Raw genomic sequence first — 72,089 nt, forward strand, 5'->3', positions numbered from 1 at the left:
CTCAAGGAATTTCCTGAGTACATAGACAATGAGGACTCACCAAATGCTTTCTTTAATGCGCAAGCATTATATGGCTCATGAGGCAGAAAATCCGGCATTGGCATGACTGCGTGATAGTCTAAAAAGGCTACGAACCCTTGACCTTTGGTGGGAGTTAAACCTACGATCTTCGGTGTTAATTAAGGTGAAGTTAATTAGGGCACTCGAAACCACGCCCTTCGAGGGGAGTAAGAACCACGAGCTTCTGTGTTAATTAAGGCCAGTGTAACTGAGATAGAATTAAATTAAGCCACTCAAAATCCCGACCTCTGGCGGGAGTCGAGCTCTCGATCTTTGGTCGGAGTCGGACCAACGACTTTTGGTGTTAATTAAGATGAACTTAATGCACAGTTTATTAGAGTACAGTTAATTTAGGCACTCTAACCCACTTTTGTTGGGAGTCCAACCCTCGACCTTTGTGTTAATTAAGGCAAAGTTAATTAACTAGAGTTAATCAAGGCACTCCAACCCGTGACCCTTGGTGGTAGAAAAGTAATAGAAAGTAACAACGCATTAGAGTGAAGATAAGAAGTAATCTAATGAGTGCCTCGTAAGAGGCAGGCTTTCGCCTTCACCCTCTTTAGCGTATGCTAAAGTTACTGTCAACTTTTATTGAGCACATTGCCTGGGTGGATCAACAAAGCGTTGTTTTCTTTGTTCTAGTACATAACTGTGCAATTAAATATTAGAAGATTGACGAAAAAAAACAGTTTCTACGTTCTAAGGAAAATTGCTCCCTCCAGGGTGTTTTCGAGTGTCTATAACTGACCCCCTTAATTGTGCGAAATGAAAAGCGTGTTAAGTGAATACACCCATTTCAAGGGGTAATCAGGAAATGCACCTTTTCCCCCTATGCCTGTTCTGCCGAAATACACACAGCGCTTTTTTAACGCGAAAGCATCATATGTCCCATGAGGCAGAAAATTCGCCATGATCATGCGATGGTTGGAAAAATATGGCCGACGGCGCAAAGAGCAAGAACACGTCAAAGAATACTCGGATCGACGTCTAATTTGTCCTGAAGATTCCTGTAAACAAAGTATAGGTGCACGTCAAAGAACTCAAGGTGGTCGAAATTTCAGGAGTCCTCCACTACGGCGTGCCTCATAATCAGAAAGTGGTTTTGGCACGTAAGGCCCCATATTTCAATTCAAACAAAGTAAATTAATGTATTCCAAAAGAAAAGTTGGGAAGCTTGCGTCATGGTGGGTTTAGAGCCCGGACCTCCGGGGTGTGAAACGAGCACGCTTCCCGCAAGCCGCGGCGATTCCAAGTTTGTCTTTGTATAAAGCCGTGCCTTGTGCGTGCGTCGGCACACACGTCACGTCTCGGCCATCTGATTGCGATGTTAGGGTGGATTAACGCGAATTAAGGCTGGTACAAATTAGAGCAAGGTGAACTGAGGTGCAATAAGGTAGACTTGTGAAGGAAACGCACCAATGTATGATGTCACGTATGGTGGACGTAACCAATTAATTAGACAAGTCATAATGCTTTAGCATTCAAATCACGTAGGATATTCAAGTGACTAACAATTTTATTTTATGTCAATATCTTTCATCATATCTCTACGCTAGTGTTCTGGACGTCCGCCTATGTAAGTCCGAAATGTTTTCCAAGACGTTTACAAACACACTCTTTGAAGAAGGATGACCAGTGGAGCCGTGTATGTGGGCCCTTTAATGGCGAACGGCCCCTCCGCCTCGGCTCGGCCAAGCATTGCACTATCTTCGGGATCGGCACGTGTGGGGAGTTTTGTGTCTGCAGAAGGACAGGGCCCTGCGGGAACTAGCCTTCTACAGCTTCGCTGTAAAATTGATTGCGTCTTTGTGTTTATTAATTAATTAATCCGTCAATTAATTAATCATTGATGGATTTGCTGATTAATTGCAATTACGACAAACGCGCGAGCACTGGCACGAGCGCGTTCGCGTGGCAGCGTCGAGGGGCACGAACGAGCCAGTTGTCGAAGAATACGACTACGCTGGAGCTAATTGTGATGATATTTTTGCCTTAACACATTGACACGATCGTGGGGAAAGTAGACCTTCACGGTTTCGCTGTAATAAACTCCACTGAGCCAGGATTTCAAATGTGGGCCTACAGAGGGCCAGAAGAAAGCGGCACCTCTCGAACGCTCCACGGACGAACTCACACGGTGTAATGCCGCCCTGGAGCCTTTAGCGGCTCCGATAGGCTGACGATACGCTTTTCAGTGCTTCAGTTTCTATAAACTAATACTTAGGTGGAACAACTTAAGAGAAACTAGAAGTAAGATATAAAAGGTAGGAATTAGCGAACAGTACAGAGTAGCTGTCTCTTTCCGTTTTGAGATCTGGGAACGCACAATAAATGCTGCATCCATAGTGGTAGTAGACTGCTCCGCCAGGCACGGGAAATGTCCATTCAACCGATACTAAATGAAACAGCACAAGGCCTCCTGTGCATATTATTGCTCTGGCCCCAATGCTACAGTAGAAAGAACTTGTGCCTGGACCATTATGATTGGCTGACGCGCTGTGATTCGCTGATGATTGACAACTGATATATAAAACACCACCGAGCTGAGGCAAGTTACGCCAGTGATAGAAAGCGAAAGGTAGGGCAGAAAATTAAAGAAAAAGCTGTGCCTATCCCCATCGCCACCAGGCAAACCAAATATGTACATGAACAATCACGTTGATATCCATAACCTACTGTTACAATATGACGTGCTCAAACAATCACATTTAGATGAATGACAGAAAACACGCTTGTGGAAATCATTGTCTCTCATGGGGCTGAAGTTACGGTGTTGGCGTGAATACGCGGTGGTACAAAAAAAAATCGCACTTCCACCCGAAAGGCAAAGCACCGATTGCAATGGCAAATAAATAGATAGCTGTATGAAGTAAGGATAGTAGCTTTATAACTTGTAAACATTCACTTACTAACTAAATTAACAATGATAGCATGTGTAAGCGTGACTGAACGAGGACGTGAAAAGAAACAGACTCATAAAGACAGCGCTGTCTTTGTGCATCTGCTTCGTTCTACGTTTTTATTCAGTCGCTCTTACACATTCTATCATGGATTAAAACCAACTAGCCCGCCAACGTGTTGTAACTAAATTAACCAGCATGGTGTAACGCGCGCACAGCTAAACAGGAACCTCATCTCGCTAGATGAGCCCGGAAACTCGCTGTCAAAAAAGAAAAATTGCGGGGTCTCTTAAGATCTCCCTTAAGAGGTGAACGGCGAAAGCCTACTCTTCCTCCTCTTATCATTCGCCTCTTTCTCTTTGCGTCTTCTCTTTCAATTCTTTCTTTTAGTCGTTACTGCTTACTACTAAGCATTTTTAATAATTGGTAATCATTTGTGGTCAACACGAGCGGTCGTTAAACATGTTGGTCATATTAATATTAGTAACATGTTGGTCATATTGGTCATTAGTAGTCATCACAAGTCACTTCAGTCATTATTAGTCACAATTGATCACTACTAAGCATTTTTTAGTCATTTGTAACCACTTGTGGTCATTACAAGCCGTCCTTAGACATGTTGGTCCTCTCGCAGTCATCAGTAGTCATTGCAAGCCATTTCAGTCACTATTAGTCATTACTGCACACTACTAAGCATATTTAGTCATTTCTGATCAATTGAGGTCATTACAAGCCGTCGTTAGACATGTTGGTCATATCGTAGTCATCAGTAGTCCTTACAAGTCATTATTCTTTACTGCACACTACTAAGTATTTTTAGTCATTTTTAATCAATCATGGTCATTACAAGCCGTCGTAAGACATGTTTGTCACACCGTAGTCATCATTAGTCATATTTATTCATTTTATTTATTTATTTATCCATACTGTGAGCCCTTTTCGGGCTGTTACAGGGTGGGAAATACAATCGTATAACAAAACAGTGGCATGCGCAAAAATAATTAAGCAATAATTATCTGCAAGGGATATATAAGTACAAGGCATATATACATTTACGATTATTAAAACATTTCCAAATTTATTTCAAAGGAAACCGTAGTCAAAATTTTCAAAAACCTCAGAATTAAGTTTCTTCAAGTCAACAATTGTTTTAACCGAAAAAGAATGCTTAAAGACATCAACTCTGAAGGAATAAGGCATGAAAGTGTAGCTGTGATTAATCCTTGATGATATTCTGCCAGGACGTCGCAAGTGCAGGCTGGGATCCGCATTTAGGCTTTGCGTTTGTAATTGGAACATATATTTTAATCTAGCAACCCTCCGGCGCTCAGCAAGTGTCAGAAGGTTAGCCCCATCAAGTAACTCTGCAACTGATTGCATTCGATTATAGCAGGAAAGGACAAACCTGGCAGCAAGACGCTGTACTTTCCCTAGTTTATTAATGATGTATTGCTGGTATGGGTCCCAGACTATAGTTGCGTACCCTAGGCTAGGGTAAACAATTGCTCGGTATGCAAACATTTCAGTCATTATTAGTCATTACTGGTCATTACTTAGCATTTTTAGTCATTTCTAATCAATTGTATGCTATGGAAAGAAGAATAATGGGTGTGACGTTAAGGGATAAGAAAAGAGCAGATTGGGTGAGGGAACAAACGCGAGTTAATGACATCTTAGTTGAAATCAAGAAAAAGAAATGGGGCATGGGCAGGACATGTAATGAGGAGGGAAGATAACCGATGGTCATTAAGAGTTACGGACTGGATTCCAAGGGAAGGGAAGCGTAGCAAGGGGCGGCAGAAAGTTAGGTGGGCGGATGAGATTAAGAAGTTTGCAGGGACGACATGGCCAAAATTAGTACATGACCGGGGTTGTTGGAGAAGTATGGGAGAGGCCTTTGCCCTGCAGTGGGCGTAACCAGGCTGATGATGATGCTGCTGCTGATGATGATGATCAATTGTAGTCATCACAAGCCGTCGTTAGACATATTGGTCATTTCGTAGCCATTAGTAGTCATTACAAGTCATTAGTAGTTATCTTAGTCATTACTGCCCACAACCAGACATTTCTAATCATTTTTAATCAATTGTGGTCATTACCGGCCGTCGTTAGGCATATTGGTCAGTCCGAAGTCATTAGTAGTCATTAAAAGGCATTATTAGTCATTGTTAGTCATTACTAGTCATTATTAACCACTAAAAATCTCTATTATACCATTATCATCCACTAACTGTCACTGTCAATTATTTTTCATTCTTCAATCTGTCTTTAATCTGTCTGCATGTGGCGTGATGACGCTTCGGCGGACATTCCGACGGTCAGGTCTGCTGACACAAACTTCACCACGAGCCTAGAAAGGCTTTCGCCTTAAAATTTGGAGCACGCTTAAGCTTCGCCATTAAGAGTGGAACACGATAGCGTTCAAAGGCCCCTCACTGCTTTCCATGCTTCCGGGCCACTGCAGCTTATGTAACTGTAACGTTTACCTGGAAACTCTGGTTGCGAATGCTATGCGTGAAGGCGAGCTTTCTGGTATAAACGCGGCCTCTTCGTGGGTCGATCTCCTGTTATTGTTTTACACTTTTAATATTTCAGTCTGAGAAGAGCTAACTTAAAGGACGTGTGCTGTCGGTGTTTTCTCCCAAAACATTTGTTTGTGGGCTGCAGTTCTCAAAATTCCGAGTAATACTTTGTAAAGAATGATAGACAATGTATGATCAACTTTTGTGCTAGAGAAGTGGTTGGGTATGCGTGGTTCGGAATTTGGTTCGAAATTCTTTTTGCCAAAGCCAAGTCCAGCGCTGACGCGGTACCGATCTCATAGCAACACATGAAAATTATGTAAAATGTCTCTGTTGCATCATCATTGTACATAAACATTTCGTACACTGTATATATCAACACCATATTGTATAACGTGACAATTAGTCTCTATGTAACTGAGTGTTGGATGGGTCCATGTGGTTATGTTTTAGTGAGGGAGGGCTCGGACACTTCTTTCAAAACGTGGCGTGTATAGAGTGCTTCGCACTTTGTATATGTGACTATCCTGGTGGAATTGCGCTGTGATTGTGACTCAATGTTCGTAGCATCTCTTGTTGCATAAACTGTTTTTAAACACATGCGGGACACCGACGCAGACGCCAGATTTTCTGCGACGCGGGCTCCTTAACGCTGTCACGTTGAGGAGCACCAGCCGGTGTCGCATTAAGGAGCTAAAGCTTCCTCTTAAGAGGAAGCTTCAGCTCGGGCCCAACTCCAACGTGGCCTATTCAAATATGTGCAAAACGCAAAAACGTTTTTCTGAGATAACCCCTGGACTGATCGTAAAGACATTTGTTGCATTTGAGAGAGAAAGTTGAATTCTAGCGACTGTTGCAAGTGGAATTTCGATTTATGGCCTAGATTTCGTTACAAGAATGTTCAAAAATACAATAGTTTGAAAGAAATAGAAGCACGAAGTTTACAAATTTATATCTCTACATCAAGAACAGATGTCGCGGTTTTGTGAACGGCATCCATTATATCATTGAAAGCGGACAAGTTGGATATGTCATTTTACACCTTACGTGAAGTTGTTACGTTGTTTACAAGGGTTCTGCAAAAGCTGTATTTCCATGTTACCATTTTTTAGATGCATATGTAACATATCAATTTTGTTCGCTTTAGATGTACTGTTAGATGCATTTCACAGAAGTGTATTATAATCTTTCGTTGCTGAGTTACGTATTTGCACACTTGATAGTTTGTTTTTTTCGAAAATTTTCGATCTTTGCTAATTTTTAATAAGAAATTGACTACATAAATCAAAAATTCAAAACCAAGAGTCACTAGATTATAAGTTTTTATTTAAATTCAACAAGCCTAGTCAAATTTGGTGCAGTGGTTGCCGAAAAAAAAACGATTTCTCCTTTTACATGTATTTAGATAGGAGCACCCGAGCAAAAGCTTCCTCTTAAAGCCCATGCTTGATTTGACATAAACGACGGCTGGTGCGAACGAGCCCAAGACACTCACTGCGTTTCCTTCGGTGCGTTCACGACATATGTCATTTAAATCAAGTCAAGCGTGGGCTTCAAGTTAAGATGCATTTCTGAATACCGGGGTTAGTGTCCTTTCAAGTTTATTTTTTCGCTAATATTTAGGATAATAACACTCTTTCAGTTAAGGGGAATCTTGCTGATAATGCATGTGCTGACTTTATTAATAAGGCTATTCAGTCCTTCCAGAAGCCTAGAAGGCTGGAAGTTTTTTCATTCAATATCTTTAAGTTCTGCAGTCGTCTTCTTTCTGTGATATTGCAATCAGTGACACACTTTAAGTGTTTAGATTAGCAGGCATCGTATACTGCGTACATGCGAGTTTTATTCCGACAGCAATTATGTGGACACTCCAGGCGCGTTTTCTGTCGCCCTGACGTTCCGTACAATGTGAAGGGCGATAACTTCGTCGTCGCGCGCCGTATGCTGTGTGTGCAAGTGAAAGCGTGCAAGGATGAGCCGAAGGTCGCGGCTCCATTTCGCGCGCGCAGAGGAGGAAAGCGGGGAAGAAGCGCACCGTCTTCCGTCTCGCGCATGGCACAGGAGCGATTGGAGAGGGGCGTTGTACTGCGGCAGCAACTGCTTATGGCGCGGCCGCGCGCTCTTGCGCGAGCTTTGTCTTCGCAGCGATCTGTTCTGTAGGCACAGTCTAGGCGGGCCGACGGCTCGTAGTTTTGTTTGTGCTTTGTTCTTGCCGCCCAGTTTGCGTTCAAGCGACAGACAGCACGAAGGTAAATTCGCTTATGCTGTTGCCGCGCTTCCTCGCGCCAGTGCTTTAACATCGAGTGTCCGCGTTCATCGAGTGTGATAAGTTCATGTTTACCTGTGCGCGATGACACCATGGTTGTTAATTTAATTATTAAGCGAATGTTTGAATGTTTATGCGGCCGATAAAGCTACTATCCTTATTTCGTATAGATGTTTCCTAATTTGCTATCGCGATCAATGCTCCGCCTTTCGGACGAAACTGCAAGGAGGAAAACTGTTTGGCTTTATCAAGAAGATTATAGGTTCACTTAATCTATTTCAGTTGCTTTGGCAGAACGTGAAATTTTCATCACGTTACGAAACAAAATCGTGGCCATCACCGCCATTTCGTACGCATGCCGCCTACGTCACGCCTGAAAATAGCGGAATATAGAGAATGGAGCCTCAGGCCAGCCTGCGAAGCGCCACCTCGCGCCGCATTCTGTGGAAAACATTATGTCGTAGACGAGGCAGAATAGCCGCATGGCTTCAATGAGCGCGGGTCATGTGTACGCTTTCCAGTGATCTCGAACCCAACTGACCCAAGTAGCCGATCCAGGCAGATAGCACAGTGATGCGATTCGGTCGCCGCGGGCGTGTCCTGGGCACTTTTCCTCCTTTAGTGCAACAAGTGATGGTTTAGCTTTCTTACTTTGCCAGTATTTCTGTGGCGACAGCCTTTTGCGGCCCCGATGGGACGACGTGTTTCTATGTTCGATCATTCATCTGACCTGATAACACTGTAGTGCACTCTTACAACACTATATCTCCTTTCAGGTCACGCAGAAGGCGGTTTTCGTTGTTTAGAAGGCTCGGAGTTCCCGGACCCCTCCCGAGCCTGATAAGTGGCAACATACCAGAAATCAAAGCAAAGGTAAACCCATACGGTCAACGGTTGGTAAATAGAAAATATAAATACCATATGTACTGCGGTCTAATGTGGCGTCGGTTGTAACGCAGGCCCCATTCTCGCAACGTGAAATGGAAAGTGCTCAGCCCTTGTTTGTAACACACACTCCTATTTTCATACTTCAAAATATATAAATGTCATGCCCCGATGCACCAGTCAGCATTTTTTCATAGTATGAGAGAAAGAGTGTAATGGTGGTTTGTTCTCACTCGGCCGAAAATCATAATAATTGATTGCATTCGAGCCAGTGTGAAGTGGGCATCACCCGCTTTCGCTATCGTACGGCTCCCTACTGCTCTGAACAGCCTCAGAGTATCTCAGCTTCGGCGACGTCTATGGAATTTAGATAAAGAATTTCTTAAACGCCTTGGAAACCCTGGCAGCCTTTCCTGAATTGTGTAGCGAACACAAAGCTACAGTTACTACAGCTGGAGTTTAATTTTTGACACTGCCAACTTTTGCAATGATTGCGCATTAAACCAATCACAATACGCAGCTGCTTTTTCAGCCAATCAGATATGAGAAAATTGCGAATTCGACAACGTGAAGGAGTTTGAGAGTGTTTAGAATAGCACACCGGCAGTCACGTGTGAATTGCGTTGGATTAAAGAAACGTTTATTGCCAAAGACGATTGCTTGTCACTATTGTGCTTGCTTGTCACTATCTAAGCGCAACACCTTTAGCCATGTTTTCCAGAAAATGCAGTGTGTATCAGACTGAGTAAACACCGTAGTCAGTGCTATCCCATGAAAAACCTAAAAAGTGTCGCACTGATACCTCGAGGATAAAGACGTATAGGCACAGAGTAGTATGGAAACTGCTTGAACAAGTCCTTTGGGCATAGCAAAAAGAATTCTGGTATTCCATGAATCAGCGGAGATAGAGAGACCTACCCTTACTTGTATTGGTTGGTGCGGAAAAAATCCTAAACATGCTACTGAACTTTCTTCTGAGGGGCCGGTCAGAAAACGTTGCACCACTTACATCCCCAATTTTGGCACTCACGAGTTTTGAATAGCACAATAGACTTTCGAGCAAAATAAGCAAGGCTAAATAAGCAGAGCACGTGCTGAGTTACGTGACAGTAGGCTTTTGCGCACGAGCTACAGAGCGAAGACAGGAGACTTAACGTGTCACCAATTGCATATCCCTCTTGCTGGTTTAAAAGATTCCTTGTTGTGCTGTTGTTCTTCGTGTCTTTAACAAGCGAATGCACGTCATCTGTCGCCTATGTATAAAATTCAACCCTTATCGCCAATAAAATTCAGCTGAAAGTTTGTGCTTGTGTTTGTCAAGTCCCCCGTCTTTGTTCTCTTGTTTGTGCGCAAACGTCTACCGTCATGCAATGTTACTAACACGCCCAAGCCAGTCCAGTACCCTAATGAGTCACGTGTTGGGCCGACTTTTGGGAGCAGGGGAGAGAGAGGGAGAAAGAGAGAAAGGGGACTTCGCGAAGGCTGAGAGAGTGGCCATAATGCTCCTTGCCCGTTTCTTTGCTTTCTTCGTTCTTTCTCTCTTCCTCTCTCTCCCTCTCGTCATTTTTATATTGAAAGTTTCTTTGCCACATATATGCCCTGCATACGCTGCAGGCCGCTATATGCAGCAACAAGTATTGCCGCCGCTAGCTTTTGCATGTGTATTACATTATAGCGCCCGTAGAGAGAACTTATTGAATTCAGTCTCCGTTTCGGTCTACTTATAAGTGACCTAAAGCTTCTAAATTAGTCCAGTTCCATAATTTTGCTGTGGTTTTGATGGCATAGCAAAGAGGGGTACCTGCGGTTTTTGTAAATATTCGTAATACCGTGTGATGCTACACTCATATCTTAAGGTCATTCTCTCAATTAGCTTTTTTTCTAAAACAATTAATTGCGTTCGACATCCTGGTGGCAAGCATCGCTAAGATTTTCATTACGCGTAATATCAGTCATTAAGTGCGCATGTACTCGATGGTACCGATGAAAATTTTGAAGATAGCTTTCACGTAGATCATTTCCTTTAACCAGATCGGCACAAACCTACTCTAGGTTGCCTTTCGTGGTTATGCTTAAATAAGTACTGATTATACGTGTAAGCACCTTAAAAAGAGTCACTGTTTATATCATGGGTAAGTTTCTTACGTGATAATCTTCACTTTGGTCACAGGGAGCAGTAGCTGCCTTTAGCAACTGGATAAAGCAGTACGGCGATATAGTCGGGTAAGTCGGCTTTTTTCATACTCTTGTCGCATAATCAATCTTATAGCATGTTCCGTAAGACGCGCTAGTCTTCTTACCTGCTGACTGGCCTTCCATCTGTGGTAGATGTTGCGAGAGGCTGATCGTCCTCCACGTTTTGCTTGAGTGTCAGGAAGCAAACGCTGTACTGAAAAAGCACTTTCGCTGCCCAACATTAGCTCATTACCCTCCATTCCGCAAAGTTTCTTCGCACAAAGCTGTTTCCTGAAACTAAATCAGTTCCAACTTTCTTAGTTGTTGTTGTGTCCCAGGTAATCAGCCAAAGCGATTCGCAGCACATTCTCGCACCGGAAGCTGCCGCTGCGATAGTTGCTGTTTGCAGGGCACGTGCTTCCAGGTCTGTGCCTTTAGGGCCCTGATCAGGCTGCAGTTCCACGGTCACTGACAGCTTTTATGGTCATAGCGCACTTTATAATTTAACACGCAAATATTTTATGCTTTCTATACCAATTGTTTTTTAGGCCTCTACACAGCCATTAATATACCTTCCATTCGAAATACATTGCTCCATTGTATAATATATCAATTGCTCGGTGCTCTTTGGCCAGAACTGGCCCTTACGCCATTGAAACCCACGCACCTATCACCGCCATTAAGGCGCGTACGTTGTATCAGGCTGACATTCGGTTGCAAATCTTGGCCATTACTTTAAAAAAAATCCCCCTTTGTCAGATTCGTTGAACATCCTCTTAAGTTACAGCTATGAGGATTGGTTTGTCGATGTCGCTCGAGGATGCGGTGTAAATAAGGGCGCAATGAAGGGCAGGAATGTGGTCCACGAATCCTAATACGAGTTTGTCAAACACTGGCACAGGAAATAAACACATATTGTTCTGTTTATGGCGACATTCTGACGTGCAGGCGTGGCCTTCAAGATCGCGCCGGCATTTCTGATCGCGGAGGCCACGATGCTGGTGAATCAGTTCTGCGGTAATCCGCAAGGTGAAAGAAGTTTTATGGAAGGAAATATTGTCACCTAACTAAAGTTAACCGAGAAGTTAGAATGTATAATGTAACCGAGAACCGAGAATGTACAGTGTTCCTCTGGACATGTTCAAATTCCACCATATTGTCAAATTATGTGATAGCGGCATTTTGAGCCAATCAGGGAGGCCGCAGCAGCCCTGTGGGCAAAGAAGAACTGAGAAGATGGTGAATTGGACAATTTGGCAGGCTTTGAGGATGTTTAAAATAATACCCTTAGCACAAGTTACAAAGAAATCTTTGCAGTTGAAGAAAATTAGTTCGGGTCCGGGGGATGGAAACCCGCACAAGCTCCTTTCAAAAGCCCTCTGAGCTGCGAAGCTTTCCTTACGAAAAGCCTATATGGGTTTCTCCTGTGTCAGGCTACTCGCAGGTAAATGTGTGTGTGTTTTTTAGGGCGCAGCTCTTAGGCGCCTGTTCCTCGGTTGAGCGTCGACTTGCCTCGGCGTAACCGCGCGAATGCGCTCGTGCCACTGCTCCCGCGTTCGTCGTCTCTTTCTTCGCAGCTCTATGGAAGAAGAGATGGCTCCGACGCTGTTGATCATTGCATAGTTCCCACACTGCGCCTCCCTCTGCGAAGGCGCTGATGGCATTGGCCCAATCAGTCGGTGCGGTGATCTCGGTCTCAAATTCTCTGGGTCAATAATCACGGAATGGAAACACGTGCCCTGCTCCGCTCAAATTTCGCAGTAGGGAGTATCGAAGTTTTCATGCATTTTTTCATACGAATAACATTGTTGGCTTACTTCAGCCCTTTTTAGTCAATCTACCGATCTGTCTAGCCTCTGAGCTGGCGTAGCAGGACAAATTGCCTACATGCTTGGGCAACTAGGTATGTGCTTCTGGTCCTGATGCCGTCGTGATCGTTCCACTGTCGTCATTCCACCTTCGTGGTATATTAGTCTCGTCAAGCCGTCTTCTTCAGGCTTTCAACCCAGACCCAGTGACCCCAGTTGTCTCATAGCTTGGCTGTACTAGGTATGGGCTAGTATTAGTGATGGCGTCGTATAGTCGTTGTATCGCCGCGATTTCACCTTTGTGATCCGACACTCGTCATGTAAGCGGTGAAATAGTGCAGTGGTGCAGCGATGGCGTAGAGGTAGAGAATCCGCCTCGCATGCAAGAGGACCGTGGTTCGAAACCCGGTGCCGCCCAATTTTCCACCGAATTAAAGAAAATCCGCGCGTTGATAAAATTGCATGAACAGGCCTGGAGTGCGGCCTGATCCTGGTCACCAGAACCGGTAATGCAAACCCTCACCAAAGCAGGATTGGCCACCCTTGTGCAGTACTTGGCCACAATCTGCTCTATGAATACAACAATCAAACCCCGGCCCTCAGTCCCCAGCAGCTGCTAAGCAACTAACCACGGCGGCGGTCAGACCTGTGACGCAGCAGAGGGTGCTAAGAATCTCTGGATCCGGACAGGCCACCATTGGAACCTGGCAACGTTGAAAGTTATCGAGTGAGGCGAGTCTAGCAGCTTAGAACGACAGAAAGCTGAGCTAGTTGGTAAGGATTCATTATGCAAAGAAGAGGCGTTCGTGTTGTCCACTTTTCTACTCTTGAGTCCTGTCTGCATGCCTCACCTCTTTTTTTTTTTTGCATCATGAGTCTAGCAGTGCTATTGGAGGAGTTAGCAGGTAGTAAATGGGATATAATAGGGCTGAGTGAGGTTAGGAGGACAAAAGAAGCATATACAGTGCTAGAAAGTGGAAACGTCTTGTGCTACCGAGGCTTAGCGGAAAGACGAGAACTGGGAGTCGGATACCTGGTTAATAAAGATATAGCTCGTATCAGACAAGAATTCTATAGCATTAACGAGTGGGGCGGCAGTTCTTATTGTGAAACCTAATAAGAGGCACAAATTGAAGGCCGTAAAGGCCTACGCGCCTACATCCAGTCATGATGACCAGAAAGTCGAAAGCTTCTGTGAAGAAGTGGAGTCGGCGATGGGTAAAGACAAAACAAAATACACTATACTGATGGGCGATTTCAAGGCCAGGATGGGCAAGAAGCAGACTGGAGACAAGTCAGTGGGGGATTATGGCATAGGCTCTAGGAATAGCAGGGGAGAGTTATTAGTAGAGTTCGCAGAACAGAATAATATGCGGATAATGAATACCTTCTTCCGCAAGCGGGATAGCCGAAAGTGGACGTGGAGAAGCCCAAATGGCGAGACTAGAAATGAAATAGACCTCGTACTCTGCGCTAACAGTGGCATCATACAAGACGTGGACGTGCTCGGAAAGGTGCGCTGCAGTGGCAATAGGGTAGTAACATGCCGAATTAGCCTAGACTTGAGGAGGGAAGGGAAGAAACTGGCATAAAAGAAGCCGATCAAGGAGTTAGCGGTAAGAGGGAAAATATAGGAATTCCTGATCAAGCTACACAACAGGTATTCGCCTTTAACTCAGGAAGAGGACCTTAGTTTTGAAGCAATGAACGACAATCTTGTGGGCATCATTAAGGAGTGTGCAATATAGAAGTCGGTAGTAACTCCGTTAGACAAGATGCCAGTAAGCTATCGCAGGGGACGAAAGATCTGATTAAGAAACCCCAATGTATGAAAGTCTCTAACTCTACAGTTAGAATAGAACTGGCAGAAATTTTGAAGTTAATCTACAAGCGTAAGGCACCTGGCATAAGGAAGAATAATGTCGATAGGATTGAACATGCTCTCAGGAACGGAGGAAGCCTAAAAGCAGTGCAGAAGAAACTAGGAATAGGCAAGAATAAGATGTATACGTTAAGAGACAAAACCGGTAATATCTTTACTAATATGGGTGAGATAGTTGAAGTGGCGGAGGAGTTCCGTATAGATTTATCCAGTACCAGTGGCACCCACGACGATAATGAAAGAGAGAATAGTCTAGAGGAATTCGACATCCCACTACTAACGCCGGAAGAAGTAAAGAAAGCCTTGGGAGCTACGCAAAGGGGGAAAGAAGCTGTGAAGGATCAGGTAACAGCAGTTTTGTTGAAGGATAATGAGCAGATTGTTCTAGAAGAACTGGCCACCCTGTACACCCAATGCCTCATGACCTCGAGTGTACCGGAATCTTAGAAAAACGCCAACATAATCCTAATCCTTAAAAAAGGGGACGCCAAAGACTAGAAAATTTATAGACCGATCAGCTTACTGTCCGTTGCCTATAAATTATTTACTAAGGTAATCGCAAATAGAATCAGGAACACCTTAGACTTCTGTCAACCAAAGGACCAGGCAGGATTTCGTAAAGGCTTCCCAACAATACACCATATTCACGCTGTCAATCAGGTGATGGAGAAATGTGCGGAATATAACCAACCCTTATATATAGCTTTCATTGATTACGCGAAAGCGTTTGACTCAGTAGAAACCTCATCAGTCATGGAGGCATTACGGAATCCGCCTGTAGACGAGCCGCATGTAAAAATACTGAAAGATATCTATAGCGACTCCACAGCCACCGTAGTCCTCCACAAAGAAAGCAACAAAATCCCAATAAAGAAAGGCGCTAGGCAGGGAGACACGATCTCTCCAATGCTATTCACGGCGTGTTTACAGGAGGTATTCAGAGACCTGGATTGTGAAAAATTGGGGATAAGAGTTAATGGATAATAGCTTAGTAACTTGCGATCCGCTGATGATTTTGCCTTGCTTAGTAACTCAGGGTACCAATTGCAATGCATGCTCACTGACCTGGAGAGGCAAAGCAGAAGAGTGGGTTTAAAAATTAATCTGCCGGAAACTAAAGTAATGTTTAATAGTCTCGGAAGAGAACAGCCGTTTACGATAGGTAGCGAGGCACTGGAAGTGGTAAAGGAATATATTTACTTAGGGGAGGTAGTGAACGCGGACCCGGATCATGAGTCCGGAATAATCAGAAGAATAAGAATTGGGTGGGGTGCGTTTGGCAGGCACTCTCAGATCACGAACAGCAGGTTGCCATTATCCCTCAAGAGAAAAGTGTATAATAGCTGTGTCTTACCTGTACTCACCTACGGGGCAGAAACCTGGACGCTTACGAAAAGTGTTCTACTTAAATTGAGGACTATGCAACGAGCTATGGAAAGAAGAATGATGGGTGTGTAATAAGATGATTTATTACGAGGCACTAGGCACAGTCTAGTAGCACTGGCAGGAGATGAACGCCCGAATGGCATTACGGTAAATTCGTACAAGCCATCGGGCGTGATGAACGCTGATCATGCGCACAGCCGACACAAGAGCGCCTTCTTCGTCTTTCTCTTCACCACAATGGCCCCCGGGAGAGAAGAGGAGCCATCCTGGCGACTTACGGCGTAGGTAGCATGAGGGGGTCATAGTACGGCTTAAGTCGGTTGACATGAACCGTGTCAAGCCCGCGATGCCTATGGTCGGGTGAAGGTGTCACAGGTTCTACAACATAGGTGACAGCGGAGGGACGGTCTATGACGCGGTAGGGGCCATCATAGCGTGCGAGGAGTTTGGTCGAAAGGCCAGGGCTGTGAGGCGGGACCCACAACCAAACAAGAGAACCAGTCGGGAAAACTGGTGTAAGCGCGTCACTGTCACGCCGCAGCTTTTGACGACCTTGAGCAGCGGTCGTAAGGGTTCGCGCGAGCTGCCTACAGTCCTCGGCGTATTTGGCGGCTTCAGACACAGGCGTGCATTCGGAAGCATCGGGTCGGTATGGGAGCATTGTGTCCAAAGTACACGAGGGCTCTCGTCCATACAGCAGAAAAAAAGGCGAAAAGCCAGTGGTAGCTTGTGTGGCCGTATTATAGGCATACGTGACGAACGGCAAAATAGTGTCCCAGTTACTGTGATCCGAGGCGACGTACATAGTCAACATGTCACCGAGTGTGCGGTTGAACCGCTCTGTCAAGCCATTCGTTTGCGGGTGGTAGGCTGTAGACTTGCGGTGAACGATGCTGCATGCAGCGAGAAGGGCTTGGATGACTTCGGACAAGAAGACACGTCCCCTGTCGCTGAGCAGTTCGCGTGGTGCGCCATGTCGAAGAACGAAGTTCCGCAAGATGAAGAACGCAACTTCGCGCGCAGAGGCTGCCGGGAGTGCGGCAGTCTCGGCGTAGCGCGTCAAGTGGTCGACACCTACAATTATCCATCGGTTACCCGCGGAACTGCAGGGAAGTGGCCCGTATAGGTCTATACCGACGCGATCGAAGTGCCGAGCCGGGCAGGGTAGCGGCTGTAGCTCACCAGGAGGGCGAGGTGGAATTTTACGCCGTTGGCACGCCGTGCAAGCGCGTACGTACTGGCGCACGAAGTGATACATGCCGTGCCAGTAGAAACGCTGCCTTAGACGAGTATACGTTTTAAGAACACCGGCGTGACCATTATGAGGAGCAGCATGAAAATAAGCGCATATGTCAGAACGCATGTGTCGTGGTATCACCAGGAGCCATTTGCGACCATCAGGCAAATAATTTCTGCGGTAAAGAACGTTGTCGCGGACAGCAAAGTGAGCGGCTTGGCGACGAAGTGTTCGAGAAGAGGATGTGGCGGATGGGTCGTGGAGGAAATTCAGCATAGTTGAAAGCAGGGGATCCTTACGCTGCTCGTCCGGCATATCAGCGACGTTGAAGGCTGACATGGATGCGAAGAGCGGAGACACTGAAGCCACATCACAAGGTAGCGGCGATCGGGAAAGCGCATCGGCGTCAGAGTGCTTTCTGCCCGATCGGTAGACAACGCGGATATCATATTCTTGTAAGCGGAGTGCCCATCGCCCTAGGCGACCTGACGGATCCTTCAACGAGGACAGCCAGCAAAGTGAATGGTGGTCGGTGACAATGTCAAAAGGGCGACCATATAGGTATGGACGAAATTTGACGAGCGCCCAAATAATGGCCAAGCACTCCTTTTCGGTTACTGAGTAGTTGGCTTCTGCCTTCTTTAAAGTTCGGCTCGCATACGCGACGACGTACTCGTCATAGCCGTCTTTCCGTTGTGCGAGGACTGCACCAAGTCCGATACCGCTGGCGTCCGTATGTACCTCTGTAGGCGCTGTGGGATCGTAGTGTCGAAGAATCGGTGGCGAAGTAAGTAGGCGACGTAGTTGCTGGAAGGCTTCGTCACAGGAAGTTGACCACGCGGAGATGCCGTTGGTAGCGGTAAGCAAATTGGTCAGTGGTGCGATGATAGTCGCGAAATTGCGCACAAAACGCCGAAAGTAAGAGCAGAGCCCTATAAAGCTGCGGAGCGCCTTAAGAGTAGTGGGCGTCGGAAACTCCGCGACCGCGCGAAGCTTGGCTGGGTCAGGAAGCACGCCGTCCTTCGATACAACGTGACCCAATATTGTTAACTTGCGAGCAGCAAAACGGCACTTTTTGATGTTAAGTTGGAGGCCAGCAGAGGTGAGGCAGGTCAGTATCTCACGCAAGCGAACGAGGTGCGTCGGGAAATCTGGCGAAAACACCACGATATCATCAAGGTAGCACAGACATGTTTTCCACTTGTAGTTGCGAAGGATGGTGTCCATCATACGCTCGAAAGTAGCGGGCGCGTTGCATAGCCCGAATGGCATTACGGTAAATTCGTACAAGCCATCGGGCGTGATGAAAGCTGTCTTCTCACAGTCATCATCTGCCATCGGCACTTGCCAATAGCCGGAGCGAAGATCCAAAGATGAGAAGTACTCTGCGCCTTGCAAGGAGTCGAGGGCGTCATCTATCCGAGGCAGCGGATAGACATCTTTACGAGTGATCTTATTGAGTCGACGGTAATCCACACAGAAGCGTAATGACCCGTCCTTCTTGCGTACTAATACTACAGGAGACGCCCAAGGACTGTGGGAAGGGCGAATGACGCCACGGTGCAGCATGTCGTCGACCTGCTCGTTAATGATCTTCCGCTCGGCTGCCGACACGCGGTATGGTCGCTGGCGTAACGGAGGATGGAAACCAGTGTGTACGCTGTGAGTGACGGTTGCCGTACGCCCCAGAGATGGTTGGTCACAGTCAAACGACGAGCGAAAATTCTGAAGAAGCGCGAAGACTTGCTGGCGATATGGGGGCGGCAAGTCGGCGTCTACGACAGATTCAAGAACGTTTGACGACGACGACGTCAATGAAGATGATGATGTGCATGGCACAGGAGAAGTGAGGGCGTCGAGTTCATAACAGGCAGTGTCGTCGGAAACATCGAGAATGTGAAGCGGGTCAAGGGGCTGAACACGACCGAGTGATTCGCCGCGCAGTAACGACACATGGTAGTGAGACGGGTTACACACAAGCATTGAGGATAATCCAGACACAGTGGTGAGGACGGCGAATGGGAGAGGTAGGGCCTTGCGACGTAGAAAAATTGGCGACGGTGTAAAAAGTACTGTAGCGTCTGGCGCGGTAGAGCAAGAGACGGGCACAAGCACACACATGTCGGGTGGTATGTCCGTATCGGACACAATAGTGAGCTTGGAGGCTTTTTGTTCAGAAGGGTCAGGCAGCGGGGCATCGGCAAGCGGGAAAAGCGCTACTTCGGCCCGGGCGCAGTCGATGATGGCACGATGGTGAGACAAGAAGTCCCAGCCGAGTATAATGTCATGTGAACATGATGACAACACGAGAAATTCAACAACGTAGACAATGCCTTCGATGACCACCCTTGCAGTACATTGAGCGACCGGGGCTATATGCTGCGCAGTCGCGGTGCGTAGAAGCATACCAGACAACGGCGTTGTGACCTTATGGAGGCTGCGACAAAGCTTTTCGTCGATAACAGAAACTGCAGCCCCAGTATCAATAAGCGCAATTGCGGCGGTTCCTTCGACCAAAACGTCCAATAAATTGCGTGGCGACTGTGCAGGCCTTATAGAAGTCGCGAAGCTTGCAGTTCGTGCCTGCGGAACTGCAGCAACTAGTTTCCCTCGCTAGGTGACTGGCGGCGACGTAAGGGCGAAAGTGAGCGACGACGTGGTGATGGCGAACGATGGGTGCCGACAGGGCGTCGAGGAGGCGGCGAAAACTCGTGGTCGGGAAGCATCGCATGCCCGGCGGTATCGTGGGAATAGGCATATCCAGGTGGTGCGACAGGAGCGTTAGCAGCTGGCATGCGACGATGGCAGAAGCGCGCAACGTGGCCGGCGACACCGCAAGCGAAGCATATGGGTCGGTTGTCGCGTGTGCGCCAAGAGGTCTGAACTGGGCGTCGAGATGGAACGGGAGGCGACGCGGGAGGAGGTGCAGCAGGAAGTCGCATTGGCGCCGGAAACGAGAACGTCGGCGGCGCAGGTCGCGCGGCGACTTCGGCATAAGTCAGAGGTGCAGCCACGGGAGGGCAGGGTTGGGCGAAAGGTAAAGACCCAGCAAGTTCCTCGCGAATGGCCCGCCTAATGGGAGCAGCCAGAGATGTTTCAGGCAGGGGAGGTCCATCGTTGAGAGGCAGCATAGACAATTGGCGCGCCACCTCCTCCCGAATAAAATCCTTTATCTCAACAGAGAGCGATGCTGCTGGCGTGGTGTTTGAGCGAAGCGTGAGGCCCGCGAGAGAGTCGCCAGGTGCGAGAGCGCTGCGCGCAAGGACCCTTTGTCGACGCAGCTCATCGAAGCTCTGGCAAAGAGTGACGACAGCTGCGACAGAAGTAGGGTTCCGCGCCAGGAGCATTTGAAATGCGTCGTCCTCGATGCCCTTGAGGATGTGCTTCACCTTGTCTTCTTCAGTCATGGTGGAATCGACGCGGGCGCAAATATCAACGACATCCTCTATGTAACTTGTATAAGTCTCGCCGGGCTGTTGAGCGCGCTGGCGGAGGCGTTGTTCAGCACGGAGTTTTCGCAAGGCTGGGCGACCGAAGACTTCCGCGAATGCAGTTTTGAAAGCGGACCAGGTTTGCAGCTCCCGTTCGTGATTGTGGAACCAGAGGTTCGCAACGTCAGCAAGATAGAAGATGACGCTACGGAGCTTCGTCGGGTCATCCCACTTGTTGTGTTCACTGACGCGCTCGTAGGTCGAGAGCCAATCTTCTACGTCAGTCTCACCTGAGCCGCTAAAAACAGGAGGGTCCCGCTGCCGTTGCACGGCGCCGCACATGACAGGAGCGGCAGATGCGCCAAGCGGATTGTTGGGAGCGGCGTTCATAGTAGCGGCTGGAGCAGATGTTAAAGTGCGGCTGCGAAGTTCCAGGGTGAGGTCGGGGAGTGCAGCACCTTCCACCAAATGTAATAAGATGATTTATTACGAGGCACTAGGCACAGTCTAGTAGCACTGGCAGGAGATGAACGCTGATCATGCGCACAGCCGACACAAGAGCGCCTTCTTCGTCTTTCTCTTCACCACAGGTGTAACGTTAAGGGATAAGAAAATAGAAGATTGGGCGAGGGAACAAACACAAGTTAATGGCAACTTAATTGAAATCAGGAAAAAGAAATGGGCATGGGCAGGGCATGTAATCAGGAGGGAAGATAATCGATGGTCAATAAGGGTTACGGACTGGATTCCAAGAGAAGGCGAGCGTAGCAGGGGGTGGCAGAAAGTCAGGTGGACGGAGTGAGTGAGTGAGTGAGTGAGTGAGTGAGTGAGTGAGTGAGTGAGTGAGTGAGTGAGTGAGTGAGTGAGTGAGTGAGTGAGTGAGTGAGTGAGTGAGTGAGTGAGTGAGTGAGTGAGTGAGTGAGTGAGTGAGTGAGTGAGTGAATAAACTTTATTGCAGGTCCGGCGAGGACGCGAACTCCTCGCGCACCCGGCTAGTCCCACGTCGGGACCAGCAGGTCTAGCCCACCGGCCCGGTCGCGGCCATGCCGGAGGGCCAGGATTTGCTTTTCTAGAGCGGGGCTACGCAGAAGCGAGTCCCAATTCTCCTTGATGAACTTGTGGTATGTCGACCCACACTCCCAGAGCATTTGAGGTAGAGTGGAGGTCTGGCCGCAGGACGGGCAGGCGTCGTCGCGTGACACGTCGGGGTAAGCCTCGTGAAGAGCGGACAGACACGGATATGTGCTGGTCTGTAGAAGCCTAAGCGAAACGGCTTGCCCCCTATTCAACTTGGGGTGAGGGGGTGGAAAGACCCTTCTGGACATGTAGAAATATTTAATAATCTCGTTATGAGTAGCGGGAGCGTCCCTGTGACCGTAGAGAGGAGGGGAGTCAGTGCTCCTTATAAAGGAAGCGCGGTCGGTGAGGTCACGTGCAGCCTCGTGAGCAGACTCATTGAGGTTCGCGGGAGCACCCTCGACCGACCCTACGTGAGCGGGAAACCAGAGAATTGAATGGTTTGTGAGAGCATGTGGGCTCGAGCCGCTAAGAAGACGGATGAGATTAATAAGTTTGCAGGGACAACACGGCCACAATTAGCACATGACCGAGGTAGTTGGGGAAGTATGGGAGAGGCCTTTGCCCTGCAGTGGGCGTAACCAGGCTGCTGCTGCCGCTGCTGCTGCTGCTGCTGCTGCTGCTGCTGCTGCTGCTGATGATGATGATGATGATGATGATGATGATGATGATGATGACGACGACGACGACGACGACGACGATGACGACGATTCGTCATGTCATCGTCGTCATACAGTTACACGCATTCATTGTCACACCGCCGTAATGATGTCGTCGTGATCACTTCATCTTCGTTATTTCAGCTTACCGATGTGACTCGTCATTCTGTCCTCATCACGCCTTCTACTCCGACCTAGTGGTCCAAGATGTGCAATAGATTGGGCCACTAGGTACGTGTTCGGGGTCTTGATAGCGTCATGGTCGTTGGATCGTGGTAATTCCAGCTTCGTCATTCGATTTTCGTCATGTCGTCGCCATTACGGCATCGTCTTCGCACAGTGGTTGCCATGTCATAGTCGTCACGCCGTCGTTTTATCATTGTCATCACTTCGGTAACGTAATCCCATGATCGACATACCGTTGTTGTTACACAGCCTTCGTAGTTTCATCGACATTTCTCTTTCTTCGTCCTTGTATTTTCATCACACAGTCGTCATTGAACCGTCATTATACGGCGCGTGTCATGTCGTCATCGTCAGACAGTCGCTACCGCGCCTCCATTGCCAGATCATCATCGTAATGCCGTCCTCGTCGTGCCATCGTCATCCGACAATCTTACAGCTTCGTCATCCGACAATCGTCATGCTGTCGTAGTCGTGCGAACGTCGTCGTATAAGTTTCGTGATACAGTGCATCGTCCCGCCATTGTCATGAAACACTTCTCGTCATTAAATTATCCTCGCGCCGTTGCAATGCCATGGTCGTCATCCAGTCGTCGTCATGCATTCGTTGTTATACCGTGGTCGGGATGCCCTCACTGTCGCTGCATCGTCATCATTGCAACTTCGACATCCGACTTTCGTCATCTCATCGTCATCATAACATTGTCGTCATGCCATCGTCGTCATACAGGTGTCACCTTTGTCATTCGACAGATATAATTTCTTCTTCGTCATTCCACCGTGACTACGTCGGCGTCATACAGTCGTCGTCATGCCTCCATGCCCATTGGGGACCTTGGCAAGCGAGTGCCATAGCAAAGTCCGACGATATCGAAATATGTGGCATATAGCCGAAGGAACGAAAAGTCTCAGAAAAGTCACTACCCGCGTTAAATAAACGTGACTTCAAGAGTATGTCACTACATTGCTCGATTGTTATTACCATCCACCGTCATCGCGAGATGCTTTCTGCCGTAATATTTCATAAGATTTTCTCCACGTTGGGGATTTTATCAGAATTGATTTTTCACCATTCCGGAATGTGAAGTTTGACAGAACAATGACAGTTTACTATTTTGCCAATACATTACAAAGCAGTAGTTTGGTTCACGGACAGTAACATGAACGGGCCTATAGAAGGTCACCGAAACAGTGAAACCTTTAACAAAAAGCGCAGAGCATGTGGCAAGTCTTTTTTCGGTGCCGAACTTCTGCAATTACTTGATTATCTTTATCATGGTAAAGGCAAGCTCTAGCCTTTTGCCTAGACAAAGAAAAGTAATCTTTCAACAAACTTCCCATGGACCTGAGATTGTTCTGGTAATGCCCTCTGATTCACATAGCATTGAGGTGATGCATTGTATTTTGGTTGTTGGCTTAGACTTGTGTCGCACGAAAACGTTTCGAAGGATACAGGGATCCTGGTGCGGCTTACGTTTACTCATGTTATGAGTAAAACAAACAAAAAATGCTAACCGCTTCTATTGCGATGGTTGTGGCGTCGCGACAACTGCAAGCGCACGCGTTACGGGCAACATTTCAGGTTCTAATTTATCAAAGTGACGTTTCTATACCTCGTGTCTCTTTTGTGATATCGTGCACACTGTTATGCGACCGAGTACGCTCACCTCACCTCGAGTTCACTTGTAAAAACTTCCAAAGTGGATGAAGTGTGCGTATTACGCTGTAAAGGAATGCTTGACCGATGGTGGCATCGGGTCTTTGTCCGCCAGCACAGCAGCCATTCGCACGCTGCTCTCGTGCCAAAGTCACTCTGTGAAATGTCTGGCTCGGAAGTCACGGCACGCCCCAGTTTTTCGTATCCTTCCCTCGGGACTAGAGATGTAAGCGGTTGAAAAAAAAAAACTAGGCAATTTTTGAGAAAAAACAGGGATTCTTTTCATTTTTTTTTCAAAAAGCATAAAATAAAAAAAAAAGAAAAGAAAGCACAGCTTCCCACAGAATTCTTCTGTTGTGATGGGACTCCTTTGGACGTATCTAAATATTTGGTCAAAAGAAATAGTTTGAAAGTCTACGAAGCACCTGGATCCGTCCACGTGGTGGCAAGGACTTTGCTTCAACCAACCCTTGAGCCCCCTCACCCGTCATGTACTGTAGATTCCCCTTTCTTCGGCGGCATGTAAAAGAAACTGGTCCCAGTTTGGAAATGCGCACACCAAGCTACGCAACAGGCTCCCATGGAATCTCGTACGAAAACTTGTACCCTGAACCTAAATGTCCAGAAGGCTTCGTCCGCTGCACAGCGAAGCATTGACGGACACAGATTGATACAAATGTCGCTGTTCATGTTTTGATGTGAAATCAATGCCTTGACGTGAAGTCTTGCCTAGATCTGGAACCCGGAAGCTCTGCCGGAACTTTTATTATGCAATAATGTGACAATTACATTCTTTTCGATGTTGCAGTTATAAATATGCTGGGGTTTTCATAGCTCTGTGAGCAATTGACTCTCTTCAATTTTTCGTATTTTTCTGAAAAATAAACATGAAAGAAACCAGTTTTCTTTCATGCCCCTCAAAGTTTTACGAAATTTTACATCTCTACTCGGTACAGCTAGAGCTTTGAGACACTGTGTTGGAGTGCATTGACATGTGAATCGGGCCACATTCTTAGGCTTCATTGACTTTGGAGTCGGCCCACATTTTTCGTCACACAGATACTTGCAAAGTGTGTGAGCACCGTTTATAACGGTATCCCATTAAAATGCCGCACTGCAGCTAATCCTCTTGCGAGAGCAGCAGGCTCTCACCGCTGCCGCAGCTATCTGCTGAAGAACTTCGTCTTTGCCTGTATTGCCAGAACTAAGCCCGCACGCCAATCACAAAAATAAAAAAGTACTATTGGCCGCGTTGTACAGTGTGCGTCCCCACCATCGTTGCATAGATCATAATCCTCCACTTGACCCAAATAATAAGCGATAGGCCACCACTATTCGTGAATGCAAACGCTCGGCATCGGCTTTCGGTAGGCATGCGGTCTTCCTTGCTTTGAAACGTACTTGAGGGCACAGCAATCCATACACGCGAGCGGGCAGTGACTTCATTCTACAGCAAAAGCTGCATGTGATCAACCTTCCGTAATTTTTTCGGCGTCCGGCAACAAAAACAAAAATCGTCATGTGGGCCGATCCTGGTGATAGTGCAAAATGGGCCCAAGATCAATGGCACATACCCCTGTGTGCTCGAGAACCTGTAACGCGCCCTTGAACTATTCTTTTCGCACGTGGGACCCAGAGAGGCCCCAGGCATACGGGATCAGCAATGGCGCCAGCGCCGTCGTCTTCCACAGCCGGCTCCGTTTCCGCTCATCATTCCTGCGTGGAATTCACTTCTCTTTTGTCGTCGTAATTAGGAGGCAGCGTCTACGGGAGTATGAGCCGTTGATTAAAGGGGCTATTCAACAGCTAAGTCCGGTATTCCTTTCCAAGATGACGGTCACAGACCGTAATTCGATTCGAACGCAGTCCGACATCAAGTAGGTTATGACCACGTATTTGCAGTGGGTTAAAAAAGGTTATGCCACACCTATGATCACCAACGGAGACTTCAACGTGGACATTTCCAAGCCAGAGATGAAATGGTTTATCCAAAACATGTTGGAAGAGTCTGGCCTGCAATGTTACTCAACCTCTCTGATACCTACCACGCATCACCGGACGTGCATTGATTTGATTCTAGCCAAGAACCTCTCGAGGGTGGCAGTTGAACCACTGAGTGTATATCACAGTGATCATAAAGAAATCGTGGCTACCCAGACAAAATATAGAGTTTCAGTCGAACGTCAACCACTATCTTTTCTAAATCATCCATTCAAACACATCAACTCCCATCATCAGACCGCCCCCCCCCCCACTTTAAACAAATAACAACCATTCCACTCTGTGAAGATGGCACGGCAGCGAAAGCTGTCGATAGTCAAAGCTCTGAAGCGGAAAACAAAGTGCTTTCGCTGCCAATCCACTTTCCCAGAGTGCAATGGTTGCATTTTTTTTTCATTTTTCATATTTCGCCGGCTTTCATCACAGTCAGAGAAAAAGGACCACGTAAAAGACAGCGTCGTAGAAACTTCATTACTTTTTTTCTGAGAAAGTTCTACAACTTTTCATATACGACTTTATCTATTTATTTATTTATTTATTTATTTATTTATTTATTTATTTATTTATTTATTTCACAATAACCCTAAAGGCCCTCTACGGAAGGTATTACATAGGGTAAAGCTCCCATACGTAAGGCAAACAACAGTGAATAAATGTAAATAAAACACAAAAATAAAACTGGGATAAAATTAAATACAGTGTATCAACGTAAAAACACAGAAGAAAACAAAAAAAATTGTTATCAGTACACAAACCTTAAATGATTTGCACAAACTATGACAACGTCACGGAGACTGTGGTTATAAACGCATTAAAAAAATTTCAGTTTACAAATCAGAGAGTGAAACGTTATATATTGGGTATGGATGTTACTGCGCAGAGCGTATGTAAATTTCCAGGCATTTGCTTCCGTGACAATGCGCGATGGCAGACTATGCCACTCTATCGCGGTGCGAGGTTTAAATGACTGGCCAAATGCGAGGGAACGACACATGATGCTTTTGACTTTCCAAGAATGATCACGGCGCCGAAAAATGGCTGAGGGTTCACACATGAACTCGTTATGAAGAGATACGTGATAGTAAAGCTTATGGAATAGTGTTAAACGAGATATATTACGACAAAGGGATAAGGCTTCAAGGTCGGTGCGATCTTTTAATGCTGTTACGCTGGTTTTTCGCTAATAACGTGATGAGATGAAGCGTACAGCACAGTTCTGCAGGGCTTCTAAGTCAGTTATTAGGTTCGTCTGATGGGTATGGGGATGCCCCTAAAGGAATATTTCGGGTATTGCATAATTAAACGAAAATAGTTAGTTAACTAATCACAGATAAAAAGTCTCCGTAACTCAAGACGACTACAAGCAATATGTTGTTGGTCTCATTCGTTTAAGCAATACCACTCTATATTTAATATTTGGCTCTAGTTACATGGAACACGTGTTGTAATTTTGTTCGTCCTTTGTCATTCTTGTTTCTTTTGTGTCATTTTTGTTGACAACGCAGGTTCTTCAATGGAGCGTCGCCTTTTCTCCTTGTTAAAGATGTTGACCTGTTGAAGAAAGTGCTAATCGAAGACTTCCACATTTTCCATGAACGAGGGGTTCGTAGAAGTTTCCTTTTACTCACTTATTTTTCAACCGTAGCATTTCGTTTTACCGAGACGAGACTAAATGCTATCAACATTGACTGATGGGGCGATGTCCGCGAATGTGAAGGCAAGTATCGATTGATTGATGATGTCTCATATAAAGTGAATGAGGTGGAAGGGAAAAATAACGTTTTCTTATACGAAAGCTGCGAGACGTCGTCCTGGTGAACGCACCTTTTAGCTGTCTTCTGTAGTGAAGGTGAAGGAGGGAAAATGTCGCTTGCTGGCAGTTGGCCCTAGCCTTACAACAGTTGCCAGCAATTCCACCGTCGGAGCACCCGGTATCAAACGCTGCACTGTCTGAAATCGGCCACATTGCATCTGGTAATGTAACAGCACCCGGTAACACAAGGAAAGTTCACACAGGGTGCAATAGATGGCGCACAATGCATTCCACAGCGATTCGCACGGCTCGCAATTCACACTCTAACGCCTTATCACGGAAGCACTTAAGGAGGAGCCGAAGGACCGCTTTCCCAAACATCCAGTGACCTTGCGGGTCCAAAATGTCACCTTCACAGCGTAAAGTATGATGAGTTTCGATAGGCACAAGGCAAAGCCGCATTCATTCTTTTCAGCTCAACGTATATAGTGTCACTTGTATTTTAGTGTTTATAGTACGAGACAATATCGTGCGTCGCAGCTAACTTTAGCCATGCTGTTCAACGAAAAAAAAAATATTTAGAAAGGACGGTGCAACATGCAACTACAAGACCTACGGTGTTCGTTGCTAGAGTTTTGAAAACCGAGCACCAATTGACCTTAAAGTCGTATCTTACACCACGTTTTCTCCATCCATTCTTTTTCGTTGAACAGCTTGGCTAACGTTAGTTGGGAAAACTGCTATGCATTTAAACCAGAGTCGAGCGTATTACACATTCATACCAGGGGTTTCTTTTTTTTTTTTGTGGAACGTTTCTTCAAAAAGAGGTGACGACATATCTGTGACCTAATAACTACCTCAACTTTCGAGATATGGGAGCTTGAAATGTGCTGCGAAATAAATGTTCTATTTAATGTTTCTTAAGAAGCATAAATCAAACAGCTCGGGGCAATCTAAGCTAATTGGACCGCCGAGGCCTATTTAGCAGATATTGGGGATTTCGAGCACAGTGCCTAATTTACAGTGTTGTGTTCGCTGATAGAGAAGTATTGCTAGAGGACGTTGCTGCCCTCACTAAATAATTTTATGCCATAGAAATGCGTGCGCTGTGCCATATCGTAGCGCAATAATTGTGGACACTTCCTTAAGATTCATATAAATTCATTGTTCGTTCCTCATTCCCCTTGGTTAAATGCATTACGTCGAATCAAGCGACTATATTCTGATCTTGATCTTATATCGCCTGTGTTCTTCTCTTTTAGGAAAGCGCCCTCGCTATATTATACGTACGAATATATATATATATATATATATATATATATATATATATATATATATATATATATATATATACTAGACTTGGACGAAAAACATATTATTCAGTTGCCTGAGCCTGTGGTCAGGGCACTGTCAATAAGTTAGTCACATATCGGGAGTAACGAATCTCGAACCTACATGATGGAAGCTCAACTTTACTACAATTTCCTTTTTTTGGGCACGGTCTTACTATAAACGGAAAGGCGAAAATTCCCCATGTCAAGCGGTAAAGCAAGTAGTTCACAAAGGTCAGCCCCTCACCTCTAAAAAAAGAACGATCATAGGAAAGAGCAACGTTTGGATTTTGCTAGTTGGTCCTTTCCGAGCCTATAGACACAGCTGCACGTAGAAACCCGCACGATGAAGAGACACAAACCAGCCGCTATACGACTTGCGCATACTTCCAGCTATATGAGAAAACCGTACAGGCGTAATATAAGCGCACATTAACCATTCACAATGTCACACGACCATCAAAGCAGCTGCATGTGGAGCTGAATCACAGCTATGCAAGGATATAACAACTTGCTTAAAGAATATGTCACGGCCAGCCTGTTGTAAAGCAATGTACACCGAGCACTACCATAAAGCGGAACGCGCTACTAGTGCAAAAGGTTCCTGCCAAAACTACGATGCACAAGGCAACAGAGAGCTGAGGACAAAGAGAACAAAACAGCGCGCAAAGAACACAAAGTACAACAGTGTTCGTACAATAATCCTTGCAGTCCTCGCTGCAAAAGTCCTTGCAGTACCATCGCATCTTGGTCCGAGTTTCTAAACGTAGTACTGTCTAAACCCTTTGGTGGTTGTTCTACAGCGTTAGCCATCCGTGGTATACTTTAGCCACGGTAGCTCGATGGAAAGGCACGGGTTGTGGCTTCCATCTTGTGGCCGTCCCTTAGTTTTATCTACAAATAATGAAGGCATCTGAGATATTTAATATAGCATAGCGTACACTTATACGGCTTTACCGTGAGACCCATCCTAGAGTAAAAGCTTTGGTGGTTACACGTTGTGTGAATATGATCACCAACTACGTGCTAGCAATGCCCTTGGTCTGACTGAGTGTTCTTCGCCCTCTTCCCGTCTTCCTCCTTCCCAAAAGAAAAATAAATAAGCGCTTTGAAAATGCGTGTTCTTGTGGCGAATATGCCCCCGAAAGCGCATTTACGTCAGCAAAAAAAGTAGAACACGGGTAGAAATTTGACTATACATGGATGGATGGATGGAATAACTTTATAGAAAGGTCCTGCGAGCTACGGGGCGCAAGGTCCCATAGAGCGGGCTACTCCCACGTTGGGACCGGGAGTTGTAACTCCCTGGCCGCATCGTGGGCTCGCTGGACGGCCCAGAGCTGCTCCGCCAGGTCCGTGCTGCGTAATGCGTCTTGTAGCCTGGCGGAGTCTTGATCCTTGTTTGCGTGGGTCCGACCACACGGCCAGAGCAAGTGATGTACGTCTAGTGTACTATGGCAATTTTCGCAATATGATGTTTTGTACAGGTCAGGCATGTAGTGGTGTAGTCTGTTCTGCGTGGGGTACGTGTTTGTTTGAAGCATTCTGAACGTCAGGGCTTGAGGCCTGGTGAGCTTATTGTGAGGTGTGCTGTATATTCTGCGGTCTAGATAAAAGTGCTTTATGATCTCGTTATATGTGGAGGGAGGGTCCCGATTCTCGCTGGGATGGACACGACCAGAATAGGGGGCGTCGCGGAAGGTTAGGTCTCGCGCGCTCCTGTGAGCCATCTCATTGAGATTGCGAGGGGCGTCCTCGATCTCTCCGAGGTGTGCCGGGAGCCAGCAGATGGTGTGATGCTGCAGCGGTGCGGATCTATTGATTATTTGTAGTGCTTGTCTTGCAACTGCTCCATTCTGAAAGGCTTTGACGGCCGAGCGTGAATCACTGTAGACGTGGGTGGTGGTCGGGTCTGTGAGCGCGAGTGCGATGGCGACCTGTTCTGCTATTTCGGACTTGTGGGTCTTGACTGTGAGAGCGTTTCTCACTTGACCTTCCTTATCGATCGTGGTGGCAACGAAGGCTTTCCTGGTTGGGTACTGTGCCGCGTCAACGAAACAGGCTAGGATCTTCTTATCACGTATTTCGCGCAGGATGAACGATCCGCGTGCCAGCCTTCTGGGTTGATGGTGCGCGGGGTTCATGTTCCGCGGCAGTGGGCGAACCGTGTAAAAGTTGCGTGTGTCCGTTGGAACGCTTTGATATAGATTCTCGATTACTGTGGTGTCATGACCTAGTTTGGCTAGGATGTCTCTACCCGGTTTGGTTCCAGAGAGTCTTGTCCACTGAGCCCGTTCTTGAGCTTCGGCGATTTCTTCAAGTGTGTTGTGTACCCCCAGTTGCAGCAGGAGCTCTGTCTCGGTGTCCTTGGGGATTCCCAGCGCTAGTTTGACTAGCTTCCTCAGTTGTACATTGAGTTTGTCCTTCTCCGCTACCTTCCATCTGTGCATGGCCGCCTCGTAGGTGAAGTGGCATAGCGCAAAGGCATGTGTTAGCTTGAGAAGATTTTCTTCCTTAAGGCCGTGTTGTCTGTTGGCTACGCGTCGTATGAGATTCAATGCATTATTCGACTTTGTCATGATCTTCTCCACTGTAGCGGCGTTAGAGCCGTTGCTCTCAATGAACATCCCAAGGACTCTGATTTTGCTGACGTGTGGAATGCTTCCTCCGTCTTTTGTTCTGAGAGTAATGACGTGTGTGTCTCTGATTTCGTTCTTTGGTTTGGGACCGCTCCTCGATGGTTTGTAGACGAGGAGCTCCGACTTCGCAGGCGAACATTGCAGGCCGGTGGGAGCGAGGTATTCCTCGATCACGTCGATCGCTTCCTGCAGAGCGCTTTCAATCGATCCCAGGCTGCCTCCGGGGACCCAGAGCGTTACGTCATCGGCGTATATCGTGTATTTGACGTTCTCGATTTGATCCAGTTTTTTGCCTAGGCCAGCTAGCGCAAGGTTAAAAAGCGTCGGAGAGATGACTCAACCTTGCGGGGTGCCCCTGCCTCCGAGTTTGTATTTCTGTGACTTGATTTCCCCTAGACGGAGGGTGGCCGTTCTGTCGCTCAGGAACGATTTTGTATAAGCGTAGAGTCTCGTGCCGAGGTCGAGGTTGGAGATCGTGTCGAGTATGAAGTCGTGTGATAAATTATCGAATGCCTTTTCGAGGTCTAGCCCTAGGATTACTCTCGCGTCTCTCGTGTCTGCGTCAATGATCTGATGCTTGAGGAGCTTCATGGCGTCTTGGGTGGATAGCCCGGGTCTAAAGCCGATCATTGCTGCGGGGTAGACATCTCTATCTTCGAGATGTTTCGAGAGCCTGTTTAGGACCGCGTGCTCGGCTACCTTGCCGACGCAAGACGTCAGCGAGATAGGTCTGAGGTTATTGATGTTGGGCGCCTTGCCAGGCTTTGGGATGAGCACGATAAGGGCCGTTTTCCAGTCTTCTGGTAGTGCTCCATTCCTCCAGATTTTGTTGATTTCCTCTGTGAGGGTTTCGATTGAGGTTTCGTCGAGGTTTCTAAGTGCCTTGTTAGTTACGCCATCCGGCCCCGGCGCTGACTTGCTGTTTAGGTTCTGAAGCGCCGTGCGCACCTCTTCGGTTGAGAAGTCCCGATCAAGCTCTGGGTTGGCTTTGCCGTGATATGCATCGGCGGTCGTGCCTCTAGCATTTTTGGCCAGCGGGAGGTACTTGTCGGCAAGACGGTCAATGAGCTCATTTTCCGTAGTAATTCTGAGTTCCTCGTGCATGATCTTGTTCAGCGTACGACCCTGGTCCGCTTTGGTTTTGGTTCTATCTAAAAGATGTTTGAGGAGGTGCCACGTCGTCCCGCTGTTGATGCGGCCGTCCGCGGCGTCGCACAGCTCGTTCCATTGCTGGTTAGATAGTTGCGTGCAATATTCTGCAATCAGCCGGTTGAGGGAAGAAATTCTTTTCCTTAGCCGTCGATTGTGTCTGTGTTCTTTCCATCTCCTGGTGAGCGATTCTTTGGCTTCGAGCATGTGGGCCAGTCGGCTGTCCATGCTTTGAACGGGAAGATCTGTCTCTATTTCCTTCGTGGCCGCCTTAACGTCGGCCTTTAGTTGCGACGTCCATTGTTCCAATGATTCTTTGCCTGTTCGGCGTTCGTGTCTGAACTCGCGGAACTTGTCCCAGTCGACGTACGTCATTAGTTTGGAACGTTGCGGACGAAAGTGAGATCTGGCGTTGTGTCGCGGTTGACCGAGTTACCCGTTCTTGTGGGGTACTCGGCGTTCGTGATGAGCGTTAGGTCAAGTTCATCGGCGTCGTTTAGCAAGTCCTTGCCTTTGGCTCTGCTGGCGACGTATCCCCAGGCCGTGTTAGGGGCGTTGAAGTCCCCGGCCACGATCACGGGGTTGTCGCCGGCACGGTTGCGGGCGAGCTGGAGTATTTGCTTAAATTTTTGTGCTCTGTGCTTGGGGCTGCTGTAAACGTTTAGGATGAATATGGTCTTGGCGTTCTTGGCTCTAGGGAAGACTTCCGTGAGAATGAATTCGCAATTGCTGCGGTCGTGATTAATGTTGTGTGTCGTGTGGGCTAGCTTGTTGCTGACCAACGTGGCGATACCTCTACATTTGTGTTGCGGTGTCGTTGCGGTCACGTCATAGCCGGGTAGCGAGGGTGTAGCGGTATTTGTCTCTTGTAGGGGAATGACTTGGGGTTTGTCTTTTTTGGCTCGAATGTATTGTTGCAGGGGGGGCCTTTTTACGGACGTAGCCCCTAAAATTCCATTGCCAAAGGCGAAACGTTTCAGTTTGCGCAGCCATCTTTGTTGTTGGCGTTGGGTGGCCCTTGTGAGGCCACGCTGTTGCCATGTCTATCGAGCGACAACGCCCGAGGTAGCTTGGTGATAGTAGGCTGTGACGTCACAGACGGGTGGTCTGCCATTTCTAGCGCGTTGAGCCTTGCACCATGGATGTTGATCGTCTCCATCATGTGGTCGATCTGTAGCGTTATCCTGTCGTAACCTTCCTGGAGGGTCCCTAATGTCGTCGCAAGTTTGTCTTGCCCTTCCTTTAGTGACGCGACGGTAGTTGCAAGCCCGCTGAGCAGTTCCCTGATTTCCCTAATGTCGCTGTCCGTGCTCGATGGATGTGTGTTTGTCACGGCTTTTCTCTTATGCGGATTGCGCGTGGATTCCGCGACCGGTACTTTCACTACCATGGGTTCTGATGTGACTTCGGTTTGATTAGAGTCGGGGGGTGGTTTCGTTTTGAGTTCTCTGATTTCCTCGACAAGTTGTGTGATGGTTTGCCTTAACTCTTTGTTTTCATGTTCTAGTCTTTTAATCGTATTTGCTATTTCTACTTGCTCTGGCCGTGCCATCGGACTCACCTGGCTGGCGGCCTGCTGTTGGTGCTGCTGTTCTTGTCGCTCCTGTTGTTGGTGCTGCTGGACTCGTTGGGCCCACGTCAGCCGGTCATCACCGCCAACTCGTGGGCTGGGGGCGAATCGTATCCTTGACGAGGATCGCTGGCTCGGGTTCCTGGAGCGTCCTCGCGATCGTGACAACAGGCGACCGCGGTTCCTCGATCTCGAGCGGCCCCGCTCGCCGGACAAGCGAGCATCTGCATTGGCGGCCACGTTGTCGTTGATGGCGCTACTCTCGGCGTCCTTGAGCGGCGGGAAGTCGTGCTGACTCAGGGCGATTGGCCCTGAGCTCGTGGTGCTTTTGCTTGCGTTTGCTGCGATTTTTCTTTCAACTCGTCTTCTTCGGACGACGTAGGGGAGTTGGAAGCGGTTCTTGCATTCCTTGCTTGCCGTGACATGATTTCCCTCGCAGAGCGCACATTTGATCGAGGTGCACACATGATCTGCGTTAGGGTTACCTAGTCCACAGCCTTTGCAAATTGCGTCGTCGGGCGAGGGGCATACGTCGGCACGATGGCCGCGTCTGCCGCACACATGGCACATGGCGATCTGCTTGCGGTAAAGGGAACACTTGATCAGAGCGTTGTCGTATCTGACATAGTTCGGGACTCGAAAGCCGTCGAAGGCGATGATGACCGTGCCAGTTTCCTTGATTCTCTTTGCCGCCAGAGCGAGCGGGTTGCGTGGGTTGACGATCTTGCGGTTTATGGAGTCCTGCGTCTCATCGAGCGGAACCCCTCTTATAACGCCTTTGCATGTTTCGTGCGGCGCCGTCCTATATGCAGTAGTTTCAAACGTTTGCTCTCCTATGGAAATGCTGCGGATCCTGAGGTATTTTGCTGCGTTCGCTTCGGACGGTGTGCTGACCACCATGATGTTCTGCTTCAAATTGGGGCATATCGTGTCCTCGCTTCGCTCGGTAGATTCGATGCAAGCAGCCATGCAAATTGCTTTGGTGACCATAAGTTGGCCTACCTTGGCTGCGCGCTTGAATGCAACAAGTGTGACCCTGAGTCAACTTCTTCCGGTAGCTTCTGCGTAAGTCTGTGTTAGTACGTTTTCCGCTGTTCTAACTCCGACGCCTCAGCAACGCATCCATCGTTTTTCTTTTCTTCTTGCATTAAGTCATGGTTCCATTATGCACGCCTCCGCGTGTTATTAAAGCACATGCAAGCTCATACACACGCCTATAGCAGGTGAGCACTTCCACACCAAGTTAATTTGAAGTTCCAGGGTTATTCTGAATGGCCCCTTCTCACGTAGTCGTGTTTCGTTTTAATGCCGCTTCTCTTGTTCGACATGCCCACAACAGAGAAACCCTTATGCAAACTGCAGCAATTCGTTTGCCTCAGGAAGTTCCAATGCCTGGAGAATATAAAGCCAGGCCATGGGCATTCCTCGCGTATATATGATCGGGAGGTTCAAGTGGGTCGCGCGTGGTGTTCGCCGACGCGCTGGTGCGCATTCCAGCACTTGAAGCTCCTATTCCGCGACGCCGAGGCGCGCGATTCCCACAGAGAAACTAGCCGTATGTATATGTGCTTACATTCCAACACCGGAATTGTGAAGGAATATTTCAGCCTGATTGTTTTTGTTGCAGATAGCAGTTACTGCGAAAAAAGAAGCACAGCTAAATTGAAGCATATGTGCCCCTTTCACAGAACGTCCTGAGCGTCGTGCCTGCGCCCGTAAATCTGGAAGCGATGGTGTTCGCGGCACGCGGCCACCGCTGGAAGTTCCTGAGAGGATCAGTCAGTCCGGCATTCACGACGAGCAAGCTGGCGCAGGTAGGTGTCTGAATAATTACACTTTCCACGCTTGTGTGTGTGTGTGTGTGTGTGTGTGTGTGTGTGTGTGTGTGCGTGTGCGTGCGTGCGTGCGTGCGTGCGTGTGTGTGTGTGTGTGTGTGTTTGTGTGTGTGTGCGCGTGTGTGTGCGTGTGTGCGTGCGTGCGTGTGTGTGTGTGTGTGTGTGTGTGTGTGTGTGTGTGTGTGTGTGTGTGTGCGTGTGTGTGTGTGTGTGTGTGTGTGTGTGTGTGTGTGTGTGTGTGTGTGTGTGTGTGTGTGTGTGTGTGTGTGTGTGTGTGTGTGTGTGTGTGTGTGTGTGTGTGTGTGTGTGTGTGTGTGTGTGTGTGTGTGTGTGTGTGTGTGTGTGTGTGTGTGTGTGTGTGTGTGTGTGTGTGTGTGTGTGTGTGTGTGTGTGTGTGTGTTTAAAAGAAAGAAACTATTCTAGGTTTTCGAAAGCCAATCGCAAGGTGTCCAGGCTCCTGGCAACTGAAACAGACGATCGGTTTTCTAGCCTCAAACGCTTTTGCTGTTTTTCTTTCGTCTTTTACTGCGCTCTCATCATCTCAGGAGTTATCGGGCTGCACGCCTCTTCTCCCTCCTACAGCCTTATCGTGGCGAATGGGGCGCCTGTTCTCCTGTTTGCTAATTTTAGTGAATGGCCTGACACGCGTCTTCTCGGATTCGCGACGTGCGGAGAATTCAAGTCCTTTTCCCCCGATGTATCTTGAATCCACAGGCGCATCTCTTCGCTCAAGGACCCATAGAACTGCTCCATGCAGATTAACCCAACAACCTTGTCGCGACAACCGAACGCATCTTCCCCTTTTAGTCACTCCAGAAAATTGGCTTTCAGCTTGTAAGTGAAATATTGAAAAGACTCGCCTGGTGTTCTAGCTGCCTTACGAAAACTATGGCGGAAAGCCGCCGCTGAGAACCGATATTTCCTTAGCAAGGCCGCTTTTACTTTCTGATATTCACCTGCGTGGTCTGTGTTAGCCGGGCAATTACTTCGATTGCTTGGCCAGGAAGAACGGTCACAATCTATTGTGGCCAACTTTCTGGTGCCAAGCTGTTTTTCTCGCAGGTTCGTTAAAAAATAACGACAAACAAACCCCTGTCATCGTTTACCTTGTACAACGGCTTAGGATCACTTAATTTTGCTCCTGCTTCACCTGAACGTCTTGCATTTATTGAGATGTTATTTGCCAATTGCATGGCCAGATCCAGCTGTACCTCTAGTTCTCTTAGCTTTAGTTCGTGAGCTCTCTATTCGTCTCGTTCCTTTCCTTCTGCCAGGCCACTGGTCTCCTCGTTCCTTTCTTTCGGCAGCTTACCATTGATCAGCTCTCTGCCTTTCTTCTGCAACGCTTTGTTCAGCTTACTGCCTTTCCACTGCGGTTCCTTGCCCTTCATCTGCAGCGTTTCCTTCCGCTTCCTCAGCTGTCTGCCGTTCTTCTACATCGTATTGTTCAGTTTTTTTTCAGCTCGTTCGTCTATCTCTTACCATGCTTCTGAAATTGCGTCCTCAAGAGCCCCGCACTTCTCAATCGCCTCAATAAGCTGTGGCTGTCTTGGACTTTTCGCGACCTCAATTCCCACCTCTTCACATAGTAATAACTGCTCTGGCTTTTTTCCCTTTGCTTAAATCCATGGTCAATCCCGCATGAGGACTTTCTTACTCTGCTGAGACGAGAAGAATCTTTCAACAGGAGCCTGTACGTACAGAAACTAATTTGCAGAGTGAGAGAACACACGAACTAATGCTTGGCAAATTTTCAAAGAAAGTCAAGCGCTCACCATTCTGCTGAAACCAGGACGAAGGGTGGAGTATCCCATTGCTGCCAACCAGTTGATATCATCTCGACCGGGTGAGGTCGGTCTTCACCGCAAGAAACAGGAAACGACGACGAAGCAGGTCATCGCGATGATGAAAAAAAAAGTAGAAAAGTACTCACTTCATTGGTACATGGATATGACTCTTATCCGAGTGTAGAGCGGTTCTGATTAACATGGCGGCCAGGACGATCTTAAATAACCCCTTGCGATCTTCTGGTCGTCGATGTCTTCTTGGAGAGCCTGTGAAACTACTAGTGCTTTCTTCTGGTTTTACCATCGAGCTCCTGACTTTGGGATTCTGTTCCCTTCGTCCTTCCCTTTGTTGCGCTGTTTCGGAGAAGGGGTTACGCTGTTTCGGAGAAGAGGACATTTATGTCGATATGAGGACGCCCGCTTGAACGCTTCTCACACTTGGCAGGTCGATGTCCAGACTTACCGTAATAGCCTTTTATGGAACGAGCAAATCATCTTGTCATGGGACCGTACGCCTGAATGTCACTCACACTTGACAGGTCGATCATAACAAGCCACAATAAATTTGCGGTGGCGCGTGTAATCTGAAAATGAATATCATGGTGCCAGCTCTAACGCTCGCAAATGCCATATTTTGCTTAAAATCTGATATCTTGTCGGGGCTGGAAGTTTACCAAAGACTGGTAGGTCGGTTGGCTTTCGAAGCCCACGGCAAAACCACAAATGAGCCAGTGCAGGGGGACATGGGTTGGGCTTCGGTTGAATTTAAAGGAGCGCAGAGCAAAATTAGTTTTGAAGAAAGACTCAGGTACACGGATCAGAATAAATGGCGGCTAAAGTGCGAAAGTGTCTCCACCTGAAGAGTGTGAACGCAGCATGGAGAAAGAGGTCAAGAAAGTTGGCAGCCAAGTACGTGTTAAAAAAAAAGTGTAGACAGACAACAAGGAGCTTTAAGAAAATGAGAGAAACACAGACAGTGAACTGAATGCAAGGAATGGAAACGAAAAAGCCCATGGATATTTACAAGGATGAGAAGAACTTAGAAGGGCAAATCTGTACGATAAGACAAAGGGAAGTGACTTGTCACTTGAGGCTCGAGCTGCTTACCTAAGGACAAAAACACACCAGAGCAAATATTCGCAACCCCATGAGCCATGTGTATGTTACAGCAAAAATGTAGCGACCACTCAGCACATCCTAATGGAATGTAAAGGGATTCACCCACCGATGCCCGGAGGTAATTTACATTTTCCAGAAGCGCTTGGATTTAAAGTGTACGGAAGCATCAACCGGCCAGTTGTCGAGATAAGCAAGAGACGTTTTAGTTCTGGGGGAAAAAAATAAGCAGGGTAATAAGAGAGTAATACGACCGGATCCATTACAGGCATAAGCAGCGGTACAAGGTAGATACAGAAGTTTTGAGGAAGAAAAAAATACATTAAACAGATCTATACAAATATGCTAGAACGAGAAGTATGTATATCACACCTCAGAACCTCAAGCGGGCTACGGGACTATTTGTCGCCGCCCCGTTATAAACGGGATGCAAATCAACCAATTTCAGCATCGTCATCAATCGCGGCAGCAGCGGTGCTGGCCGTGCTAGAGAAATAAAAAAGAACGAGCCGGAAAGCTCGCCTTGGCGCACTCGCGGCTGCACTCTAATGATTAAATAAACGCTTCTTGTGGATAGCATGAATTCGAATTTCGCTACGTACGCTACGTACGTAGCGAAAACCTCTTCTAAACTTTAATATTTCAATTCTGCAATCAGCCCTCCACGGTTGGTCAAATAATTTTCAGGCCTGTCTTTCGCCTGTCTCTCACGCGACGTCCCGAAAGCCGCGAAGACATATGCCGTCTGACATATCTGAGCACCAGTGGTGTAACCAGAAGTTTCGTTGAGGGGAGGGGGAGGGGGGAGGGTTCACGTTGCAGCTCGGCCTCGTCATAGAATTTGTCTAGATATCAAATACATGAATAATAACTGCATTGTCATTGCCAAAGGAGCCGTAAACGAATTCTTGAACGCTACGCACTGTCAAGACAAGTAAGATGTGTATTTTTTCATAAAAGAATATATTCGCATGTCCCAAAAATTGTGGCCGATATGGCTGATATCACTGCTTCTATATTTTTTGTCTTTTTAGTAAGTAAAAAAAAATATCACACAAACTTTAGAACTACATCAGTTCTAAGGCAGCAAAGCAGTGCACGCCGCTGATATTAAAAATGTAAAGGCCATGAAATGAACAAGTTGAGGACAAATATTTCAATGAAACTTTGGCATTCAGTTCCTTGTTTACATTTTTGTACACATGCAACGGCCAGTGAATAATCTCCATGATGATATCCTTTGTTCCAATGTATGGCGCAGGAGCAGTTGTCACCGGTCGTGTATTGTGAGTAATTGCACCAAAATTATAGTCGCAACAGAGAGCACATATAAAAAGCTGGAGTTCTGCAAAATATGCGAGGTCGAGTCAAATGAAAGTGAGCCAACGCGAATATATGACGAACGGGGGCTTTATTTAAAAGAAGTCTCCATGAGCATTTAGACGTTTGTCCCACTGACTAACGAGTCGTGCTATTCCCGTCTCATAAAAGTGCTTGGGTTGCTGTTTCAAAAAGCCTATAACTGTCTCTTGAACATCATCGTCGTCACGACTCTGGTTCCCTTGAGCTGTTCTTTTTTTTTCATTTGCCCCAAAATGTGCAAGTCTCAAGGTGACAGGTATCGGCTGTATGGCGGATGTTGCAGTGTTTCCTACTTGAACTTCGCCAGTTTCATGCTAACCAGATGGACGACTTGGTGACGGGCATTGTCGTGTAGCAAGATGACACCATTGATAAATTTTCCACGTCGTTTGTTCTTGAATGTGACACGCAGCCGATACGGCGTTTCACAATGTCTGAAACGGTTGATAGCCTTTCCAGGTTTAGCAAATTGGATCAGTAATGGCCCCCGACGATCGAAAAAAAAGGTCAACAACACGTTTCCGGCGGAACTGACGCCCTGTGCTTTCCTTGGGGATGGTGAATTAGAATGTTTCCACTGTAAGCATTGACGTCGTGTTTCAGGCTCTTAATAGTGGTACCATGATTTGTCCCCGGTGACAATTGCAGACAAGAAGTCGTCACCTTCATTGCGATTCATACCGGATCAGTTGAGTCGAGGCAGCGCCGAACGTCTCCGTCTTCTGGCAGTGGTTAAGAATCTTGGCATCCATTGTGCACGCAAAAACCGATAATCGAGGCGTTCATGAGTTGTGGTGATGACCGAACCGCGACTGATGTTCACACCCCCTGCCAATTCATCGATGCTTATCCTCCGTTCTTGTATAATAAGCTCATCAACCTTTGCAATTTACTTGGGGGTGATCGCACGCAGGCTTTGACGTGGTCTTGGATCATCTTTGCAACTTTCACGTGCTTCTTTGAACCATTTGCTCCAACGCTTCACAGTGGCCAATGAAATGCAATGCTCAACGTGCACGGCACCTGTATGGCGACTAATTTCTTTATGGGAAACACCCTGAGCTGTCAAAAACCTCACGACACCACGCTGCTAAACTTTTGGAGCGTCCATCATGTCACGCAACCATGTTTAACCCTGTGTATGGGAGCATTAAAGAACACTTATGCTCACATCTGCGTGTTACTTTTGTAAATGGGAGATGCCTGTGTGCTAGGCGCATTCCTCGCAGATAATGAACCGACCATTATTGCGCGGGGTTCGTCGGCTCACTTTCATTTGACTCACCCTCGTACGCTACAAATGCGAAGATACAATAGAATATACAAATGCGAAGATACAGCTTGATAAAGGAATAAAAAGTGCCACTGGAAACAACTGTACCTGTACACAAATCCTCGCAATAAGATGTTCAAACATACGTTTAAGTCTCCGATAAATCTACATATCTAAGACAAAGTTACAGTATATAACTCGTCAAACAAGGAAAATAAACATGTTGCGCAATCACAGATTCACAGATCACAGAATCCGAAGGTCCACCCCCCTCGCACCACTCCTCCTGATGTATCGCACGCGACGGAAGGCGACGCGCTTCTTCCCCGCTTTTCTCCCTTGTGCACACAAGACTGAGCGACCGTCGTCGTTCCCCCCCCCCCTACGCTTTCACTCGCGCATACAGCATGCGGCGCGCGGTGACGATATTATCGCCCTTGGACTTTATACGGAACATGACGGCGACGGCAAGAATGCGCCTGGACTGCCCCTATAATTGCTAGCGCGATATTATATTAAAGGTATCTGGCAAGTGAAGAGTGTCGCGATCCATTACTTTCTGCAAAAGAAGAAGTAAGAAAATCAAACCTTCACCATGCAACAATTCGCTGGGACGCAACAACGTCTTTATGTCTTTTGGGGGTGGGGGCACCGAAATGAAAGAAAAAGAAACACAAAGGAAAGCATGTTGGACTCAATCGAATGGAAACTTTTGGCACCTAATCTGGCTACCGAACAAATATCGAAGAAAACGTGAGATGCTTGGTCAACAGAGAACCATACGCATACTGCCAGGTATCCTAGACCGGCGAGACAAGCTTTTCCGGAGAGGTTGCGCTCAAGTGAACGCGTTGCAAGCCGTCGAGTCCCCAACATGATGGCTGTGGGCGAGCATTGTTTCTTTTTCTCGTCTTCTAGCCAGAAAGCGCCCGAAAGTCTGTCAGGCCAAAATCCATTCGGTCAGAGGAAAACGAACGCGCACAGAAGTGCGCCGCGCGGTAGTCGGGGCAACACGAGAAAAACGCATGTGCTCTGGCTGGCTATGGCAACCCGCGGGTAGCAAGAACAAAAAAATTGAAGAGGCTCAATATGGTACTCGCGAATGAAAGTCAAAGTAGAAAAAATAAATAAGCACGCCGTTACCTTTGCTGGCTTTACTGTCATGGCATGGATGCTTTGGTGCAGGTGAAAAAAAAATGTTGATAATCGTTACTTCGACATGAAGCCACAAATGAACCACCACAACACTTCGTCTCATTGGACCTCGCTGCGTGGTTTGTCAACTTGCCTGGTAGTGTGTTGATTTGGCTTGTCTCGTTGTATGGTCCGATGAACGACTTTAGAAAAGTCCGTTGGGGTCAAATGTTTATACCATTGAACCCACGAAGTTCCGGAATCAAAAATCTAAACCACAGCTCTGGAAATGTCATTGCACCTTTCGCATCAAAAGTTTATAAGAACTTTATACCGACAAAATTTCAAAATTGGAATCTATGCGCTCCGTAGATTCCGCGGCCTCCGCGAGATGCCGCGACGAGCCCGTTCGTCATGAAAACGCCCTTGAAACTTTGTGCTCGGATGAGGCTCCTGGGTTATGTGACTTCAGGTGCATAGTCGTTGCCACGAAATCCAGCCCGAGTTCACAATGTTCGCGCCGAAATGTCTTTTCGACCGTGAAAAAAAGACATTCTAGACATAATCCAAAATGATTTCCGGCGCCGTGGATTGTCTTGGTCGGCGGTGCATGACAGCGCGAAAAAATTTTGGAGAGGAGCCGAAGGCCCATAAGCCCCCCCCCCCCTTGAGCTACGCCCCTAGTGCGCACTGATTATGCATAATTAGACCGAACAAAAGAAAAAAATATTATTTATGTTTTGGGGGACTTATTCGCCATTAGTACTCTGCTATTGGTCAAAGCTTTCCGGTTGCGCTCGCTTCGCCTGTCTATCACGCGGCGTCAAAACACCGCGAAAGCTCACCGCGTCAAAGGGACGTGTACGAGTTAAAGATACTTTAATCTCCCGAACCAAACAGATCTTTTTTCTGAATAGGCGCGGACTGCCGTTCCGAAAGGAATAAAAGATGGCTGCCCGCCCACCGCTCTGGCACTGGCTACTCTGAGCTGCCGAGGAGCATTTATTTATTCGTGCAGAATAATATTTTTGCGTAGTAGTACAACGTTATTGAGCCGTCTAGGAACCTATGCGGCATCGCTCTGCCAACTCTTCTGTGCTGAAGTTCCGTTCTCGCGGCATCTGTAACGTTCCGTTACACGCCGCAGCCATTAACGGCCAGTCACCGCAAGTTAAGTAAGGGGAAGCGTGCATGCGTGTGTCTGTGTGTGCGTGTTCCGATTTTTTATGCACTCGCACACAGCTTCACTGTATGTAGAGTAGGTAGGTTCATGTACCACCCAGAAATGCGTGACCAAAGGTGGGATTGAATCTCTGTCTGAGCGCACGGCATCGCGATGGTCTAACCTTGCGATTGTGTCCTATATGGAACTTACCGAGATACTGACTTAACCGTTGAAGCATGGACCGCTGTTAGGGCGCATGCTAGAATTGCAGGCATATTTCTCTCATGCATCCCCGTCATCTACGGCAGCGCTGCCCGCCAGAAGGCATACATCCGCTGAAGGCGGGCAAATACGTGTGAAAAAAAAGGATTACCGTGTTAACAATTATGCCACTACCGACACCAGCAGCTAAGTGAAATATGCTTCGCTTGTAAAGAATGCATCCGGTCCACTAGAACGTCCGAGCACCCTTGTAACGCGATGATTAGAAAAAAGAATGATAAAGCACCATCTATCAAATTAATTTACACATACGCTGAGCCACAGCTATATATTCATTTAACAAGCTTGAAAAATGCACGATTAACCATATGGCATATCTTATAACGAATACAAGGTTACCAGGGAAACGAACCTATCTGCATTCATTCCTGGCCCACGGAGTGATAACGAAGAGGTTGTATTTTGCGGGCTGCCAAGAAAGTATTCACGTTCGTAGGCATGTAGTCAGTATCTTAATCCTAGCCTTAGACAGATAACAAAAAGGAAGTGATAAATATATCTTTGCTGAATAAGCTTATGAGCTCATTGCGCAAATAAACAATCGTATGAGAACTGCGTAGTTAGCGAATAAATATGTTTACATGTTCTTAGGCGTTCAAGGTCTTTGAAACCTCCAGCCAAGAATTGGCGGACATTATCGGAAAGCAAAGTGCTGTCGACAAATCAGTGGACGCAATGCTGCTGTTGCGGCGATACGCCTTGGACACGATTCTCAAGGCCGGCTTCGGTGTCGACATGGGCGTGCAGAAAGCCGAACCAGGTGGATTTTGGGACAAGCTCGCCATTGAAAGTTCCCGGCTGTTGGATTCACTCGGGCTGCGAGGAATCACGCTAATCGCAAGTACGACAAATTCTTTTTGAACAAATATATCTATATATATATATATATATATATATATATATATATATATATATATACATTCTTTGTAATATGCAAACCCGCCATGAAAAAGTCAAACTGTGTTGTACGATGCATTCGCAAGTAGAGAATTCTCGCCAAGCCTGCAATTGAACTGCTTTTCGAGTCAGTGCCCCGAATTCAACACTCTAGCTTCCAAAAGTGGGTTTATGTAGTAAATTCCGATAATTCGTGGACTTGTGTCTCCAACGAATAGTCTGAAATAGTGCCTATATGCAACATTAAAGCTTTGTACGAGTACCAGAACATGATCCTTTCTTTTTGTAGATGTATATAGTCAGGATTGTGATGGTACTTTCGTTACCGTTGTCTAACAGTCTCACGAAGCGGTTATCAACTAAATTCCTGGTTTACCCTCTTTACAGATGCGATTGTGTTGAAATATTCTTGACTTTGCCCGTTTTCAGAAGTCCTTTCAAAATAAAATGCCCCAAAACTTTGTTTTCAATTTATTTGGCGGTCTTCGAGAATTGTAGTGTATGACTGATGCAGCAGTAAAGAAATGAACCTCATGTCTGTAAGTACAGTACGCCGGATAACCTGCTTTCCGTTATTCAGATTGTCTGCCAGAACTTCTGCCCGTTTTTATGTTGCTGACGAGAATTACTGCATGGTGCTTGGATAAGTTTACCGCTGCAGTCCAGGACCTGCTGAAACCAATCATTGAGCGGCGCCGGGAGATGAAGTCGGTGAGAGAGCCCTTAATTTTATCAGTTTCTTCTTCGCTTAATGTGGCTAAAAGTTTGCCAATAAATAAGAATCGTGGTCGTTCTAAGGCGCGATTGGTTAAATATTGTTGGTATTCGCTATGGCAGCAATTATTCAAGGGATAATTAGTACTAAAAGACAACAGTTTATGACTCCATATTTTATTGTTATGCAGAAATACCAAGAAGGTGGGAGGCTATACACAAATATACCGTGTGTCCCACGTAACTTATGCCAAAATGTAAAAATATGCAAGTTTTGCGCACCTGAACAGAACCAACGTAATGCTGCTCGGCGTCGCTTGGAGCAAGGCAGACTACTGTTTGTAATTTCCCATACTTGCATAATTACCTATTGTCATTTAATGAATTTCTCAAATATTATATTCAGGGCTAAATTGACAATGAGATAACTGTAGACCATCGAGAAAAGTTCCCGTTCCAGGTTTCTATTGCTCAATACGTGCTAGATATTATTGTCCAAGCTTGCAGCAAAAAATCCGCGATACACACGCGTGCACACACACACAAACAAACAAAAACTAATAGTCGAAATAAAAAAAAATGTTGGATTTGCTCATAGTGACGGCAAATAACATTGCATTTTTTCCCCTTACCTGGCATTTACATAAATTAATATTTTGGCACAAGTTACTTGCGACACGTGATATGTGTACGCAGGTGCGTCCAGCCGGTTAAAATGCAAATGTCAGTGCTAGCTCAAAAATTGTCCTCGTCTTTTCGGCGCCAGACTTCTAGGTGTGTGGCTATGGCGATGACAAGATCCTGTCCGTAAGGGTAAAAATTACGGTTCTGTAGAGCGCAGCCTTGGAGATAACGGGTCACTGAGGAGAGAGACCAAGGAACGGAGGTATAGTTCTGGTGGATGCGACTGAAGACAAATACAATGTTGTATAGGGTGCCTCAGATAACGTTACCCAAGCTGCTCAACGAGGAAAAGAAAGATTAAAAATACACGATGCAAGTTGCGATTTTAGGAGCTGCGGTGTTCGGTCGTCGGACCTCTCAACACCGAACATAGTATATCTGATAGTTGTAACATGCATCGTCTCATTAAAATCTTTTTTTTTCTTTTTTTCGTGGAGCTTCTTCGTTAACATTGGCTGGTACACGGGGTATATCGCGATCAACATGAATTCCGATTAATGAGATCAACAGCTGAAGCTGTATAAATTTTCACACAGACAATTAATGCAAATTTACGTGAAAAGTTCATCGTCGTGCTATGCTTCATCGTTAAGAACGCTTTTCCTACTGCTATTAACAGCACTCTCATGAAGGAATTGCATATATTTCTAGAGATATTATCTTTCTGACTTCTTGCAAGTTACCGCTAAGATGGCCAACAGAGTGCGCTGTGAAAGACCTCGTTACCTCATCTCGGACAGTGCTTCCATGCAATTGATTTGCTCAACGTGTTACGTATTCAATCTCTCTTTTGCCCATTGGGGCTAATGATTTTTCTTCGGCCTTTATTTATTAATTTTTTTGGGGGTACCGTCAAGGTACATAGTTGTACATTGCAGAGGGGAGGGTCGAGAATACATTGCAAAAGTAAAAAAACTAGAGGATGAGTTCTTGGAATTCACAGTGCCGGGAACAAAAGAGATAGAAAAAACCAGTAATGCATACATAACGACCAGAAAAATACACACACATAATATGAAAATACACAAAGAGTACGCTTTACCAAGCAGACGATGTCCACGAATAAGTACGCAATTATACCATTTTCCACGGTGCATTATTCCACGTTGATTAGCGCATGCTTAAAGCGAGTGGGGTCACTGATGCTTACTAATGATGTACGTAGATTATTACAGTCGATCGAAGTCCTAGGAACGAATGATTGTGAGCACGCGACGGTGTTATGATGAGGTACGTTAACTTTATGCGCGTGATCACGACGAGCTGAATAATAAGGAGCAGGTTGGATCCAAAAGGGCGAAGAGATGCGTAGTGGTAGTAGATTTTATGACAAAGGGAAATGCGTGATTCCTTCCTGCGAAGAAATAATAATGATGTTTGAAGGTTACTATTCACTAATGTAACACTAATAGTGCGATGGTAGTTAGAATGAAAAGAACAGAGCTATATTGCAGTGACTCGATTTCGTTAATTAATGTGATCTGATAAAGATCCCAAACGGATGAGGCAAATTCTAATTACGGGCGTACGTAAGTTGTGTACAACAGGTGTTTTAATGAAACAGCTGCAAGTGAAAAAATTTATTTTCAAGTATTCTAAGGAACGGTTACCTCCTAAGAGCAGTACGTGCTGCTTTCGAGAAAGATCGTTAAATATACAAATGCCAAGACAACTGTAGTATGTAATGGATTGAAGGGGGCAATAATTGCGGGCGTAGGTACGGCAAGTCATGCTAGGTCGAGAAATTCGTGTAGATTTGCTTTTACTAATGTTAGCCTCCAGGCACCAAGTGAGGCACCAATTAGATATGTTATCTATATTGCCAAGTTGGAATGTATGCAGAAGATACCGCATTATTATTTGTTATCGACAGCATTACAGATCTGGATGTTTTTCGGAATGAGGAACTGAATATCTGGGTTCTCTCATGGCTTGTAAAAGCTTAACGAACAATTATGTTCATAAAAATGAGTAGATTTGTTTGCCCTTTAAACAGAAGCAGGTGAACGACGAAAATTTGTGCACGATATTCCAATATACGTAATTGTGTTGAGCAGTTCAATTTAAGTATTTGCAGGGCGCGTTCGGTCCACTCACGAACTGGCTGACATAATACCCCCCGAATAAGCGCACGAATGTCACACTTTACTGCAAGCGCCTGAATGTATACACGCAAATTTTACACACTGTCTATTTCGCGCTCATGTTTACCACTTCAATACCTGCCTAGTGTTGGTGAAGCAGCCCATATAATATGTATAGGAACATGAAAGTGAACTTCAATAACTGAACATTTTACTACACGCACAAAAAGAAATCCCGTGAAAATTATGTACTTAAAAAAGCGTCTTTCGGTAAAATATAACAATGTCCTTCTGTGATCATTCAAATAGGCTAGGCTAGAAGCGCAATATTTATTAAATGTTAAAAGCATCCCAAATAACCATCAATAGAAACAGTTATGAAGATGCATTCTAAAAATTCTGCTATCTTCTATTTTGCCCTTATATTAAAATGTTAACAGGGGGTTTGGCTGTTCACGATTCAGCCACTGCTTTCATTCAATGCATCGTCTTTATATGCCTAGCTTTACATACATCCACATATCGCGCAAGGCTTTTTCTTGTCACATTCTAGTTTTGCATTTAAAGAAGAGAAAATATTTCTTTTTTCGTTTCGTTCCAAATAAAAAGATACATACGAGAGATACAGCCGTCGCTGCTGAGCAAGAATTATTTTTTTCAATTACTTCCAGAAACGCAGTAAAGGCGGTTGTTTTCGCATGGACCACCAAAAAACATACGTGTGCATGCAGGCTCGAACATTCGCAATTGTGACAGAGTTTCATCGTTATTACCATTCGCATAAATTCTTTAGTTTGCTGCTTGCAAACGACGAATATTTCAGTTCATATTTCTTTAGCAATACATTTCAGTTCACTAATCTCGGAAGCTATTTCGCAGCAGCAAGAATACCACGAAACAAGCTATATTACCCAGTGCGATAAGAAAGCTCTGCGAAATTGCATCAGTTCAGTGCAAATATGCGACAGTAGTACATATAATTTGACGCCAGCATCTTGATCAGCAGAATTGATAAGGATGGAGGTGCAGCGATAAGCTCACGCACGAAAGCACCACGTTATGTTGAGCTCTTTTTGGGTTGTTAGTGGTACACAACCTTCGCAAGTATTCTCAATTCGTGTCTAGATGCACATATCTCTAGCATACTATAGTCCACCCTGTATTAAGCATGAAATGCTTTTAGCTCCCGTTGTCGGTGACCTTCAAGTGACTTTGAGCCAAACGCCAGAGCCGTTACCCGGGCACTCAAATGAGAACATCTGTGGCAGTTGCGAGAAAAGAACGAGATCATCCAGGCGACCAGTCAAAACTTAAGACGCTTTAGCTCGGGCGCTCCTATCGAAATACATGTAAAAGCAGAATTCGTTTTTCTCGTCAACCACTGCAGCAAATTTGACGATGTTTGCTGCATTTAAAAGAAAAACTTAATATCTAGTGACTGTTGTTTCAAATTTTTTATTTAGGTCACCAATTCTTCATTAAATATTGACAAGAATCGCAAAATATCAGAAAACTAAACTATCAAGTTTACAACTCTGTCACTCAGCAATGAAAAATAATATCACAATTATATAAATTGCATGTAATATTGCATCTAAAGAGGATAAAACTGATACGTAACACATTAATCTAAAAGAATTTAGTAATGTGGAAATACATCTGTTGCAGAACCCTTGTACACAACGTAACGAATTCACGTAAGACATAAATTGACATGGACCATTTGTCCGGTTTGAATGATCTAATGGATGCAGTTTACGGAACCGCAATATCTGTTCTTGACGTAGACCTATTAATTTGTAAATGTCGTGCTTCTATTTCTTTCGAACTTCCGAATTTTTGAAAATTTTTTCAACAACATTAAGGCCCTAAATCTAAAATCCGTGACAACAGTCACTATAGTTTACCTTTATCTTTCAATTGCAACAAATTTCATTAAAGTCGGTCCTGGGGTTATTTCATAAAAACGTTTTTGCGCTTTACATGTATTTGAATAGGCTGCGTCGGAGTTGGGCCCGAGCTAAAGCTTCCTCTTAAGAACAAAATGTGGTCGCTGGCCCCCAACCCTTCGTACAGGGCCGCATTACATACGCTGTTTACTTCCCAAACAAGTCACACAAAAAATCTTGCTTCTGAGTTCTTCCTAATGTTTGTTCACATTATCACCCAAGCTGTAACTTCTAGTACGCTGGCGTTTTATTTGTCACATCCGATAGCCACGTTCAAAAGGCAGATGCAGGGCACCATATACTTCATTGTCATCTTTTGCGGTTGAGAAAGGGTTGCCTGTGCTATATTTAGTGCCAGCGGTCCATGAGTTCTGCGGTGCGGGTTATTGCGCCACCTCGAGAGATGGCGCTATGCTACGTGGCACCTCCTTCTCGCCTAGCTGGGGTGTGCGCTATGTATGGTATGGTATGAAGAACTTTATTTAGGTCCGGAGGGATCAGTCTGGGACTGATGCGGGCCGCTCCCACGTCGGTACAGAGAGGCGCTATGTCTCCCTGTCGTCTATTGCTGCCTGTCGTGCCGCCTTAACCCCGGTTTTCTTGTATCTGAGCAGGGTCCATATGGACCTGTGCACAGTATGGCGTGGTGCGGTGTGGTGTGATTGGGTGTGCCATTGCGAACAAGCACTACACCCAATTTAATATTCTTGGTAGTATCATCTCCAACCAATCTTCTTGGCGGGTTGCCGTTTCATTCTTACATCTACTCTCGATTACAGGAGAGCGAGCAATTTTTTATATTATTTTTTCAGAGCAAGGCTGGCGACATCCTCCAGTTTATCCTTAAGATCGAGGAAGTGAATGCCGCTACAGGTATGTTTCTAGTTCTAGCTAAATCGAGCTGATTTAATTGCAGCATGCGCGACTTTTCTTTCCCTCATGTAGTATCTTTTGTTGTTTCCCTTAATAACGATGCTTTCCGTGTGAAGTGTATACATTCGTTTACGAATTCCGTTTCCAGGCCATAATAACTCAACGATGTTCGGAACATTTCTTTAGACATGGGCCTGCAGTTTATGTGGTGACTGAGCAAAAAGCAAAGGAATTACCGCCGTGGCTAACCTCAAATAACAAATATAATTCAGTAAATCCTGTTTCTCTTCACAACGCGGCAGCTTGTTTTAGACAAAATGTTCACTAGAGGGCAGTTGTCGTAACGAGGAAAAAATTATTTGATACCTTAGTCATTCAAAAGTTCTCTTTAGCGTTTACGTTAACCTAACCATACTAAATATTCCATGCTGGCAAACCTCGGGTAGCCCGCGCTTGTCGGTGAACATGTCGCAACAATATAAAGCTAGGTACCAAGATTAACAACAGGACTCATACATTTATCGCAAATGGCACTCTGAAGTTATTCAGCAGCATTTCATTTTTTTCGTACTAGCCACCTGATGATCATGAAACGATAGAAAAGTAAACCACAGTGGGGTTGTCAAATGAAGATTCTTCTTTTAATTCTTTTCTTTTGGAGAATACACAGGAATATAAAAGGTTAATCAGCACGCTTATGTTGCGTTCTTTGCAATTTCTTGACCTTTGGGGCCCTTTGAAACCATGACTTCCGCGCAAGCTATTGAAGAGTGAGCGAAGTGTATTACTGCACTTATTATTAAGAAGTTGTAAGTAATGATTGCGAACAATTTCTTTTCGCAAATTTCCCCAAGTGCATTAAAGAAATCTAGCTGTCTCCGAAAACCTAAATGGAAATATAATGTGCAATTATATGCTTGCGGATTATATTCCTTGGATAAACTATCACCTTGCTCGGGGCAATTTCGGGCTCCCTCATAAACTTCTTGGCATTGGATACATTCGACTCCGACACTTACAACAGCCTTTTAAAGTTTCGGTTCCAAAAATTCTGAAAGAACCACCAAAGAACGTCGTCAGTCAGCGATATAGCTTTCACGTTGCTCCTGCTACGTTCGTCTCCTATGTGGAGAGGACGGGGACTTGAGGAGTGCACCGTCCTCATCACTCTGCTTTTGCTATGTGCATGACATCATTGCCTGCTCCGACCAATCAAGTGGTTTCCTTTCCTTGCTCTTCATCTGCGCATGCCCGTTTACTCTCCACCTCCTACTCCTCCTTCGCATATGTGCCTCCCTGTTAACTTCTCCGCACGCCCTCGCTTACAGCACCGTATTAGACCGCCGTTTACCAACCATGGAAACCTAAGGAAGTTGCTAAAGAAGCATATCCCTTGGATACAGCACATTTTGTTGCCGTATGACAGATCGACTCCTTGATCTAAAACATTTATTGTACTTTATAACAAAAATATATTCAACCAACTTGCACAACGAAGTAAACATAAGTACAACGAAACAAGGGGTCGCGTAGTCACTGCATGGTTCCTTAGCTCCTTATGCTCAAGAATTATTTCAAAACTTCAGTTGTTTAGATTTTATTTAACAACCTTGAAAATGCTTTTAATACTTTTAGAGGATTAAAATATAATTTCTTTGAATATGGCGCATTTTTTCGCTGTCCGCACTAGGCCCATCGTAAACATTTCCCCGTGCAATGTAAATCCTTGCATGTTATTTTTTTTTCAGGCAATCAAGTTCACAACCGCCTATCTAGATTAGAGATTTTGTTCAATGCGGTCGTTTACCTCTCTGCCGGGTAAGTAGCTTTCTATTGCTGTAGCAGTTACGTACATGAACACTTCAAGCCAATTTTTGCCGTCATCATGACCTAATTATTCCGCAGAAGTATGCGAATGGCAGCCCACAAACCAATGTCATGAAACAGAAATATCAAAAATGTAAAACCGCATGACTGCTTTAGCAGCATGCGGTTGTCGCGCCTCTTTACCGGCAGCATAGCGTCGTTTGTGCGATGCCATTACAGGCCTTACGCGGCGTGTTAAAAGCTTTTCAGTATGCCAGAGATTTTGCCCCACGCGCGTATGTCGCGTACGTGTCAGGCGAAACTGCCTATATATATATATATATATATATATATAGTTAGAACACTGTCCAAGAAGGTGAAACGCAACGCTAATGCTTCGCCCTTCGGGTGAAACTGCCATTTTTTTTATTCATTACGCTGCCTAAACATTACCGCACATTTAGTTCCCAGCTGGACCACCTCGCTAAGGTAACTTCCGAAATCTTAGTTGTTTCGCTTATCTACAACACAAGCTATATTGGTGCACAATAGCTTGGTTATGATGCATTTCAACAAGTCATCTGTAGCTCTCTGTATAACCGACATAGCGTTTGAAAAACTTGAACTGCGCTCGATGGTCAAAGGACTTAGCTTACATATATAAGGAGAGCGTGCCTTTCTCCCGACAAGTTCACTTACCTTTACTTGATACGTTGTTATATTTACGGAAAACTATATGTTGCGCCTACGCGCTTATAAGCGGCTGTAATCAAACGTAATAAAGATTTGTCGAAAATTGCTAACATTTTAGATGTTATCAATTGGAAATGTTGCCAAGCAGAACTATTACGTCAAACTCTCGCCTTTGCTTCGAGTTGTTGACAAATTCGACTTTGCCTTGACATCGCCTAGCCGTCTGGATAACTCAGATAATATAGAGCGGTTGCCCCGGAAACGCTGTGGTCCCAGGTTCGAGTCTCGGACCACAACAAATTTTTCTTGAACTGCGAGGCTTTTTTTTTAGAGGAATCCGTATGGCTTTCCTTTGAAGCAGTTGCTACGATTGGGTGGATGCATGTGTTATTTTGCGTTAATTAGCATTATAATTATTCACGCACAATGCCCACAATCCGCAACTCTTTGTCAAAAACAGATACCGAACTCCTGTGAACTGCTTATGTGAGAGCACCTCCGATCGACGAATTTGACGTATGAGTTTGGGAACTTACGTCGAATTTTTTACATTATGTAGGAATGTTTTGCAAAAGTTGTTCTTACGATTAGACGATATATTCCAGAGCGATGCATAAGCCCAATCCGTCAATTCTGTCCGCTTTAGGTTTTTAAATAGGCACAGCTTATAGAATTGTGGCGCCACACACTCGCATGAATCTTTCAATAAAGTTCTTTAACTGACTGAACGTCTCTTGTTGCCGCGAGATTACGTGATAAACTTGGCGTGTCATATGGCTATCTTGCAATTTTGAACAAGTTTTCAAAAACATGATGGCCTTCTCAAACTACTTATTCGAACAGTCTGTAGGTTCTAACTTTTTCTTTCCGTCAAAACTAACTTCGTTCCAGTCGGTGCAAACGATGCAGACAATAAACAATTCCTCCATTCTCATGTATTAAGATAAGAGTTCACGTGCCAAAGCAGCCTCTTACCTGCAACTTTCAGGTTAGACAGCACGGTTCACGCAGTCGTCTGTGCTCTGTACTCCGTGGCCACGCATATGGACATTCAAGAAAGGCTGAGAAAAGAAATTCACGCCGCGCTGAAGGAGGAGGTAACGGGGATGGCGGTTCTCTTCCAAGGTATCCGCGTCATCTCCGTGACTTGTATTCTTGCAGGGTCAGCTCACCTATCACGCTGTCGGACGAATGAAATACCTCGACATGGTGATCAAGGAATCCATGCGCCTGTATTCTCAAAACGTTGGGTAAGGGAAGATATCCCGCTTTGTTTGATGAAAAGCTCTGACGCGTGACCTATTTTGTGGTGGACGTCCTACCCGCTGTAAGAGCAAATGGAATTTCTACTCCATTTTAAGTAGACCTACTTCCCCTAACCTTAGCACCAGGCTGCACGCAGAAATGTGGCGTCGGGAACAAGTAACACAAGTCGGCACTGCACTTCACGCCATCAAAAATGGGGTGCGCAGCGCAAATTAGATGAAGAGAAACTCAGAGTTGCTTCTCTCGGGCTATGCATTTGTAAGTTCCGAGCTGATGGATAGATTCAATTATTGACTGATTTCATAATATTGGGAATTTCCCCAAATTCAGTGGCCAGCTGTTCTGGTCCACAAATTTTGATTGCCGAATTATCAAGCAGAAATGACACGTGGGCAATAGAGCAAACCGAATAAACCCCACTCACACAATATAGCAAGCATCGAGCTCACAAGGGCATGTTGTATGCATAGGAACATTTCAAACCTTTTTACACGTGGAAGAACGTAATAGTTTGATTAGCTTTTTGAATATCTGTCTTTTAATTACCAGTGATTACAAGACGTTGCCAATGCTTTGTCCAAGTTGGCATATAGGCATACGTGCAAATTCACTCGTCACAGCAAGATACCAGATAAATTGTACAGCGTAGCTTAGATCTAAACCTGCACAATTGTATCCTGTATGTTGGTTGTTGTTGTTGTTGTTTCCTCGCACCAATTGGCTCTAGTGAACACAGCCACAAATGCCTGCATATCATAGATTCTACGTTACACAAGATAAACTAAGTCCATCGCGAAATATGGCGTAGTGATTCTCAAATTTACCCATTAACGTAAATAGTTGCGTTAGAACGAACGTTATAACTTGAAGTGTGAATTAAACCTTCTTTTGCTATATATATGCTGTTAGTTGTCTTTCTAATTCATTTTCTTACACCCAGATTTGTTACAAGACGTGCGGTTTCCGACTACACGTACAAAGACCTTTTAATACCAAAAGGTGTGAGCATAGTAGCTGCTGCGAGCTGCCTCCACGTAGACCCAGCTATATGGAGCGACCCAACTGTGTTTGACCCCGAGAGGTAAACAAATATGGGAGTGCTGGCACAGCACTAGAAGTGGCAATTAGAAAAAAACCTAAAATTATTGAAAGTAGCATTAGGATGTCTACTTTCTGTTATGAAAGAAAAGTATCAGACACCATATATGTTGCGTCTTTTGTGTTAGTAATGGCGCACCCATTTTGTGGAATGTATTTACGCCCTAAATTTGCAAGGTTATGTGTCGGCATGCGTGTTCGTCATTACGCGAGTCTTTATTTTTATCTCAATTTGCTCCCTCCTTGTTATCCGTTATCATAAATTATTATGATAATACAGGCATATGATGTAGGCATGCCAAGACTATATGTCAGCTTAGCTCGCCAGTAAACATAAAACATTTTATCTCTTGACATACCGTTGTGCGTGCTACTTAAACAGCAACAGATAAAACAACTCAACCTCCTTTAAATAGTATTTACAAACACAACGTACAACCTTTATTGCTAGAACAGAATTCTTGGCATATCTTGCATAGTACATGCCCATCATCACGACAAATATTTAACTCTTTCTTTTTCATGACGACTTGAATTCTTGCATTGTGCTCTGTCGTCCTGTCACGTTGTGATAAAGACCATTCTGCAACGGCAGCCATTTCCTGTAATAAGCCTCTCTTTGTCTTGTTGTGACAAAGCTAGTTCTTTTGGGACTACGGAGAACTTTGTTGGCTAACGGCACGTTTTTTGGTGCTTTTCGGAGACTCCCCAAGCATTATTTGCACTGGTGCTTTTCGCGTGATACAACGTAAGGATTTCAAATACCTCTCTCCAAACCTGTGCAGAGCACAACAATGCGCACAAATTTGCGTCTATTGCACATTGTGACAATTGCCAGTTGTTATATGGGCATTTACGAGCAAATCTTCTGAATCTTCAAAAATCAAAACGTCTTTTTAACTTTCTCTGTGCTGCATTACTTATGAGATAGCGAACATTCTTGTTAATCAGCTACGCCGCTCTCTAGTCAACCTCAGCGATGACCTCCGCTGTCAGAAAATCAGGTGTGCTACAATGTTCCATAACTAGAGTGCTAATGAAATGTGTCGTTATAATATATCCATGATTTCATATTTGAACGTTACTGAAAATCGAAAAAATTATCATAGTGGACCCACCCAAGACAACGCAGCTCACTTGTGAAGCCCACTGTGTGCCATTTGTAGACTTGAAATGTCTATTTACGCAATGACATAGCTGAAATAAGTCTACATGATGTTTCATTGATTCCTGTCACTTCTTATGAAGCCTCTAATGAGTCCAATGTCTGATCACGACCAGCCTCCCTCAAAATTAAAAGGTGTATGAAGACCTAACCATTGCACCGAGGAGGAGGAGGAGGAGGAGGAGGAGGAGGAGGAGGAGGAGGAGGAGGAGGAGGAGGAGGAGGAGGAGGAGGAGGAGGAATAGACAGAAGGGCCGGGAGGTTAGCCAGTTCTCAGACCGGCTGGTAGGCAGTGCCGGGGAGAGGGCTAAAGGGCAATAATAGATAAAAAAGGAAAGAGCGAAAAAAGATGGTAAATGGAAAGGAAAATAAAGCACTGCTTAAAATCTTTCTGTAAGGCTAGCTCTCCACAAGAAGCGTAAAAACACTCTCAAAACCTTCTGTGCTGAGGACAGACTCGGCCACTGTCCCAGGACATTTCCCTCCGACAAAGAGCGTTTTTCAAGACTATCTAACATCCTTGCACTCAAAGCTCCACTTCGACAGGCGTCACTCAACAAAAATACGCTAGAGGGCGACACGATTGCCATGGCCCCCGTCCCTCTACTTTCGAAAAAGAAAAAAAGAAAGAAAGTAGAAAGCTTCATCAGAACACCCGGTGTGTGCGAAGCGTCAATTTGTAAGCGGAAATGATTACGCGAATAGCATGCACTATGTATAAAAAAAATATCCGAACTGGCTATCGCGTTCCATTCGTCCTTTCAGTCGCTGTTTTACTTATACGTAAATAACTAGTTTTTTTATTTTTGTTGATAGAAATTAAATTGAGCCATATTCTAGATTCAGACGTCGGCAGACCATCACATGTTTTCGGCTTCAGTCCTCCTAGGCGCAAATCACGAACTTTTTTCCGAGAATATATTGCGTAAGGTAAATTGTTTCTGAAATGAAATATTCCAATGAAGTTAGATTTCTCCTTATGCTTTGATAGTGGAGTGCTCAGGCATAGCTCGGTAGTAAGGGTTTTAAGCAGTGTAGACATTACAACGCGATGTGTCTGGGTGTCACATTCATTGTGTTAACACTTGCCCCCAATCGTTTTTGTTGGCTACGAACATTTGGGCCTTCGTGAATACTTAACTTTTTTTCTTTTTTTCTGCTTTAATAAAAGATTTAGCGATGAGAACAAGGCTGGCATCAACCCCATTTCTTACCTGGCTTTCGGAAGCGGTCCACGCAACTGTGTGGGCCGTGCGTTCGCCACGCTGAACGTCAAAACTGTTATCGCCACGTTACTGTCGAGATACCGAGTACGCATGGACGAAGAGCGTCACAAGGTAAGCGGCATGCATTCCGACATATACTTAAGGCTGGATTCGGTATTGCGGCCTCGTTTTGTTACGGCTAACTTCACATTATAAGCCTTTCAATCAAATTCGCAGATGTTTACCAAAAGGCCAAACCAGTGACGAAGACGGATACCGTTGGATTACAAGCAGCTGAGAAATTCTCTTCAGAAAACAAGGAAAAATAAAATAAACTGCGCTGCGGTGATCCGGAGACTAACGTCGATCACACAAACAGAACGAACGCACGGTAGATGCTAAACATGATGGAAAAACACTAATACCCCGTAAAACTGTTATCCACTGTTGTTTGCGCGGATCAAGTTCAAAATAGTTTAAGTAAGCTACCCGTAAAGCAAATAACCTCGAGATTCAACGACAATGAGCTACACTGTTCAAGCCCTCCTAAAACTGGATAAAGAAACAGTCAGTTTGAACGGTACAGTTTCAAGGGTACCGATTTGCACAATGCCAGTACACCCGAGATATGTCTTCTTGGGTGCTTTGAGCCGTTTGTGCTGCTTAACTTCACTCTACTTAATCTCTTGCTACCGTCTAGGCTATTTGTTCGGAAGTCGTAGCTTAAGCCAAAGCCTTTATAGTGTGGCTCTAGACCATCGCATGCGCAACAGATAAAGTTCCCCACAGTATTTTCAAGTGCACTTTGCTATCTTGGCTTTGCGTAACTCGTGAGATGGCACTCAAAAAAATTCCGAGACGCAGGAAATCTACTGTTCGTACAGAGGAAGTGGTATTGAGCGAAACACATCCTGTTCTATTGCTTTCTAAATTGAGCTGTGATTATTGTTATGAAATTACCATGCTTGTATACTTATATTTAACATCACTTGCAGGAACTGCAATTTCCGAAGAACCAGCAATAAACTGTTTTGCTAGGTGCTGTCTAGAAAAATCACTAGATTGAAACAATTGTGTATTGTAGTTAGCTGCTGTTGACGATGTTAAGCATTTCCTTTTCTCTTTTCTCCAGGAAGACCTGGAGTTCAGGAGCAACTTGTTCATCACATGCCTGCCGCGCTCCGTGTGGTTCAAGTTTGAGAATGTTTAACACATAGTTTTCGCTTACATAAAGACCGCACCGCCACCACTGGTCTTTGTAAGCCAATATAGCAGATTTGCGTGTTTCATAAAGATTACTCAACTATTTGCTGTGTCCTACAACCAGCATACCATTAGGGTACTCCACATAGGTAAATATTTGTAGCACAGGCCGTCAAATTACCTCTTCGTCAACTCTTTTCATTTAGTTCCACATATTTTTTAAATGGTGCTCAGCGTCTCTCCACGACATGCGTGCGTGGCACAGCCGGCACCTGACATGTGGACAGGGAGCAGGCAACTGACCAATAAACTCTCGTATGCTATCATATGGCACCAAGGCTGCCAAATTCGAGCCCCTCGTTAAAAAAATAGCCATATAATAAACAAACCCCAGAGAATAGATTCTTCACTGGGGCGCCAGGGGGAGGGGGGGGGGCGTGTTCTCATCTCGTCAAGCAATGAATAAAGTTCTCGGGAGAACAGTCGCTGCGGTAGCTTCGTGGTAAGGCACCACACAGGTAATGCTGAAAAAGCGCATCGCACCGTTATTCCTTCGAGCACCTACTTCCCCTCCACCCCGAATAAGGGGGGCCCCCGATTCGGGTTCTCGTTTGCCAGCTCCAGTCTCGTTATCCTTTGCCGCCGCACTCAAGCTCACTCCTAGCTTTCGTTCGCTCCAGTGTTGGGAATCTGGCAGCGTCTTGGAATCGCCCTGTGCAAAGCAGTCGCAGATTGACTTGAGGCACTTCAATCGTTTCCCTCTTCTGCACAGGCGAAGTCTTGAGATCGTCGCTCTCAGCCAAACTTCGTGCACAGACGGCATCCTTTTCGCTGAGTGCTCCGGGAACGCAACTCCCGGTGGCAGGAGAAGGTCTATGCCTGTTCGACGCTTGCAGAAGTGTCTCTTCCAGTTCGAGGCTTTGAGGCTTTTAACAGAAAACTTCCTCGGCCTCGACACAGTAGGCCACTATATCTCCCCTGGCGTCAATACCTTTGAGCTCCTTCGTAAGGCTCGCCTTACAGCTCCGCTGGCCATAGCGCACCATCAGCCAACGCTACGCTCGTGCTTGAAACAAAGTGACTATCATCAATTACAAAGCTTCGACGCTGCTTCGACGTGTTACATTTATACCGTAGCGCTTCCGGTTATTTCCCCGATTTGCCAGGCCCATGCTTGCGGTCAAAGCCTTGCGCCCAGTCAGCTTTCGTCCGGTAGCGATTCCTGGACTAGGCGACCAACGCTAAAATCGCGTTTTTTTTTTTTCGCTCCTGGCAGCCAGCTGAAAGTGTGCGTATTCCATAATACGCAAATAATATTTCATAATACGCAAATAAGAAATTGAGTGTAATTCGGGTTCGTATCCTTTGTACTTTTCATCTTCCCTCTCCAGATTTGCTCTATTGATTATTACGACAGCAATTACATGGACCCCCTACGAGAATTCTCTGCCGTCGGCATCGTCATTGCGATTGCCATGCTGTTCCGAATATATTTAGGTATATGTATGCCCCATGTTTATCTATGTTATGTATCCAAGGTATAGATGCTATCATAATAAACCACCAAAGTTGCTCAGACAAGGTATTGTCGTCTTGACTGAATCATTTCTCATGGTTTCTTTTTAGAATTGCAGCGCGTAAACAAAAGTAATGACATTTAATTTGCAGCTCCTGCAATCTGTCTTAAGTATTGCGAGTCTATTCAAAAGTGCAACACTACATTAGTTCTCATAATCTGAAAGTTGTCATTTCAGTGGCACCGTTACTTGGGAACAGCTTTGTGATGCCACTGCATAGCTTGCACGACGTGTTAAAATTCTTTAAGCGCGTCAGAATTTTTTCGTAAACCCATGTGTAAAGAAAACCTGGTGTCTTCCTTTGGTCCAGGATCATTTCAACAATGACACGGCAGACGGGAGCCTTTCACATGCAACACTGACTATACAGAGGTAAGCTAACAAGGGACAGAACACTTTGCAAGCACGCGGACTAGGTTAAGAGTTCTGAAGACGTCTGTTCTTGTATATAGCGATGTGCTTAGCACTCGTGTGGCACAACTCGCCATTGTGTGTCGTCGTTGCGGTACCCGTGACGGTTGTCGGTACCGCTGCGTCGCTGCGTGGTCCGACACTTCAGCACAGCTGGTAAGTCGCTTGCGACGGCCACGTCCTTACGTCGTCACCATCGCGCCGCACCTGGTCACGACGCGGAAACAGGGGAAACAGCAGGCTGGCAGGCCACCAGGACACTGCTGTAACATGCCAGCGGTTTGCCAGCCACTGCTGGAACCTCTCAGTTCCCAGAACGAAGCACTGCACTAGGGTGCTATGACGGCAGGCCGCTGGTGCGTAAGAGAGCAGAGCCACGAGCGAGATCTCAGTCCCGATTCGCACCGTAGCAGGACACCAAGCCTCCAGTATCCGAGCTTCGACCGCCGATCAGCGAACTGCGTTCGAGCCTCCCGCTCACTCTGAAGTGCTCACGCTCTCCACACGCCACTTCCTTGTTCGTGGCACGCGGTCTTCTACTTCCGTAATCACCATCATTAACTCTTTTCTTGTTGTGGCCGCAGTCACCATCCCTAAGCTGGCCGGTCAAACACTTTGTCTTGTCACTTCCACACGCCACGATCCACATCACCGCACCGTATATGTCGCATCCACGTGTAGCTATAGCGCCATGGTGAATGTTGCTATTTCTCACAGTGCATCGACTTTCGGGCCAAAGAGCCTGCTTTCTTGTATTGTAATTTAGTCATACGGGCTTTAACATCTAGTTTTATTGTTACCACTACTTTCTGCCAGTTCCCTCTCTACCACCCGTTATTTTCTTTTTCTTCCGCACACCCAATTCCTTGCCTCCCGTTGTGCGTGGGTAAATCTGTGTCTGGCGTTATCATCATCACCGTCATCATCAACTAAGCAAAAGAAGGAAGACGCCAACGCGGTGCCCTTATGGATTCGCCACGCCCGGCACATTACAGTTTTTCTGCACCGCAGCTCTCTTCCGCTGTCAATGCAACAACGAGCACGGTTTACCTGGCCTCCTCGCCATCTTCGAGCTGCTCGGTCAACCTCAGCGACGTCGACGACAGCACGTTCTACGACTCCACGCATGCATCGCAGCCGTTCCCCGCTAACGCGCGCGTCCCGGCCGACACCTCGACGGAGCGTCGCAGCTGCGCCAGTTCAGCTCGAAGCAGCCGCAAGCGGGACGAGGAAGCGTACCTGACGTACTTCGGCGTGAGCAGCGAGTCGACGCGACGATGGCGCGATGTGCTGCCCGGCGATCGGGCGGCCAATCTGATGTGCACCTCGGTCCTGGCCGTCGTCTGCTGCGTCTTGGCATCAAGACTCTTACTGGAGAAGGTGTCTGCGCTCCGAGTAGCCGACGCCATCGTTACACTGGACTCGATTAACGAAACGAAGGCCGCGCTCCTGCCTGGGGTGCCCGCTGAAGAGAGCCGATTGACCACCTGGACTTCGCCATCCCTTGTTCCGAATAATAACGCGTCGAGACAAAAAGACGGGCTGAGGACGAAGGAAGGTTTTGCTAACATCAGCGGAGCGTCAGAAAAGCGCAACAGAGGTTTAGCTTTCCGGCGTCACCACCCCGTCACGCGACCGAAGAAGGTGATTATCAAGACAGTGTTTCTTCCCAGCGCTGCTGACATTCGTTCCCACGTCCGTGGGACATTGCAGATGCCAGAACAGCACCTGAGTAACACCGGCGCAGTACCATCGTCACCGGTAGGTGGAGCTTTAGCACGAATCAGGCCTTCTCCACATCCGACCAAATTCGATGATAACCGGACTTATGATCTGAACATTATACGACCGTCACCACAGACCGCCGTGAGTGCATGGCTGAACGGGAGAACATCGGCAACGACGCGGCGCACTTCATACGTCGTCTACATCAAGACCGACGAACCAACATCGCTGTCATCAACCCTCCCACGAGCAGAGAGAAGGCCGATTCTTCAGAACGGCACCGTTATCTCATCTATGCAGAGGCTGCCGCAGCATTTAGCAATCGCTCGCAGGTCTCTACTGCGAGCCGATTTTTATTGAAAACGTAGTAGTCCGAAAAAAGCATTAATTAGAACTATACAACGTGTACAACCTCTCGAAAGCGTGTTACTGCACCGCTTTGGAAAACAATAGCTACAATCTAGCCTAGTACGAACTGCAGCAATAAACTTACTATAATCACTTCATGAAACGTTATTGATGTCACTTTTAATAAAGCTAGACACGTTTCTATGGTGGCTGACTGGATAAATTTGTAATAAACTTGTACAGTTCAGTATCTACCACACCACATAGTGCATTGTGGATGCCGGCGAGTTTATGAACGGCAAAGCCATAATAAAAATTCGTTTACGCTTGCTAAGTATTGCTTTTGGAAGACAACTCCCGAAATTTGACTCACACACCATACGTTCATCTACGTAGTAAGCCCACCGTAAATTTTTAGGAACTTGGTATTTTAATCATGCTATTAAAAGCGTGAGAAAAATGTTCATTCAGGCCATGAAAGCGATTGCGAACAAATATAGCCACGGCGCAGTCGTCGTTATATTTTTCCCCGTTTTTAACATCACCACATCTCTTTTCAAGTAACGCTCTTACCTTCGTAAGCACAACAATACATTTTCGAGCGCAGCTCTTAGGCGCCCACTTCGGCGTTTCGCGTCGGCGTCGTCCCTCGGCGTAACCAAGTGAACGAGCTTGGCGAAGAATCAAAGAGCGTACGCGGAGCGCAGCTGGGGATGAAAGACGGCGATAGCGAAGAGAGTACAAGGAGGAAAATGGAGGAGGAAGGTGCAGCAGTGCCATTAGGCGGAAAGCGGAAAAGGAGGGTAGGGTGAGGCGGGCTTTGCAACGACAACTACTACGAGACGGCGCCAGAGTAGCGCGCAATCGTCCGTTCGCCGATGGCATGCGGTGAACGCGTCGACCGATGCCATATATGGAAAGAAAGCGCTGCATGAGCGGAGGTCTGTCTGCCGCGGGTACTGTGAATAACGCCTACGAGTCACCGACGCGCTGCCTCTCGCGATCTCCCGATTAGTGAGGCAGCCGCGCAACATTTCACTCCGTTTGCAATGTGCCACACGAGACAGATTATCCGCGCCAGCCAGTCAATATATAGCGAAATGAAAACACCTGCAGAGAGCTGCACTAAGATTTCGCATTATGGAGTATCGTAATCGTCAGTCAGTCAAGAACTTCAGTGAGGTCCTGAGGAGTTTTAAGCCGTTAGAGATCCCATGCGGGGAGCTCCTCGGGCCGAAACCGTAGGCGACGCTCAAGTCGGGACGGGAACGTGGTGACGCTCCGCCAGTTCTTGGGCCCTCTGGACGGCCTTGAGCTGCAGTTGGAGGTCCGGGCTTTTGAGGGCTTCTTCCCATTCGGGCTCACTAGAGAGAGGACCCTTTGGTAACGCGGTACATTGCCATAGCATGTGCGAGAGTGAGCAATAGAGTTCTTGGCAGTCTGGGCAATTTGCCGGGATGTCTGAGTTATAGTGACTCAGTAGGCCTCGTGACGGATACGAGTCCGTTTGTAGCATTCGAAACGCGGCCGCCTGCGCGCGTTCGAGTTTGGAGTGTGGGAGCGGAAATTTCATTCTGCCTTTTCGATAGTATGAGGTGATTTCGTGATAAGTGATAAGGGCAGACTGTAATGCCTGCTCCATGTCTGCCAAGGAGCCTCCCGGGCTCCAAATGGTGATGTCATCTGCGTATAAAGCGCAGTTTACGTTCGGGATGTCTCGTAGTTTGTCTGCGAGTCCCTTCATCACTATATTAAATAATAATGGAGATATGACTGAGCCTTGAGGTGTTCCGACGGAGCCCAGCGTGTAAGGGTCCGACTTAAGTTCTAAGACTCGCAGTCGGGCTTCTCTGTCTTTCAGGAAGGAGCGTACGTACTCCTGAAATCTCTGGCCGAGGCCGAGGCCTGCAACAGACTCCAGTACGAAGCGATGCGAGACGGTATCGAATGCTCGTCAGTGATTTTTATTTTAAGGCGTAGTATGCGATGTACGAGTGCACCAAGGGCGGGGGGGGGGGGGCACATAAGAAGCACTTGCCCCTCTATACTCAGGAGAAGAGAGCAAAATAGGCCATTCACCCCCCCCCCCCCCCACCACCACTTTTGAAAACCGAAAATACAGCGCCTGGAGTACCAACCAAGCTCCCTGGAGTATACAGAAACCCACTATAGTGGATGTTTGGCCTCTCCGCCAATGGCACACGGAGCCTCGGCAACGTTGGTTCTTCAGGGAATTCACCACCTCTATGTATATAGCACACAGGAACTATTCGATTCCAGCTGATAAATTTAACCAACTCTACACATGGGCAGTAGTCTTTCAAGACTTGATCAAGGCACTGATTCGGGCTAGTTGTTCTGTTATACTGGGAACCTCAATAGCGCAATTGAAGTCAAAAGTACTTCAAGACTGGTTGCATTGATCTGGCCCTAAAAAGGTTTTCTCGCGGTGAAACAAAAGGCAGCACGAAGCGTTTGCTGTTTGCTGCCACCGCTCTTCATGTCAGCGTTGTGATATCGAGTGCTCTTGGTCGTCGAGCGAGACATGTGTACATTTGTCTGTCCGCGCTTGACACCGTGCTTGTGGTAGGCGAATCTACAGCGGGTGGAACATGCTCCCCCCTCCCCCCCTCCCCCAGAGTTTGAAATAGGACAAAGTAGGCCATTTGCCTGCCCCCTCCATACACTTTTGAAAGCGGGCACTGCCGGCTAAAGATTGACAAATTCAACAAACCAACAGCTTATGCGGAGTTTTCTCTCAGAATTGCGCTCACATCAGTACAACGTTACAATAAAGAAAGCAAGAAAATCCCAATAAAGAAGGCGTCAGGCAGGGAGATACGATCTCTCCAATGCTATTCACAGCCTGTTTACAGGAGGTATTGAGAAACCTGAATTGGGAAGAATTGGGGATAAGAGTTTATGGAGAATACCTTAGTAACTTGCGATTCGCTGATGATATTGCCTTGCTTAGTAACTCAGGGGATCAAATGCAATGCATGCTCACTGACCTGGAGAGGCAAAGCAGAAGGGTGGGTCTAAAAATTAATCTGCAGGAAACTAAAGTAATGTTTAACAGTCTCAGAAAAGAACAGCAGTTTCCGATAGGTAGCGAGGCACTGGAAGTTGTAAGGGAACACATCTACTTAGGCCAGGTAGTGACTGCGGATCCAGATCATGCGACTGAAATAATCAGAAGAATAAGACTGGGCTGGGGTGCATTTGGCAGGCATTCTCAGATCATGAACAGCAAGTTGCCATTATCCCTCAAGAGAAAAGTGTATAATAGCTGTGTCTTACCAGTACTCACCTACGGTGCAGAAACCTGGAGGCTTACGAAAAGGGTTCTACTTAAATTGAGGACGACGCAACGAGCTATGGAAAGAAGAATGATGGGTGTAATGTTACGGGATAAGGAAAGAGCAGATTGAGTGAGGGAAAAACGCGAGTTGATGATATCTTAGATGAACTTAAGAAAAAGAAGGGGGGGGGGCATGGGCAGGACATGTAATGAGGGGGGAAGATAACCGATGGTCATTAAGGGTTATGGACTGGATTCCAAGGGAAGGCCCGCGTAGCAGTGGGCGGCACAAAGTTAAATGGGCGGATAAGATTAAGAAGTTTGCAGGGACAATATGGCCACACTTAGCACATGACCGTGGTAGTTGGAGAAGTATGGGAAAGGCCTTTGCCCTGCAGTGGCCGTAACCAGGATGATGATGATGATGATGATGATGATGATGATGATGATGTACAATGTTTTTTTTGCGTATCCCTTGCTAAGGCAACTAGGATTGCCTTTCAGGCCTCGCAACCACGTACAGTAGAAGATTACGCTCAGCCGGGTTACGGTACTTCGCGGAGCAAGCCGCCTGCGGCATGCACCTTGAAAATTGGCAGTCCAAAAGAAGTTTAACCACGATCCTTCGCATCATCCAGTGTTTATTGGGGCCGTCGAACCTAGCCATCTTTGAAAACAACATCAGATTAGCTTTTAATAGTTTACCAGTATATAATCACTGTTGCCAATTCAGGGATTTTGTCGTTAGATTTACCGACATTTTTGTCTGTCTATGACAAAGATTTCTATTCAGCGATCAGCGACATCTTTGTGCCTTCAATGAACCATTGGCAGTATCTTAACGACTTATAAGATGGAAGAGATGTTTTGAAAATGGCCTTCTGGAACGCAGTTTATTATTCAAAAGCTACATGTAAGTGGGCGAAACTAGCTGTATGGCACATAGTCTCCCCTACTACATAGCAACGGCTGTCTTCACATTGGTATCCTTCACACTGTGACTGTGTTTTACAGCACAGTGTTTATCATAGCACTCACATTGTGCTCAAGAAATTGATGTTTCTTTGTTGTTTCTAAAACCTATTTGAATGCATTTAAACAATGCGGGTGCTGTGGCTTATTTATCATCATTCGTTATGTAAATATCAGAGGTGGGAGCATATTGACATTTTTGAATGCGAATCGAATACGAATAGACAAACGCAGGCGCACATTTTTTTAACAGCAATATTTATTTTGGTATAATTAGGTACCACGATTGTACTGAATAGACAGTCAACTATCATGGACATTTAGGACCGTTTTAAGCAAGCACAAGGTCCCTACAACTGTTATAAAAACAACTGGACGAATAGCCGCTTGACGCCTTTCCAAGAATGAGAGGCTGATGTATGACTATAGTTTTCCGAAAGTACTAAATAAACAGTTGTTGAAAAAATATCAGAAGTTACGTAAATAGAAAAGAAAAAGCTAATCGAGTATTCGCGTCCCATAGACACAATACAGAGTTTTTATAGGAAAATCGCCATTGGTTGTAACGTAAAAAATGATACTGCTGCATGACTAGATTACATGAAAGAGTAATTGGCAGACCAGAAGCAAAAATAACCGGTTGTCGTTTAATGGATGGGAAGGAGGGGAACCGAGGGAAGCGATTTATAATTAGTCACTACCATATAAACCCTATACATAATGAAGAAAAGGAATGCATAGAAGAAATTAATTGTAGTTCTTGACTGAAATGTAAAAATTAGAAGCTAAATATAAATGGCGGAAGAAACAGCTTGCTGACGGTGGAATCAGAACCCACAACCTCCGTATAAAGCACGCGTTGCACTACCATTTATGCTACGGCGATGGCAGTTCTCACATCCCCATTCCTGGATATTTATGTACGTGGACAAGATATAAACCAAGGAGCGTTAACCAACGTCACACTTCCACCGCAATACCGGAAACAAAGCTTGCATTTCCGATTTTGTTTCTGCATTTCTTCAAAAACTTTGTCGTTCGTTTACTCGTCATAATTCGCGACATACTTTGTTTAACAGGTGGAGAACAGTAGCGTGACTCGAGCAGTGGGTTGCTGCGAAATATTTGGTTAGCTTCGGTATTCTAAAATATTGAGTACTTCATTATCGAAAACGAATAAAATATTACACACCAACAATTCGTGTTCGAAACTGAATATTCGCCCGACCTATAGCAAACACATATGCAAAGTTTAACGCCCTCTATACTCTTCCTGATGCTTTCGCTGTTTTCCTTCTCCTGCAGGGATATTAGACCAACAAGAAATGTCCAGGTAAATGATTTACTTCACGTTAGCTTATATTACTTTGTTCCAAAACACCTACGATCTCAAATTCTACATGACAATTCAAGAGAGAGTTTTAGTGACTCCTTTTTCTCTTCATTCAGTGACGCAGTTAACAAAATTATGGCAACTCTGGACTCTAATGGTTCATCATGCATGACTGATAACTATATCTGTCAATGATAAAGGTAACTTTCACTGAAGCGTTTTACAGCCTTTCTTTTATTGCGATGGCAATCGGGTAATCCGCATCAAGGCGGGGAGATCCTTACAGTACGTGCCACCTGGGCCCGCTATGAGTATGCTCCACCCAGTCACGGAGAAGGCCTTCTGCATAACCTCGAATCAACATTTTACAATAAATAAACGCATCATTACAACATAAAATAAAAGGGCACGTCATTGTTTATTGGTCGGTAGTCTGTATATCGGCCTTCAACTTAATTTCCTCCCAATCGCGCTGCCCGTCGGCTCACTGCACTCACCCTTGGAAGGAGCCCTCCGTGTCAGGCTTTCCTGTGAAGCATACAAAAAACAAACGTGCACTGCAGAGAAGTCAAAGCGGGAACCACATGTAGGTTTACAGTAGTGCAGCTTCCCTTGTTGGCGTGGCGTGAGTGCCGACGGGCTAAGCGAGTTTCACACGGCATGTACTGCAGAGATGCAAACAGCACACCTTACGTGTTCATGCCAAATGAATGTTTCTCTGCATGATCCAGTTGTTTTAAAAGCATACAGAAGAAACGGACAAATGTGCGAAACATCTTCTTTCTTTCTTTTACGTTTCGGCCGGGTCCCGCTTTCGCCACTAAAATCTCTCTCTAATATATGCAGGATGTTTCACCGAACACTGTAAAACAAAACTTTAAAAATCGCCTGTGGCAGATAGCACAATTCTAGTCCAAGAGCTGATCTATTCGGAGAAGCTGGCATTCCTTGCGCGATAAGTTGAAATGCATAATTGACGAATTACCAAAAAATCGCTAATTAAGTTTGACTTTTGTCTTTAAAGCAAAAATTGCAATTTACAAGTTGTAGCGTGTGAGACAGTAAGGTATATCCACTTGAAAAGAATTGTGTGGATGAAACCATTTATGCGATATGCGCCATCAAACTGGCGGTAAAAATGCGCTGTCGTTATAATTACTGTCTTAACAAAAGGCCGTTTTATGCATTGAAGGACAGAACTAACTAGAACGCCAACGTATTTCTCCGCAAAGATCTGTAATTAATGTCTGGAAACTACTGCCATCCTGTGAATCCAATCCAAGTGGATCCGCCTTGCGAATTCCCAGGCTGTAATTTGTAAATTTCAATATTTGGTACAATGTAACTAAATAAAAACCTAAACGGTGAATTTTTCCTAATTAGCCAATTATACATTTCAGTTTTCTGCGCAAGCAATGTCCTCCTCTTCGGGCTGATTGTGCTACCTGCCACAGTCAATAAAAAAAGATCATTTGAAAGTGTTCGCACACACACCAGGAGTGGGTTTGCTGACCTTCACCCTAAAAAAGCTTCACGTAGACGTGACGCCGCGGCAGCACGGGTGCAGGACGGGTGTTCCCATACACCGACACGGCTGTGAGTGGTGGCGCTAGCTCCCACGGTTAGGTTACATTCCCAGGGTTAATCCTAGTAGATAAACATGAATGTCCCAGAAAGGGTATGGCGAAACGGCGCCGCGTTTGCTCCATTGGTAAGAGCATCGCACGCGTAATGCGAAGACGTGGTTTGCGCCCCACCTGTAGCCACTTGTTTTCTTTTCATTCACTTCGATTTACATTTATTTATAATTTCTTTAATTCATTTAGGAACCACGAGTGCTTTCCCCTTTGCTGTCCTTGATGTCATTGTTTGTTTGCTTCTTATGATAAGACTAACAAAATCGGGCCCCTTGGTTACCTTTCTTCTCGTTCACAAACACACACACAATATATATATATATAGACAGAGAGAGAGAGATGGTCTGCTTCCCCCACTTTGAAATAGTTGGTACGCCCATGGTTGTGAGCGGTGTAGCAGGTATTTTCCAGGGTTATGGGGATCTGCTTCTGAGAATTGTAGCCGAGAACAAACCGGAGATATTTTGCGTGTTATACATGATTGCACGGATACCAGTCCCCGTATGCGCGAAGAAAGGCACTGAGAGAAGAGCTTGGCGTGAGCTCAGATGGTAGAGCGGCTGCCCCGGAAAGGCGGTGGTCCCGGGTTTGAGTCCCGGACCAGGACGAATTTTTCTTCAACT

This window comes from Dermacentor variabilis, chromosome 2 (assembly GCF_050947875.1).
Source record: "Dermacentor variabilis isolate Ectoservices chromosome 2, ASM5094787v1, whole genome shotgun sequence".
NCBI lineage: Eukaryota > Metazoa > Arthropoda > Arachnida > Ixodida > Ixodidae > Dermacentor > Dermacentor variabilis.